This window comes from Muscardinus avellanarius, assembly GCF_963383645.1.
Source record: "Muscardinus avellanarius genome assembly, chromosome: 1".
Lineage (NCBI taxonomy): Eukaryota > Metazoa > Chordata > Mammalia > Rodentia > Gliridae > Muscardinus > Muscardinus avellanarius.
In genome coordinates this window covers 165,733,620-165,805,708 of record NC_137786.1, presented here as the reverse complement: position 1 = coordinate 165,805,708, position 72,089 = coordinate 165,733,620, and the positions used below count along the sequence as shown (strand labels likewise).

Sequence of the window (72,089 nt, the reverse complement as noted above, 5' to 3'; positions counted from 1 at the left end):
CGCAGGTTCTAGACTAGCCTCAGCAAGTAGTGAGATTCTCATCAACCTAGCAAGACCCCCATTTCTAAATAAAAATAAGATAGGTCTAGGGATATAGTTCTGAGGTAGAAGGCCCCTTGGGTTCAATCCTTAGTCACACACACACACACACACACACACACACACATACACACAAGAAATGTGACTAGTCTCGATTAAGATGTACTGAAAATATAAAATGCACACATACACAATATTTCATCTATAATTATTGTATTGATTACAAGCTGATAATATTCAGGACATATTTAACTGCAATATATTCTCAAAATTAACTTTATCTGCTTCTTTTTGCTTCTTGTTAGTGTGACTACTACAACATTTTAAGTTAAATATGTGGCTCACATTATATTTCTATTAGACAAGGCTGTTCAAGGCTGGCTGGTCGCTTTCTCCACCTCGGTCTTCCCGCTGGCAAGAGGGAGCACTCATTTCCATCCCCCATTGTCTCCATAGCTGGTTCCTCCCTCTCCTCTTCCCACCATTGCGCCAGGTCCAGAGAGGGCCTTTTGAGTTACTATGTACAAGACAGGAGAGACCTGTTCAAAGAGCTAATCTCTGCTTGTTGCTTGAGAATTCAAAGCCCAACCATTAAAAACTGTTGTCGTTGCTGCTGACTGGGGCTTGTAGCCCCTGATCCTTCTTGGGGACAGGGGAGTCTTGACTAACCATAGGCTTCAAGCATGTGGTGCCTCATGCAGATAAACATAATTTTATTCCATCCCTTGTTGATTTAATTACTCATTCACTCACACATCCATTTCATAGTAAATATTTATTGAGTGACCATTATGTACATAGTATATTGCAATGAAGAATTAAAAAATAAACCAGATTACTGGATGTTATTGTCTGCTGATGATTTTCTTTAAAAAAAATACATATTACTTTATTTCCCTGATTTTTATATCAACCAACAGCGGCAACATGATATAATGAAAAAAGCCCTGGACCAAGGGTCATAAAACCAGTCTAGTCTTGGTTTTATATAAAATGAACAGTCTTAAACTGGGCATAGTAGCATACACCTATAATCCCAGGACTTGGGAGACTGAGACAGAAGGATTGCAGGTTCAAGGACAACCTCAGCAAGTAGTGAGACTCAAATCAACCTAGCGAGACCCTGTTTCCAAATAACAAATAAAATCGAGCTGAAGGTGTAACTCGAACGTAGAATGGCTCTGGGTTCAATCCCCAGTACCAAAAACAAAAACAAAGATATCTTCTTCAAATCTCAGATTTTAAAATATTTATTTATTTGATGCTGGGGATTGAACCCAGGAGCATTCGATACCCCCAGTCCTCTATTTTACTTTTTATTTTGAAATAGAGTCTAAGTTGCAAAGCACCTCATGAAGTTGCTGAGGCTGGCCATGAACCTGTGATCCTCCTATCTCAACCTCCCAAGTACTGGGATTACAAATGGGTGCCTCCACAGCCAGATCAAATCTCAGATTTTTCATCTGTAATATTGGAAAGGGTAAAAATATACACTTGGCCTGCTGTGAAAATAAGATAATGGAACTAATAGTCTAAAAATGACTATTTCTTATTTATTGAAAGGCACTGAACCCAGGCATGATGGCACACACCTGTAATCCCAGTACTTGGGAGGATGGAGGAGAACTGCAGGTTCTGCAGCCAGGTTCAGCAACTTAGCAAGACCTTATTTCAAAATAAAAATATATATATAAGAAATTTCTTGAGCAAGGGAAGAGACAGAAGAACATCCCTGGATTCAACCCCCAGTAACACACACACACACACACACACACACACACACACACACACACACACAGAACTGAGTTAGGTGTCAGAAGATTTGTCTTCTCTTCCAGACTCTGCTAACAACACACTTCTCAGGCCTCAGTGTCCATATCTTTAAAATTAAGAGATTAGGCTGCACACATTCCAAGATCTCTTCCAGCTCAAAAATCTCAGGTTTTAAGAATTTGTAATTTTTAAGGTAATCCTTCTATGAAGATCAGCATTCAAGTTCACCAGAATCATGCTTACCATATCAATTCTCTACTCATAAATCTTCTAGGATTTAAATGTTTGAAATACTAAACACTTCCCTGAATATTTTGCTTACCTGTTTGGGGGAAAGTATCCACTTCAGATTATTTTAGTTTTTTGCCCTCTGCATCTTTAAGTGCCAACTGAAAGAAGAAAAAATATTTTAAAAGTTTAAAGTAACAGTTTTCATTATTTCTGAGTGTGTAGGAAACCACTCCAAAACATAGTGGTTAATACCATTAGTTATAATTTCTCACAATCCTGTGAGTTGAAGGGTTTGAGCTGTTGCTTTTGCTACTTGGGGTTTCTTCCACCACTGCATTTAGCTGAGAGCATGAATTCACCTCAGCATTAGCAGGGAACAGAGTTGGCACGCCCATCTGGAGAGGTGGCCCCGCATCCTCAAAGGCTTCTCTCCAAATGTCCTTCTCCATTTAGTAAGCAAGCCTAAGCTGTTTGCAGAGCATCTGGAGTTCAAGTATTACAAGGGTCAAATCCCAGTGTGCAAATGTTTGTGTCGTGCTTGCTAATATTTGTTTGGCCAAAGCCAAAATTTGTGGCCAAGTTCAGGGAACTTGGGAAGACCTGGCTATGTGGAAGTATGTTTCATTGGGGATTACCTACAAAATGTTCTACCACCACAACTACCATTCAATCACCTTCTAGTTAACTTGTATCTTACTGCATCTCTCAGCCGGCAGGATAAATCATTCCATTCCTAAATTCTCTGGCTCTGTGCATATTTCTATTTCTATAGACGTCGCATACTTGGTTTATATCATTGGTTGATATTCCAATCTTTACTCATCAAGATCTTTACTCATCAAGATGTCGCATACTTGGTTTATATCATTGGTTTATATTCCAATCTTTACTCATCAAGATGGAAATTTCTTGAGTAAGGGAAGAGACAGTTGATCCTCTTAGAATGTCTAGCATCTCACCCAGGGTCTTTACATAGAAAATACTTGGTTAATAACATTGAGTCGCATTGAATTGAATTCTTTGAAACGTCACCAAATGCAAAGGATGAATTCTTTCATTTTAGATTGCAGCAGGACAAGCATTCCTAACCTGGGTTCTTTATTTTCACTAACCTCTATCTGAAATTTTGCATTTCTTTCCATCATAAACGTAGGCGGCAAACCTCAACAGTATTACCAGTATATGTGTCATTGTTGATAGGTAGCTAGCTAGCTATGAGCAGAACAGGGCAGAAAAATAGGACAGAATGCCTGGCTCAGCTGTGGCCAGAGACCTCTAGCCTACACATCACTTCTGCTTAGAGATCTGCAGATCAATAAGAATTCTAAGAGTCATAAAAAAATTTTGAGAGAAAAATGAGGCTTAAACCAGGGTGAGAGAAAAATTATAAAAAGAAGAACAAAGGGGCCACTGGAGGCGCCAGCACCACTCAGGGAAAGAGTGAGCGAGACATAAGTCTTAGTGGGACAGAGATGGGTGTGTTAGGAAGCAAAGGAAGCTGAGTGGCCGACTACGCTGACATAAGATTATAATAGACCAACTAAGTCCAGCAACAGTGCTGGCAAGAACAAGTGCCAGCTCCTCTCGCCGGCCACCCTCCACTATTTAATTTATTCATTCACTCGTTCATTCATTTTCTTGCCTTATTAACAAACATTTTTCCCTCTACAAGAATAGCGGAACACTGCCTTTTTCTTCATTTATAAAGCTCAAAAGCCAGAGAAATTTCTGGCACATCATAGGCACAGTCTATTTATATTAGTAGAATAAAACATTGAGGAGCATTCGGGAAGTGTGTTGGGTCCCAAAGGATCCTCTGAGCTAGCACAAGAACTTTGAGTATCAAGCGTATGTTGCCTGCTGATATGAACCAGCAATGAAATTAGAGATTTGAGTAGCCTAGCTGCTGTCAGCTTGTACAGTCTTCAAATACATCTCATGTCAAGATCACTTAAAATTTTCCAAGACAAAAAATGGTGTGAACTTGAGCCGGGCATGGCGGCACACACTTGTAATCCCAGCATTTGGGAGGCTGAGACTGGAGGATCGTGGTTCGCAGACAGCCTCAGCTACTTAGGCCCTCTGCAACTCAGTGAGACCCGGTTTCAAATTAAAGAATAAAAAATAGGGCAGGGGGTGTGGCTCAGAGGTAGAATTCCCCTGGGTTCCATCCCCAGACCCGCAAAAAAAAAAAAAAAAAGTGTGAACTTAAAAAAATATAAAGTACACTTTGGAACTGGGTGTGGTTGCACATGCTTGAAATCCCCAGCATTCGAGAGGCTGAGACCAGAGGATCGTGGTTTGTGCACAACCTCAGCTACTACTTAGTGAGGCCCTTTGCAACTCATTGAGACCCTGGATTCCTTCCCCATACCTGCAAGAAAGAAAGAAAGAAAGAAAGAAAGAAAGAAAGAAAGAAAGAAAGAAAGAAAGAAAGGAAAGAAAGAGAAAGAGAGAGAAAGAAAGAAAGAAAGCACACTTTAGTTAATTTATTGTTTTCTTTTTTTTTTTAGTTTCCTTATTTTTAGTGTTCAGTTAACTTTTTTGTGGTTGTTTTCCTTTTTCTTTTTTAACTTGTGGCCAATATTATCAGTGCTATTAAACTTTTGCCACTGGGTTCAAAATAATTCCCAACAAAAGCTGCCTGGAAAACGGCCAAAATTACAGAGGCAATCTTCAAGGTTAAAAATTATAGAGCTTAACATTAAATTTAGACTTGAGTGGAATCCCTAAAAGAAAATATTGTTCAAAAGCTTTGAGATTTTACTCTGGGTTACTTCTTAGGACACTAACTCTAATAACATTCAAGTCTTTAAGATGTGTGTACGCTCTATGTAAGCCCCAAATCATTTACACTGACTGCAGGAAGCTATGTGGTTAGTCAGGTCAGAGCCCCATCAGCCACCTTCATGTTCAAAGTAAACAAATAATTCTGGGACTTGCAAAGAAACCATGGGAAACCCTGAGGGTCCTCTAATTTTGAATTATAGGAAACCACATCCCACCCCACTGCTAACCATGAACATGTTTATATTTTGTCTGAGAGGGGGTGAGTACAAATGGAGTCTCAATGACTTACAGAGCTGTTGCTCAAGCCGTGGGTGAAACAACTTAATAGTATCATTCCTCCAGTGGCCTCGGAGAGGCTTGCTGAGACCTCAGCAGTGCAGGGGGAGGGAGGACAGAGGATTGGCGGGAATGGAACCAGAGTGTCAGCTGACACTCAGCTAGAGCGTCTGGGGTACATGGCAAGTTCAGGCTTGTGTTGAACAGACATTACCATCTGTTGGGTAAGTCAAAAGAGAGAAAGGACACTTACCAAGTAGCAGGTGCCATTCAAAGTGACGTGGAGTCTGCAGAGATTGCCTAGAATCTGGTCTGTGACCATCTTCCTTAATAGATCAAACTATGAAAGAAAGAGTCAGTCTGAATTTGGGGAAGAGCCTACAGAATTTGAGTATCTCCCACCTAAAGTCATACTGTCTTAGAATAGAATGGTTTGTTATTTTTGTTTTTGTTTTTTGTTTGTTTGTTTGTTGGTTGGTTGGTTGGTTGGTTGGTACTGGGGTTCCTGGAAGCCCTTCTACCTCCGGGCTACACTCCCAGACCTATTTTTATATTTTTGAAACAGGGTCTCTTAAGCCAGCGCGGCTGGCTTTGAACCAGCGCGATCCTCCTGTCTCCGCCTCCCAAGCGCAGGGATTACAAGCGTGCGCCACCATGCCCGGCTAGAATGGTTTGTTTTGAGTAACAGAGAAAATGTTGTAATGGCTTGTGAGAACTGTCTATGACATGTGTGTGTGTGCGTGTGTGTGTGTGTGTGTGTGTGTGTGTGTGTGTGTCTGTGTGTGTTTTACTAGGGATTGAACCCAGAGACAGCCTACTTCAGCTATACCCCCAGACCAGTTTTGTTCCTTATCTGGAAACAGGGTCTCATTAGGTCGCTAAGAGCCTCACTAAATTGCTAAAGCTGACTTGGAATCTCCCATCCTCCTGTGTCAGACTCCCAAGTACTGGGGTTACAAGCATATGCTACCAGGCCCAGCTCAATGATGCATTTCAGTTATAACTATTTCTAAGTCCTGCCATTTAACTAAGATAAAGCAATTAAGGCAATAGCAAATATTTGTCCTTCTTTTCCCGTTCCCCTAGGTAGTTCAATAAGAGTAAATAAACCAATATAAAGTAAACTCTTTGTTGGCTTCAGAAGTACACCCTGCTTTCAGGAGTCGCGGGAGAAAGATGAGGCCCCGACCATACAGCACAGCTATGGTCTGTATACATTTTTCCATGCAGACAACGCCTCAGGAATCTTTCCCACCCTTTCTACTCACACCACAGTCCCGGCAGAGACTGGCACAGCTGAAATACTTTGGAGACAAGTCACATCAGATGTTCTACCAGTGCCGTATCCATCCCCAGGCAGAGAATGCCTGGACCATCGGCATTACCACCCTGGGTTCAGAGGCTGGAGAATGAATTCAGTGTAAGTCAGTGACACTCCCTTCTCTTTCTTCACCATATATCATGCATACCTTGTTAACTTTTTGAAGAAACTGATGCTGACTATGTAACTCAAAAGAACCTTAAGAATGAGTTAAATAAGCAAGAAAACATTCTCTGGTCAGTTTCTAGAAACCATTTTGAAACATGGGACAATGTATATTTCTAGGCAACAGGACCCCGACTTGGGGATGGGTAAGTGAGGAGGGACTGGAAAGAGCTGAGTCTCTGATCTCTAGCAAGGTTGGCTGGGTTTGAAATAGGGCTCAGCTTAATCCAGAAATCAAAGTGTTAAGCAAGGAAACTGAGGCAGAAACCCAGCCGTACAGGTTTTGGCATCACAGAAAGATCCAGGAAAATGTACTTAAGACATTCTAGAAAGCATACGGGCTCAGAGCCAGAGAGCTATGAACTGGAATCTAGGCTGTCATTTTCTATTAGCATAGCCCTTGACAAGTGTCTTAACTCTGTAGAACTGTTTCCTCATGTGTAGAATGGGGATCGTCACCATCATCATCTCATAGGGATAGTGTGAGACTTGAACTATAGAAAGTGTATCAACTTAAACACTTTTTTTTTTTTTTTTTTTTGGTGGTACTGGGGATGGAACTCTTCTCCAGGCTACACTCCCAGACCTATTTTTATATTTTGGAAACAGGCTCTCTTAAGCCATCAAGGCTGGCTTTGAACCTGCATGATCCTCCTGTCTCTGCCTCCCAAGCGTGGGGATTACAAGCGTGTGCCACCACGCCCAGCAACTTTTATTCCATCAAATTGTAAACTCTTAAAAGGAAATAGTGAATCTTAGCTGCAATTGCCACAGAGAGGGTGTGTTTAATGAATCTTTATTAATAAGTGAAAAAATAACTTATTCCAGACTCTATCCCCAGTGAGGTTGAGGATGTTATTCTATATTCTATATATTTTTTATACTGGGGTGTTGAACCAGGGGCATTCTATCTGCAAGCTATATCCCAGCCCTATTTTTTTAAAAAGAGTCTTGCTAAGTCACTGAGGCTGGTCTCAAACCTGAGATCCTTCTATCTCATCGTCCTGAGAACTGGGATTACAGGCATGAGCCACCATACTCAACTATACACATTTTCCCCCTTATTCCTCAGAGTGAAGTTTATGAACCCTGGACATTCCTCGGGGATTTCTTAGAAATGCAGGATCTCAGTCCCCACAGCAGACCTGTTCATTTTAGCCAGATCTCCAAGTGATCTGATCTGTTGCACATTAAGCTTTGAGCACTGCTTTTATTATTGGGAACAACCAGAGCAATTAGAGACTTGCTGAGAAGGACTGAGGAAGGCAGAAACTGTCAGGCAGTGTTCGAATGGATTCCTTAGCTAATGACCACGGTCTATGGGGACTGATGCAGATAGCCAGGCTGCTGTGTACCAGGGGAGACGGGACCTCAGTCTGGCTGGAAGGGCCAGCATGCAAATACCATGCACCTGTGAGCAAGGATGAGTTTCAGAGAGCAGGGACGTCCGGAGGTCGAGGAGGCACGAAGTGAAAGTGGAGGGACGTGGGTGAGAGGGAAGCCAAGAGGGGTTATGCTAGTCTAGAGCGCCAGAGTCTAGAGAACACGAGGCTGCAGGGAAACAGAAGGCATCTCCTGCCTCTTTGAGGCAAGACAGATGTTAGTCCTCACCTCGGGAGTGCTGGCTCCTCACGCTCACTCCCTTAGGTGTGTAAGCGGCTGTGCTTTCTAGCTGTGTTTGCAGTATAGACAGTGTTGTGCGTGCTTGCTCCTTAGAAAGGCAAGGATGAGGACATGCTGACACAGAGACAGCCGTGAAGGTGGAAAAATGCAGAAACAGTAGAAAATCCCAGGACCTTGGCTCACATACTGGCAGATATCTACTTCTTAGAATGCCGGTTTTCAGAGACCATCCTGACCTTTTGCTATCCTGAGGGTTTGGAAATAAAGTGGTCTTAAATCTGACTACCTTCTAACTCCTGTTACCACATTTGACATTCTCAGTAGAGGTCTTACAAAAGTTCTATAAGGCATAATTCATGACTTCCCTGGTGACAAGATATAAAAGAGCCATTAAATATGCTGGTTGGTACTTCTCAGGCAGCTCTGTGGTAGATGAATAAATTTTTCCCAGAAGCTCCAAATGACAGAAATATAAAATAACCAAATAAATATGAATTGAGGTTATACTACAATGTTTCTGAATATCTAACCAGCTAAGAATGCTAACTCAACATATTCCAAAATTGGCTTTTGCTATTAGTATGTGGGCAGTAAATTGATGAAAAAAATAATTACCTCTTTAGATGATATTACCCAAACATTTTTTCACAAGTGTTAGAGAATGATTCATCCAGTTAACTCAAGTCTCTGCCTAAACATCATTTTATTTAGTGACTCACCTTGGTAAGCAGGCTTTTAATTAAAAAGGAAAATTATATTTGCATCCCTCTAAGATAAGGAAGAAACTACAGACAATTTAGCTATCTACATTCTCTGTCTCCACCTATCTTTGGCACCAACCACAAAGGAAAGCTATCTAGAAGGATAATTTCTTCCACAATAAACCCTTTCAATTAAATGGAGCTTAGCAATTTATAAAGTACGTTCACATATGTAATTTCATTTGGTCCTCTCAAGAGTACTTTAAGATGGGTAAGACACAAATCAGAGCCAATGTCACTTTATAGATGAGGATGCTAAGGCCATGGGGACTACACAATATGCTCATAGTCACCCTACTAGTAGGTATAGCCAAGGTTTGTGAGCTAGGTCTGCCTTAGTATCATCATCAAGTAAATCACGTGAAGTTTGGCTTATTTTTATTTTTAAAAAATTTTCCCATGGGGAAATTTTTATTTCAAAGCAGTTCCTATATTTAAACTTTTCTCTTTATTTACTGGTGCATTGTAGTCATATATCTTAAAAGGGTACAGGATGGTAGAGGCATACATGCACACATCACTTGTTTAGCTCTTTCCCATTTCCACTCCACTTCCTCCTCCCTTCCTCCTTCTTATGTTTGGTTTAGTGGTTGGCTTTGATATGTTTGTGAATGTACATCACTTACTTTAGGGAATTTCCCTTTCCATCTCCCTCAGTTGGGTCACCTTATTTGCTCATTTATGGTTTCTCCTTCTCCATCTAGAGTTCCTCCTATGACCCATTTTCTCTCTAGTTTCCGCATATTAGAGCATATAATTTTTACTTTCTGCGACTGACTAATCTCTCTTAGCTAATGTTCTCCAGTTCCATCCATTTCTCTGCAAATGACATAATTTTATTTTCCTTTATGGCTGAGTAAAATCCCATTCTGTACATACCCCGTAGTTTCATAATCCATTTATCTGTTGATGGACATCTTGGTTGGTTCCATAGTTTGGCATTTGTGAATTGTATAGCTGTAAATATAGATATGCATACATTTGCCTTATTTTTAAATGACATTACACATTTGATCTTTGAATACACTAGTTCTTAAACTGTACTTTTAACCCTGAAAATCTAGTGGTGCATAAAAAGCCACCGAAGGAAAAGTAAAAAGACAGGACAGTGGGCTACTCTCCCCCTCTAAGAGCTCTGTTTCTCTACGAGTTTTATACGTCTGCTGGTGTTTCAAGTAGAATTTCTTTGAAAGAAAGTAGTCCATTGTTTTAAAATGTGTTTGAAACCCCAGCATATTAGTCCAAACTTCTCATTGTACAGACTGGAAATGACTTACAAGTGTCAAGTAATTTGTCCATGTTCACACTCAACTAGAGCTAGACTCTAGACCATTCCCTGCATACCCAGCCTACTTCCCTGTGATGGATTAAAAGTTAAGTCTCTCCATACAGCATTTTGTCTACATCCAGTTCTCAAACTTCAGTGTGTATCAGGATCATCAGGAGGGCTTGTCACAGACTTCTGAGTCCTGCCCCAGAATTCCTGATTCAATACAGCTAGGACAGGACCCAAGAATTTTCTTTCCAAATTCATTTCACCTGACACCAGTGCTGCTAGGGACCGTGCTTTGTAAACCTGTTGTGTACAAGCCACTGAACAACTGAAATGAATTGACCAGCTAGTTATGCATTTCATCAGTTTTAGTTCATTCTGGGATAAAATGATGTACAACAATCCTTCCTTCAGAATTTATAAACTCTGTTGTTTTTACCATGTCCCTACATGTTCATCAATATCCAGCACTACTGGACATTCTATCACATCATGGACCCTAAACTCTCCATATAGCATATGACGTTGATGCCCCAGACACGTTCCCTCATCCGATCTCTTTAACCTGTGGCTGCAGTGAGCAATCCCCATGCATAAAGTTCTTCCCCAAACTCGGGAAGCCGCGCTTGCTCTCGCTCAGCTTTCAGTTTGTGCCCTAGGGTTTTATTCACAGGTCTTAGACTGGCTAACCCAACTTAGGTGCATTCGATGAGTGTTCATAAATAAATCATACCGACTGCGGCTCCCTTAACAGTGGAAATATAGACTGTGGAGTTGTGTGTGGATACATGATTCATCAGTTGCACACTTAAGCAGTTGCTCTTCAGAAAGAGGCCCAAGTTCATCCATAACAAATATATGAAGGATGGCAGATAAGACAACAATAACAACAACACCCTACCATTATGCGTATTTTTAAAGGCACCACTATAAAAAGCATCTGTCAACTTTGAAATGTAGATACATTTCCTGTTGTACTGTCAAAGCATGATTAACCTTCAGCAAATATTTACATTTGAGGAGTGGAGTTCCAGCAGCAAAGGCATCATTTGTCAAACTGCAGTACAAATCTCCAAGAAAAAAGAACTGAGAAACAAACCATCCCCAATCTGGAGCCAAATAATGGAAATAGGTAGTTTGGGTTAAATAAAAATAAAAATAAAAATTATTATTATTATTGCTGTTATTATTATTATTATTATTATTATTATTATTATTATTATATTAAAGCTGGATGTGGTGGTGCACACTTGTAATCCCAGCATTTGGGAGGCTGAGATAAGAGGATTGTGGTTTAAGGACAGTCTCAGCTACTTAGTGAGGCCCTTTGCAACTCAGTGAGACCCTGTTTCAAAATACAGAATAAAAAATAGACTGGGGTGTAGCTCAGAAGTAGAATACCCCTGGGTTCCATCCCCAGTACCACACACATACACACACACACACACACACACACACACACAAATAATAATAATAATTTAATGACTCAAATATTATCTTAAATGCTAGAAATAATTAGTGTATTCCATCATTGTTTATGGCATTTTTTTTTCTTTAGAGGACAGCTTTTTTTTTTTTTTCTGGTGGTACTGGGGGTGGAACCCAGGGGCTTTCTACCTCCAGGCTATACTCCCAGACCTATTTTATACTTTATTTGGAAACAGGGTCTCACTAAGTTGCTGAGAGCCTCACTAAGTAGCTGAGGCTGGCTTTGAACCTGTGCGATCCTCCTGTCTCAGCCTCCCAAGCACAGGGATTACAAGCGTGCGACACCACACCCGGCTAAAGGACAGCTTTTATGTCCATATATGAAGGCATTACTACCAATCTCATATACAGAGCGAAAGGAGGAAGGAGCAGGATGAGATGCAGAAAAAAAATATACCATCTGCTGTATGTATATTTGTTTGTACCACTTTGACATCACTATAATTATAACACACAAATGAAAGCATAAAAACTTTTAAAAGCTTTTTCAAAATGAGAAAATTTTTGAAGATAAAAGGATGTTCAGCACCTTGGTTATAGCAATTGTATCATGGGTATATGCATATTTCCAAAGCCATACCGATATATACATTTAATTAGTGCAATTTGTATATTAAGTACACCCCAATAAAACAAGGTGCTTAACTGAAATATAATTGATAAGCTGGGCATGGTAGTGCACACTTGTAATCCCAGCATTCGGGAAGCTGAGACAGGAGGATGGCTGTTCACAGACAGCCTCAGCTACTTAGTGAGGCCCTTTGCAACTCAGTGAGACCTTGTTTCAAAATAAAGAATAAAACATAGGGCTGAGGATGTAGTTCGAAGGTAGAATGCCCCTGGATTCCATCCCTAATACCGTAAAAAAAAAAAGAAATATAATTGATATATAAAAAACTGTGTATGTTTAAAGTATGGTTTCAGCTGGGTGTGGTGGTGCATCCTTATAATCCTAGTACTTGGGAGGGTGAAATAGGAGGATCACGCGTTCAAAACCAGCCTCAGCAACTTAAAGAGGCCCCCTGCAACTTAGTGAGCCCTCGTCTCAAAATAAAATTAAAAATCAGGTTGGGACTATGACATGGAGGTAGAATGCCACTGGGTTCCTTCCTCAATACCAAAAAAAAAAAAATGTGGTTTTATTACTACCTTAAGACCTGTACCCCTATATGCCTTATATATTCTCACTTAGTAACTGTCTACTCAAAATCATGTCTCACCTCTAATTTTCCATGCTCCAAACATTTTTTTCTGAAATTTTCCATTTGTTAATGTCTCCTTTCTGATTCTTTGTTTTTGTAGATTTACCCATGATTAGCAAGGCTTTGGTAGAGAAAGGAGGTAAGCTCTATCGTGTTGAACCGCAAGTTTCTTCATCAGTGGGTATGGCAGGGTCAGTCACTCACCTCATGGCAGTCAGGAAGCAGAGACAGAGGAAGGGGCAGGGGACAGCATGGACCCTTCTGAGGCACATTCCCGATGCCCTGCCTTCTCCAATGAGGCACCACCCACTACGGTTTCTAATGCCTCCCAATAATGCCACCAAATCATTAATCCATCAATGGATTAATCTACTGATGAGGATCAAACCATTTCCTAAAAGCCCCACCTCTGAGCACTGCTGCACTGTGGGCCAAGCCTTCAATAACTGAATGAGTCTTTGGGGGACACTCCAGATCCAAACTATAATGTTGATGCCGAGAAGGGAGCTGGAACAGGGTCAGAGGTATCTCCTTGGATCCCCTCAAACATCGATGCTAACTGGGTTGTACAAGCCCTCTCCAGCCCCAGGAAAATGTGACTCTGAAGAGATCCACATTCTCCTCCTCTCTGGTGTATATCATAGAAGAGATATAAAAGAGAGCCGACATTTTCTGAAAAATGACTATATGCTTGGAATTGCACCTGGTGCTTATTTAATCATCAGAACAGATGTGCAATATTATTACCATTTTACAGATGAAAAGATTAAGGTGCAGAAAGGGCAAGTAAGTTGTTCAAGATCATACAACTAAGAAGCAGCTTCCGAAAAACCCATAATGATGGCAAATTTCATGTTCTTAATGGAAATAACAAGATGTGATTCTGTAAACTCAATCTCCCTGTCTTGCCAGATCCCACAATGGCAATTTCCAGTTAGGCGCATTCATTAGAAGGATCTTCCAGATCCAGGGTCCAAACACTATTGTCTCTGCAGGGTCCTGCTCACAGCTTCACTTGGACAGTTCTCTCTCCAAGTGGTCCCCCTGCTGGTGACCCTGTGGTCATCACTTCACTGCTAGCTGAAGTCAGTTTCCATCTCTGTAGGCTTGCCTCTTCTAAATGTTACATTTCAATGGAATAACATAGCTGGGCGTGGTAGTGCACACTTGTAATCCCAGGACCTGGGAAGCTGAGACAGGAAGATCTCAGGTTTGAGGACAGCCTCAACTAGTAGCGAGACTCTCGGCAACCTAGCAAGTCTCTGTTTCAAAAAATAAATATAAAAAGGGCTGAAAGTGTAGCTCAGACATAGAATATTCCTGGGTTCAATCCAGTAAAATTAATTAATTAAATTGAATAACATAACACGGTTTGGATCAGTAGTTTTCTTAGCTAGTATGCTGTGTAAATGGTAAAATATGTCCTCAAAACCATGTGAAGTGTGTAGTGAGTAATACACAACTTCATTATTACTCTTACTTAAAAATGCAGTTGTTAGAAACAGAATTTAAGGGACTATTAAAAGATTCGTGAGCTCAAAACTAACTTGGAAAAGCACTTTACTTCTGCACAGAAGGGTTGCATGCACACCATAAAATCGGGACAAGCATACTGCGCCAGCAGTTCTCGTTTTCTTTTAAATTCTCCAACACATAGCCCTCCGTGTCATCCCCCATTGGCCAGTTGAGACCTCACAATTTAACTCAGTTGGCTAGTTTCCCCCTGGGCAAATTTTTTTCTTTAGAACAAGAGATAAAGAAAATCTATACCTCTGAGAGTTAAACAGATAGACATATGTACTAAAAAGTTATAAAAGCTGTTACAAAATGGATAAGGTCAGTTTTTTATATGACCTATAACTTTGATAGAAACGATGTTTTTTTTTTTTTTTTTCTTACACAGTGCACTTCCAGGTGTGGCGGGACACACGTGTAATTCTGGTAGCTGGGAGGCTGATACAGGAGAATTACAGGTTTGAGGTCAGCCTCAGCAACTTAGTGAGACTCTGTTTCAAAAATAGAAAATAAATCCCGGCATGATAGCAAATACCTGCAATCCCAATACTTGGGAGGCTGAGGCAGAAAGATTGTATACTAGTATTGGGAAGAGGTTTTAACATGTATTAATGTACCAGTATTGGGAAAGATTTCCAATTCTGAAAATATATCGTTTGTACTAAAGAAAGCCAGGACTATCAGGAAGAAGGGACTTGTAATTTACATTTCTAAAGAGAAGGAAAGAAAGCCGGAGCCAGGGAAGAGGTCTCTTTACATTTCTAAGGAGAGACAGATGGCCTAAGGGATGGGAGGAAATCCCAGATCTCGGAGAAGCAATTTAACATATCTTGGGGATGTAACAAGAGGTGTAGAGGTCTGTGTTCAGAGATGGAGACAGCAGAAAACTGGGCTAGAGATAGGGCAACATATCTACAGATCAAAGGACCTGCCGCAAACTTCTTTAGGATAAAAACACTCAGTAAACTGGGGTTCTTGGGTATATTCAGTCGAATTGCCCCCTTGTGCCACTCTCAGGCACAAGGCTGTGACTATCTCTTATATTTCTATCTTTTTAAGAAACTTCTTTAAATCTTCAGCAACTGTCCAAGCTATGCATACTTATTCTTAGCTTAGGACAAGAACCCGTGTTTTTTTTTTTTCTGTTTTTGGTTGTTTTGGGTTTGTTGTGGTTTGAGGGAAAGTGTGTCCAGGACCCTAGCAGGGGTTCCCGGGAACAGTTTCCCCACAACCTTACTCTCCTAATCCGTGACAGATTGCAGGTTTGATACCAGCCTTAGCAATTTAGCAAGACTCTCAGCAACCTAGTGAGACCCTGTTTCAAAGCAAAAAGATTAAAAAAGACTGAGTGTGTAACTCAGATCTAGAATGTCCCAGAATTAAATCCCCAGTACCACATAATAAATAAATAAATAAATAAATAAATAAATAAATAAATAAATAAAATCACTAAATAGGGCTGTGAGTATAGCTTGGAAGTAGAATGCCCCCTGAGTTCAATCCCCAGTAACACACACACACACACACACACACACACACACACACACACACACACTCTTCAGTCCATAGCCAGGTGTGGGGTGCACATCTGTCTGGTGAGGATAGCTCAGTGGTAGAGCACTTGCCTACCATGTACAAGACCCTGGGTATAACCCCCAGTACTGCAAATAATAATCATAAGGATAATAACTGGTTATTATTATTATTACTGGTTATTAATTGGTTATTATTATTATAACCACCTTTGTTTTGTTAAGATATTCCTGGAAGTGTCTTTGTGTGTTTTCTTCTATAAACAAGAGCAGTTCTTAAGAGATGGGAGTTAGAATTTGTACTGCCTCATTCTCCAGATGTGAGGCAGTGTTATTCCACATCTTCCCATTCCCCTCACTTGTTTGCTGACGCTCTGGGGATGTGAGAGTTCCACAGATTACTCTTCAGCATGGGGGTGAGCAGCCCACCTGAGTCACAGACACCTCCAGCCGTTGGGCAAGATAACAGCTGGAGCCAGGGCGATGAAGTCATTCTTTTTACTAGTCACTTTTATCTCACAAAGGAAAGAACCTGAGTCCTCGGACCAGAAACCGGAACCAAGCGAGAGGCCCTGAGACAAAAGAAAGAGTGGAGCTGTGGTCAGTGGAGTTCATCCTGGAGCCTGACCCATCCCGACCCCTCCCACTCCCTCCACAACAGCCAGAGTAAGCTTGTGGTCACCACAGAGCCGCCGCCCTCACCCGCCCGACCTGTCCCTGCTGCCACTTCTCCTGTCTCCCTTATCTGTAGGACCTGTTAGGTAACCATGGTGATGCTCCTTAGTGCCATTAGAAATTTAACCATTTTCATTTTTACTTCTAGGCCTGTGTGTGTGCTGTGCCCTCTGTCCCAGCCCCTCTCACCAACACCTCAACGTGACTAATTCCTGCTCACCCTCAAATCCCAATTTCCACCTCTAGGAGGTGTTCCTCGGTCCGTGAGACTGACTGGGTTTTCCTTACCACCTTCATCCACTCGTGCTATAGTGGCCTATTAACTTGACTGCTCCCCTTTCCTCCTAGACTAAAAACTTCTGGTAGACACAGAATCTGTCCAACATCTGAAGTCAGTAGCTATACCAAGTGAAAAGTGCCAGATCAAGTTGTTCCCAAATTCCTTGTTCGTACAGTGAGATAATAACTGATTATGGTTGCCTGAAATTACTGAATGTTAGTGTAACTTGTTAGCAGTAATAAATAATACACTACCAAAACTAAGTGGTTTAAAACGACCACCACTGTATTCTACCTCACAGATCCCATAGGCTAGTAATCGGTGATGCCTTGCTCCTTGTATCATCAATAAATCGATTCAGAAAAACTTAGCCAATGGATGGGCTGCCAGGGAGGGTCCAATACTTCACTCATGTCTGGCATTCTGTGGGCCAGAAGGTAGGCTCACCTAGAACAGCTGACCACAGTGCTTGGCCTCTTTAGCATGGCTGTCCCACAGTAAGTAACATTTTATATGGCGGCTGACTTCATCCAGAGCAAGTATCCCAAAAGAACCAGGAGTACTGCATGACTTTTATGACCTAGCCTCAGAAATATCACAGAAGTCCCCTGTGCTATACTCTACTGGTTGGAGCAACCATAAAAACAGCCAGATTCAAGGAGAGGAAACAGTAATTCCATCTCTTGATGGAAGCAATGCCAAACGAAGACATCTGGTAAAAATGGACCATATGGAGGTATAATTTGCATACAATAAAATGCACCCATTTTAAGAATATAGCTCAATGAGTTTAACAAAAGAAAACACCTTGGTAACCACCACCACAGTCAAAATTTAGAGCATTACATTTATCCCAAAGAGTTCTCTCCTGCCCTCCTGCAGCCGATCCCCTCACCCACCCCCCACTATGAGGCAACAACTGATCTGCTTTCAGCCTTTTCTAGAATTTTGTGCGATGCAGTCATTTTACACACTTGGCTTCCTCACTTCACTAAATTCTTCTGAAATCCATCCATGTTACGGCATGTATCTGTCATTCATTCCACTTTTTGTTCATGTAGTAACCTGTTGATGGATATTTGAGTTTTTTCCAGATTTAGATCATTTTGAATAAAGCTGCTACAAATATTCATTGTCATTTCTCCCAAATAAATACCTAAAAGTGGGGTTGCTGGGCCATGCTGTGTACGTTTAATTTCATAAGAGACTATCAAATTGTTTTCCAAAATCATTTTTCTTTTCCACCAGCAATACGTGACAGTTCCAGTTACCCCACGTCCTTTGCCAGTCGTGGTTTTGTTGGTCCTTTTAAGTTTAGCCATCCTGATGGGTGTGTAGCGATATCTCACTGTGGTTTTAATTTGTATTTCCCTGATGACTAATGATGTTGAGCATCTTTTCATGTGCTAATTGGCCATGGCTATGTCTTCTTTTGTGAAGTGCCTGTCCCAATCTGTTGGTATTTGTTCTTAGTTGTTTTGTTGTTGTTTTCTAGGTTTTTATGCCAATTTTTTGTTGTCAGATGTATGTGTTGTAAATACTTTCCTCCAGACTGTGGCTTGCCTTTTCTTAATCTTAAAACTAACTAAAGAAGAAAAGTTTTTATTTAGATGAAGTCCAAATTACTACATTTTGTTTTTTGAATCATGTTTTTTTGTGTCCTATAAAAGGAATCTTCGTTGATCCATCATCAAAAAGATTTTTTCCACTGGGTGTGATGACGTAAACCTGTAATCCCAGTACTTTGGAGGCTAAGACAGAAGGGTTGGAGGTTGGAGGCCAGCCTCAATAACTTAGCAAGGCCCTCAGCAACTTAGTGAGACTGTTTCAAAATTAAAAGAATAAAGTAGACTTAGGGGTGTAACTCAGAGGTAGAATTCCTCTGAGTTCAATCCCAAGTACCACCAAAAAAAAAAAAAAAAAAAAAAAAAGGAAGGAAGGAAGGAAGAAAGAAAGGAAGAGAAAAAAGAAAAAGAAAGATTTTTTTTTCCTATTTTACTCTAGAAGTTTTACAGTTTTAGTTTTTATGTTCAGGTTTTTTTAGTTTTTATGTTCACTTTGAGTGAATTTTTTTTTATGTAACTTTTGGTCAGGGTCAAGATTCACTTTTTTTCCCAAACAGACATCCAATAGTTACCATAGCATTTGTTGAAAATATTATCCTTTCCTCATTTAGCTGTGATGGCACTTTCAGTTAAGCCACTCGACACTATACATTTTTTTCCTGGATATTTTATGTCCTACTTATCTGTATTTTCTATTGTGGTTTTTTCTATCCGCTGCAAGCATGAGCAATCCATTGCTGTTGAAGGCTCGCAGGACATTATGCATTAAAGCCCTAGGCCACGGTTATATCACCCGGCCCATATTTCTGGGACATGAAACTCTGGCTCCAGCTTACTGTCCTGGGCTCCTCTTTCCACTCAGAAAATAGAGGTCATGAAGGTAATTTTTAAAAAAAATATTTTTTTTATCTGGCTTTACTGTTTGAAAATTTAAAGTAATTTTAAAAATTACAATTGAATTTGCTCCGAGGAGATAAAGGTGTAAAAATAGAGATGTGTTATCTTTTTGCCAGAATTCTGATTATTCAACTTGGACTAAAGAGATGAGGAAGAGAAGAGAAACTGAAGAGATATGGCTCAGACTTAAAAGGAAAAACTGTGAAAGTAGGAAACCATCCCATTTTATAATATTGCAACATAGCAATGGATATTGTGTTAAAACATTGTCCCTCAGCTGGGCGTGGTGGCGCAAGCTTGTAATCCCCGTGCTTGGGAGGCTGAGACAGGAGGATTGCGCAGGTTCAAAGCCAGCCTCAGCTGGCTTAAGAGACCCTGTTTCCAAATAAAATATAAAATAGGTCTGGGAGTGTAACCCAGAGATAGAAGGGCCCTGGGTTCCATCCATCCCCAGTACCACCAAAAAAAAAACAAAAAAAAAAACAAAAAAACAAAAAACAACAACAAAACATTGTCCCTCTGAGTTCCCCACCATGTTGTGGGGGAGGGGGTACTGGGGGTCCTACCTCTGTGCTATACCTTCAGCCCAGTTTTATTTCTCTCTCTCTCTCTCTCTCTCTCTCTCTCTCTCTCTCTCTCTCTCTCTCTCTTTCTCTCTCATGTTGAAACAGGGTCTTGATAAATCACCATGCCTTCCAGGTACTTGTATTACAGATGTGCATCCCTGAGCCTAGTTTTGGGGGTTTGTTTGTTTTTATGGTCCTAAGGTTTGAACTCAGATCCTCGGCCTCATGCAGGCTAGGGAAGCACTCTGCTACTGAGCTGTATCCCTGGCCCTCACTATGTCTTCTTTTGTGTGCATGTGTGATGCTGGGCACTGAACCCAGGGGTGCTCTACCTCCAACTCCCAGCTGTATTTAATGTTTCATTTTGGAACAGGGTCTCTAGGTTGCTGAGGCTGGCCTTGAATCTGTAATCCTCCTATCTCAGCTTTCCTGAGATAGGCACCACCATGCCTGGCTCACCATGACTTCCTAAAGGTAGCATAAACATTTTTTTCTCTTAATAAAATATTTTACTTCATAACTTTTCTCTCCAAAGCACTGATTTTTTTTAATAAGTTTATCAAGAACAAAGTTTTTGGATAAGAAGTTGCAGTAGAGCTTTTCTACTTCTCAAAAGTAACTTTATTGTCAGTGAATTGGTATACTAGAGCCCGGCATGGTAGCACATGCTTGTAATCCCAGCAATCCAGAGCCTGAGATGGGAGGATCACAGTTCACAGATAGCCTTAGCTACTTAGTGAGGAAACTTAGTGACACCCTATTTCAAAATAAAGAATTAAAAATAGGACTGAGGGTGTAGCTTGGAAGTAGAATGATCCTGGGTTCACTCCCTAGTACCGCACACACACACACACACACACACACACACACACACACACACAAAAGGTATACTAGAAGTTGAAACCAGCTTGAAAAATCAAAAGGTTAATCTATAGTTCACATTTCCAAAAATTATTGTAATGTTTAATAGTAACATCTAATTGATTGCTTTATGGTCTGTTTGCAGAGAGAGTAATCTTTAGTGAAATAGGTAAAAATTAATGCAACAATAAGATTATTTATAGTTTTTTAAATTATACTGTCAACGCCAGGCGTGGTGGCACATGCTTGTAATCCCTGCGCTTGGGAGGCGGAGATAGGAGGATCACGCAGGTTCGAAGCCAGCTTTGCTGGCTTTAAGAGACCCTGTTTCCAAATATATAAATATAATTATATTTATATTTAAATATATAAAAATAGGTCTGGGAGTGTAGCCCAGAGGTAGAAGGGTTTCCAGGGTTTCCAGGAGCCACAGTACCACCTAATAATAATAATAATAATAATAATAATAATAATAATAATTATTATTATTATTATTATTATACTGTCAAAAAAAAGACCTTCAATTTTATTTTGTGGTGCTGGGGGGTTGAACCTAGGGCTTCATGCCTGCTAGGCAAATACTCTACCCCTGAACTGTATTCCCAGCCCTGTTTATATTTTTTTATTTTGAGACAGGGTCTCACTAATTGTCCAGGCTAGCCTCGAACTTGCTGGTAGCTGGGATTGCAGGTATGCCCAGCAGACCCTGCAATTTTTTAAAAAGTATCAGATGGTTAGCGACTGTTCATACCAAACAGGTTTTTTGTGGTTTGCCAAAAACAGAGAGCGTATTTGGCTGTTTCCACCATAGATACGTTGCTACCTTTACACATCATTCAACAGGGCATGGCTAACAGAAAATCAAGGTCAAACGAGGAAACTCTGGCAAATGGTTTGCATCCAGCTTCACTGTTTGACCACCAACTGGCAAACACCATAAGAAAAACTGAGCAGGAGATAAATGATAGGGTAAGAGTACATTTTTGAACATGGGCCCACTGTCTTGTAAAAGAAGCAGGCCTAAGATTTATAGGAGATGATGTGGGAAGGAATTCAAAGTGCTAAAGAATCACAAACTTTTTCCACTTGACTTTTATAAAAAAGAAATCTCCATGTTTTAAAATTTGGGGTTGGTAGCTCTTGTTCTCTTGTCTTGCATTTTCTTCTTCTCCTTCTTCTTCTTCTTCTTCTTCTTCTTCTTCTTCTTCTTCTTCTTCTTCTTCTTCTTCTTCCTCCTCCTCCTCCTCCTCCTCCTCCTCCTCTTCCTCCTCCTCCTCCTCCTCCTCTTCTTCTTCTTCTTCTTCTTCTTCTTCTTCTTCTTCTTCTTCTTCTTCTTCTTCTTCTTCTTCTTCTTCTTTTTGGTGGTGCTGGGGATTGAACCTGGGGGCATTCTACCTCTGAGCTACACCCGCAGCACGATTTTTATTCTGTGTGTGTGTGTGTGTGTGTGTGTGTGTGTGTGTGTGTGTGTTGCTGGAGATGGAACCCAGGGGCATTCTACCTCCAAGCTACACCTCCTGCCCTACTTTTTATTCTTTATTTTGAAATAGGGTTTCACTAAGTTGTGGAGGGCCTCACTAAGTAGCTGAGGCTGGCCATGAACCCTATCCTCCTGTCTCACCCTCCCAAGTACTGAGATTACAAGCATGTGCCACCACACCCAGCTCACATTTGAACACGCTTATTAAATCAGACATGGTGGTGCATGCCTGTAATCCTAGTACTTGGAAGGCTGAGACTGGAAGTGGTCAACCTCAGCAACTTAGTGAGGCCCTCTGCAACTTAGTGAGACTCTGTTTCAAAATAAAAAATTTAAAGTAGGGCTGAGGGTGTAGCTCAGTGACAAAATACCCTTGGGCTCAACCCCCAGTACCACCAAATAAATAAGTAAATAAATAAATAAATAATAAATAATAAAGTTTATTAGTGGGACATGGTGTTGAACACCTGTAATCCCAGTACTTCAGAGACTGAAGCAGGAAGATAACAGGTTCAAGAACATCCTCCACAAATAGCAAGACTCTCACCGACTTATACCATCTTTAAAATAAATAAATAAACAAAAAATTAAAAAGGCTGGAGTTGCAGCTCAGAGGTAGAATGCCCCTGAGTTCAATCCCCAGAACCACCACAAAAAAAAAAAAATTGTTTTTATTCCACAAACCCACCTATTGTCATTTTAGGAAAGACCAGATAGTGTAAAAAAAATTATCTGATGCATAGATAATAAAAATATAACTCTTAATAAGCATAAAACCCTGCTAGAGCAAAGAAAAATTTAGATCAAATGTAAAACATAAATGATTCCAAACTGGTTAATTTTTGGATGACTTTCTACTGATGAGAAAAACTCAACCAAAAACAATTAATATTTTATTAACTTCTTCAGTTCCCTTTAGTTCTTTTTTTTTTTTTTTTTTTTTTTTTTTTTTTTTTTACATAGTGAAAAGCCATATATTTTGAATTTGCCGGCTGGACTCTGTTTAGATGATTCCAATTTTGTTGGCAACATCCAAAGCATCATAATCAGGAGCCAGGCGAACATACACCTTCTTCTCTCCATCAGGCCTGATCAGGGTGTTGACCTTGGCGACGTCAATGTCATAGAGCTTCTTCACAGCCTGTTTGATCTGGTGCTTGTTGGCCTTAACATCCACAATAAACACAAGTGTGTTGTTGTCTTCTATCTTCTTCATGGCTGACTCAGTGGTCAGGGGGAACTTGATGATGGCATAGTGGTCAAGCTTGTTTCTCCTGGGGGCGCTCTTCCGGGGGTATTTGGGCTGCCTCCGGAGCCGCAGTGTCTTGGGCCTCCGAAAGGTTGGTGATGTGCGGATCTTCTTTTTGTGGCTGTGAACACCTTTCAACACTGCCTTCGTGGCCTTCAAAGCCTTTGCCTTGGCTTCAACTTTCGCAGGGGCAGGAGCTTCCTTCTTCGCCTCCGGCGCCATCTTGTTAAAAAGGGTCCTAGTTCTTAATGTGTTATTAATGTCACAGTATGATAAAAAGACTAAAAAAAAAAAAAAAAAAAAAATAGGGCCGAGGGTGTAGCTCCGAGGTAGAATGCCCCTGGGTTCCATCCCCAGCACCGGAAAAAAAACAAAACCACACACACAAAAAAACACACAACAAAAACCCCACCTCACTTGACTCACTTGACAATCTATTTCTAAAAATTGGAAGAAAGAGTAGAGGCCAAAAGCAGCCTCCTTTCTGTCTTCCCGGGACAAATGGATAAGTAATTGTCATGTAACTGGGGCAAGTGAACGCTCCCAGGAGGCAGGAAAGCAGAGGGGATGCTAAAATTCACTTGTAGGTGTGATTCATCACCCCGCCGCCCCAGAATAAGGAGAGAACTACCAAAAGAAAAAATGAAACGAGGGGAAAATGGGATCTTTAATGTTTTTCTTGCAGCCTAGGAGCAGAAAAGAAAAAAATGGGCAGAAACCAAAGCTTGCGGAGCCAGAAGTTCCCCTCTAAGCACTTAGTGCTAGTGCTTGCCATTCTATCTGGAGCTAAAACCAGAAGAACCCAGGTACAAAACAAAAGGAGACAGAAGAGCAGCTGTCGTGGTGGACGACGGAGAGACGGACGTGCGGGAGTCCAGGCATCCCATTTACAGCAGAAAACTCAGACACTGGAACCACCCGCGGTCTCCCTCGGCTCAAGGCCGGACTCCTCTCCGCACGACCGCCAGGTGGCGCGCGCGAGCCGCTGCTCGGCGGGCCCGCAGGAGGGTGCGCGTGCTGCAAGGGATGGCAGGCTCCCGGCTCGCCGTCTGCACCTGGACGTGCCTTGGGGGTGTGCGGAGGCTGGCCGTGCTCCTTCCAATCTGGCGAGAAGACTTCATGAGCATCCCCGTCCCAGCCCCCGTTCTGGGGCTCGATCCGCTCCTAGACGGGTCTGGGGTCGCGCTCTGGGCGCGGGGCGCCGTTCCTGGGCGGTTGGGAGCTGTTGGGAGTTCTCAGAGACCCGCTCCTCTTCTCGGGGCCTTTCGTGATCTGATCAGCACTCTGTCCTCTTTCCACCTTGCGCTAGAACCCCTGGATGCCTCGATTATCTGAACTTAAAGGTTTGTACCCCCGAGGGTGCAGTCAGAGGGTCTCTAGCCCACAGTAGGCGCGCAGTCCACTAACACAGCAGGCCCCCTGATCCGGGTAAGTGCGGCTTCGACTGCTGACCCACACAATATTTACATGGGAAATTCCAGAAATAATTTGTAAGTTTTAAATAACTTTTATTTCAGTGTAGATTTGTTCTACTTCAATATTGTTGCTGTTAATATACTGTGTCCAATTTATGAATTAAATTCTTATATATGCACAGGAAAAATAATATATCTCCAGTTTCAGCCATCCACTGGGTGTCTTGGAATAACATATCCCCCCACCAGTAAGGGGAGGCTACTGCGATGCCTTCCATATGCATGGGTCCTTATAACTTGATTTCCAAAGCATTCGACCCCTGTTAATCGTGACAGGAGACGGGATGGAGATGGAGGAAGAAACTGAGGGTCAGAGAGGTTGAGAAACGTTCGAGGTTATAAAACTCAGCAGAGAAACTCAACTCAGGCTTGCTTCTCTTCATGTGCAAGGAGGCATTAGGAGGCTTCTGGATATTCAGGACTCCAGAGAGTCATTTAAAAAGAGAGAGAAAGAGAGAGAGAGAGAGAGCCATTAGGAGCTTGCTAGCCAGGCCCCTGAGATGCTGCAGGAAGGGCTGCACTTTGTGTCTATAAGTAAAGGTACACAGTCAAAGCATTATGGGATGGCAGTACATTTGGAGGTGGTGATGTGTGTCCACTTTTACTAAATAGACTTTTCACTTTTCACCGAGAAGCATTTTGGGAACAATTTGTTTGAAATATTTTTTGACACAAAATAACTGTGGCGTAGACTTGGGAAAGCTGAAGACCTGAGTCTTTCCCACCCCAGCTGATCACCTGCGCCCTCTCCATGGTTTTAAGTGAGAGTGCCCAGAGTTGAGGGAAAACCAGGAACCGCCACAAAGAGAAGAGGAGAGGATTCTGGCGAAGTTCTCCGTGGCACTCACTACCTGTGTGATTCAGCTGAAGTCTTTTTTTTTCTTTTTTTTTCTTTTTTTTTTTTTTTTTTTTTTTTTGGTGGTACTGGGCGTGGAACCCAGAGGCTTTCTACCTCTGGGCTATACTCCCAGACCTTTTTTATATTTTATTTGGAAACAGGCTCTCACTAAGTTGCTGAAAGCCTCACTAAGTAGCTGAGGCTGGCTTCGAACCTGCGCGATCCTCCTGTCTCAGCCTCCCAAGAGCAGGGATTACAAGCATGCGCCACCACGCCCGGCTCAGCAGAAGTCTTTTTAAGTTGCTGGTGATTTTGTTTGTGATGCTGCTGCTGCTGCTGCTGCTGCTGCTGCTGCTGCTGCTGCTGCTGCTGCTGCTGCGTGTGTGCTGCTTTCGTCTAGCTTTTTCTCTATAAAGCCAAGGGTCAGGTAAAGTGCCCCGCACACAGCAGATACCGAATAGATGTTTGCAGTTACTGATGAACAGATTAGATGTCCATTTGTAAGAAATCACTCAAAGTATAACCTTCTTGGATAATAATGTTTACTTTGTGAGTATTTTTCTAGGATTCTCACCCTTTGCTAGGCTAGAAATCCTCTGGGTGGTCAGGAACCAGAAATGTTCATCAAAGTTCCCATTGTTTGTAGGACATTATCAAACACAAAGGTACATTCTGAGGTACTGTCTTTAGCTCGTTGCAAAGCTGCAACTGTCAAACAGGCAACCCAGTTGGCTTACTAATCTTCTTGAAAGTGCACAGAACAATGAATCTTAATACAGCTTAGGGACAAATCATTTGTGCTTTAATGGATCCACATTTCACTCATATTTTATTAAAATCTTTTGCCGCGAGCTGCAGTTAGGTAACTCTGCATTAGAGAATTCAAAGCATTAGAGCTAGGTAACTGAAGTAATTAAAAAAGATGAAGTCATTTTTTCCCTCCAGGAGCACCAGATGGCTACCGCAGGTGAAGACCACATTTGATCTCTTCCATATGATTCAGAAAAAAAAACTAGGGTTGACATTTGTTTTAACTTTTAAATAAAATATCTTGCAGCAAAAATTATTATCCAAGCCGGGCATGGTGGCGCACACTTGTAATCCCCGCGCTTGGGAGGCGGAGACAGGAGGATCGCGCAGGTTCGAAGCCAGCCGCGCTGGCTTAGGAGACCCTGTTTCAAAATCAAAAAGTATAAAATGGGTCTGTGAGTGTAGCCCAGAAGTAGAAGGGCTCCCAGGAACCCCAGTACCACCAAAAAAAAAAAAAATTATTATCCAATAGTAAGCTGTTATAAAATGAAACTCTTGTCAGCATGCTTTTTGTGCAACAGTCAAGATAAAATTTCTAATTCTAAAATGGAAAATGGAATAAAAATTCAACTCTGCATCTGAAACAAGAGAGAACATTTTTTTTCTTAGCTGATAATTTTCTGTGAACCATGTTGGTACAATGATGATACATTTTAGTATGGAGCTTATCGAGTTACTCTCAATGAATTTGAGAAGACACTGTCTTAATGTATTAAGTCTTTTTATGAGCCAGGCGTGGTGGCACATGCTTGTAATCCCAGTATTTAGGAGGCTGAGACAGGAGGACTGCAGGTTCCCAGCCAGCCTCAGTTATTTAGTGAGCCCCTCTGCAACTCAGTGAGAACTTGTTTCAAAATAAAGAATAAAAAATAGGGCTGGGGGTGTGGCTCGGAGATAGAATGTTCCTGTGTTATATTCCCAGGAGGGCAAAATATATATATATTTTTATGCGTCACTTCTATACTTTTCAGCTGGAAAGTATTGTAGTATATTTACATTCGTGTATACTCAATTTTTTTGACATACTTGGCTAGAAAAGCCTCAGACTCCAAGACAGCCTCACTAGAGGCCTGGGCGTGTGATCAGAGTGTCTACAGAGAAAAGCATGCTTTCATCTCAGCACATTTCCACCGTGGATTTCAACAGTCTTTGCAGATTATCAATTTGGTGATCCAAATCAATCGTGAAAGTTGATCCTAGCAAGCCTCATAATTAGTCCTTCGTGTAATGTCATTGTGCTTGGCAATAGGCAGACATCCTCTGCGGTACAGCTTCCTGGAACTGGGGGAAGGGTGATCTGTAGCTAAAACGGAAGGGAAAGACAAAGGGGCATAATACTTATTAAGCCCTTTTTAAATGCGAAACACTATGCCCGGAGCTTTAAATGCTAGCTTATTTAGCCAGGTGTAGTGGTGCATGCCTCTGATCCCAGCACTTGAAAGGCTGAGAGAGGAGGATCACAGGCTCAGGGTCAGCCTTAGCGACTTAGCAAAGCTCTCAGCAACTTACTGAGACCCTGTTTCAAGATAAAATAGGGCTGAGGTGTGTAGCTCGAAGACAGAATGCTCTGAGGTTCAATCCCTGGCACCACAAATAATAAGTTTAATCCCTACAGTAACTCTTAGAATAAGACTGTTGTTAGTCTTACTTTATAGCTGATAAAGCTGAAGTTAAAAATGATTACATAGTCCTCTCAAAGTCACATAGATATATGTGATACATCTAGGAATTAAAATACATGTTTGCCTGACTCATTCATCCATCCACTCATGTATTTATTTGACAAAGATTTATTCTGTGTCTATTGTGGTAGGTGGGGAATTACAATAATACACAAGAATCACATAATCCTAACTCAAGAGCTTCCAACAATTTAAACAAATAATTACAAAGTTTTTGGTGTGCTAACACCAAACTATTGATCACAAGTTAGGCCTTTAATCTTATGAAAGTAGTGGAAATTAAAAGATAAAAAATCAGCTGGGTATGGTGGCTCATGCCTGTAATTCCAGTACTTGGGAGGCTGAAACAGCTTCAAAACCAACCTCAGGAACTTAGCAGGACTCTCAGCAACTTAATGAGACCCTGTTTCAAAACAAAAACAAAAAATTAAAAAGGTAGTAGAATGTCCCTGGGTTCAATTCCTAGTACCAAAAAATTTTTTTGTTAAAGAAAACTATACATTGAAAATATGTAAACCAAACCAAAGTCATGAAGTATCCTGCTTAATATAAACACTGGTAAACAGTGGGCCTTGACCCCTTTTTAAAAAATATTATTCTTAGTAATTTTTATTATTTAGTGTAAAAGCAATTAATAGCTTGTGAAAAGTCATTGTGAATAATACATTGTTATTATGACATGCATTTGTAAATCTCTTAACCATTTAAAACACACTTTAATGTATGCTTTTACTTGCTCTTTCTAACAACCCTGGCCAAATCTAATTTGGGAGGAGCCTAGATCTGTTGGACCCTAGACTCGATGCTCATAGGAAATTATGTGTTAAAAAAATGATTAGACACTCATTGAGCTGCTGCTGTGCTCAGTGCACTCTGCCAAACACTGAAGAAAAATAAAATGCTTTTAAAAACTCAGTCCTGAATGGACTACAAAACTATGGGATATGTACACAATGGAATTTTACTCGGCCATAAAGAAGAACAAAATTATGCCATTTGCAGAGAAATGATGGAACAGGAGAACATTATGCTAAGTGAGATTAGTCAGTCACAAAAAGTAAAAAAAAAATCAGATGTTCTCCCTAATATGTGGAAGCTAGGGAGAAAATGGGTCATAGGAGGAACTCTAGATGAATAAGGAGAAACCAGAGATGAGCAAATATGGTGACCTAACTGGTAGGGGGAAGAGGGATAGTCTCTAATGTACATGACGTACATTCATAAATATATCAGTCAATCACTGAGCCAAACATGAGAAGGAGGGAGGGTGAAGGGTAGGTGGGGATTAGGGAAGGGCTAAATGAGTGATGCCTGTGTGCCTCCACCATCTTGTACCCCATTAAGATGAATGACTACAACGCATCAATAAAAAAAAAAAAAGATTTTTAAAATAATAAAAAAACACTAAATTCTTTACTCTTAAAGGAGCTTGATAGAGTCAGTGGATATAGAGGGGTAACATAAGAGAACGAGTCTCTTAGGAAGCTTTGGATGGTAGGAGTGGGGGAGGAGGCTACACTGTACCTGGGATTTTCCATATTCTGGAATCTAAATGATTCATGATGTTCCAGCCACCTTGGGGTTGATGTTAGATCTGAAACATCAGGAAACAGTTGGGATAGAAAAGCCAGTTTTAATGAAGACCCAGCGGCACAAAGAGGGGCAAAGGTAGAACTTATTCATTTTCCTATGTCTCTTTCCAAACAGATACATTTTTAACAACTCATCAGAACAATGGACAACACGGGGAAAACAAACAAAAAGGATGTACAAGATGGGCCGCCAAAAGAAGTCAAAATGCCTACCAGTGAAGCACTTCTGGACTACCAGTAAGTCTGCACAATGAAATCTAAAAGTTAGCCGGGCGTGGTGGCGCATGCTTATAATCCCAGCATTCGGGAGGCTGAGACCGGAGGATCGCAGTTTGGGGACAGCCTCAGCTACTTCGTGAGGCCCTCTGCAACTCAGTGAGACCCGGTTTCAAAATAAAGAATAAAAAATAGGGATGGGGGTGAAGATTGGAGGTCAAATGCCCTGGGTTCCATCACCAGACCCGCAAAAAAAAAAAAAAAAAAAAAAAAAAAGAAAGAAATCTAAAAGTTGCCTCATGCACATGTAATCAGTGTGAAGACTTGTATTGCTTCACATGGAAATGGTGTGCCGATGACTGCCAAGAGAAAAGAGATGGATTGGAGATATAATTGCACTGTTGTACTATGCACATATTTTTAAAGGCTTTTGAAACTTAGAATCTATTAATATAATCCAAGTCGTATCTATGAAATAGCATTCACCCAAGTGGTTTTACCTCTCTCTACTGTGTTAGTGGTCACAGCTCCTATATACACAACAGCTTGCTGGCTTATCTCTTAAAATATAACCATGGAGAGGTAGCATACATTTATGGTAGAGTAGAAGAAGACACTGTCCTTTATATTATTTCCATTTCCTATGTATTCCAACTTGCATTATTCCCAAACAGCTGTAGATCAAATTCATGTGATTTCAAGAGAATTGTATTTTTTAATAATGAGAATATTTCATAATGTCTTACTTCCAGAATCTGGAGATAAAACTTGAGTATCTGCTTATTCTTTCTTTCTTTTTTTTTTTTTTTTTGGTACTGGGGTTCCTGGAAGCCCTTCTACCTCCGGGCTACACTCCCAGACCTATTTTTATATTTTTATTTGAAAACAGGGTCTCCTAAACCAGTGCGCGCGGCTGGCTTTGAACCTGCGCGATCCTCCTGTCTCTGCCTCCCAAGCACGGGGATTACAAGCATGCGCCACCACGCCCGGCGAGCAGATGCTTATTCTACATTGATGATTTACTCCAAGAAATAGATAGGAAGCCCCTTGAAAGCTCATGAGCCTCAACTCTTGTCACAAGGGAGATGTTTTCATGTGTAATCTGTAGGGAATTAATAGATAACTCTTCCCAAATATGACTGATACTACTTCATTCATTTTCTCATTCAACAAGTACTTGAGTGTTTATCAAGTATAAGGGGCAAATCTGGGGTTCTGGAGTATAGAGGTAAATAGGCCACGTGGTCCCTGCCCTGATGAAGCATGGGAGACAGCACGCACGCGCGCGCACACACACACACACACACACACACACACACACACTGTACATAATCTGTAATGAAGGTCCTATAAAAGAAAAAGTATATAGTGCTATTTAATGGTATAACTATAAAGACTTGACCTTGTCAGGGGGATTCAGAAGCCATGTTTGAGCTGCTCGCTGGGAAGGAAACAGATAGTATGGAGAGAGGGTGGTGGAGAGAATGGCTTATGTAAAAGACACCAGGGCCAGCTGGTGTGGTGCACGCCGGTGTGGTGGTAATCTCAGCATTTGGGAGGCTGAGACAGGAGGATCGCAGTTCAAGAACAGCCTCATCTACTTAGTGAGGCCCTTTGCAACTCATTGAGACCCTGTTTCCAAGTAAAGAATAAAAAATAGGGCTGGGAATGTAGCTTGGAGGTAGAATGGCCCTGGGTTCCATCCCCAGTACTGAAAAAAAAAAAAGACACTAGGGTGTAAACCATAGTTTAGAGACTGAAAGAGAGTGAAGGAGAGAGGACACAAACACCGGTGCTTTAAGCAAGACAGATCAGAACACTTGGGGAAATGGGAAACCATTAACTGGAGGGGTGTGAGGTTGAAAGTGGGAGCCTGCGACGAGGTTTTCATTTTTAACAGCATTCAAGGAGTATGCTTTTCCTTCTTATGGGAAACTCCTCAGTATTCACATGTCTTTTTTTAGAAGGCAGTGAGTAAAAAGAAGTCTGAATCCTAAGAAGCATCCACTGGCAAAGGCTTTTAACAGTGTCCTTTTATTCTCTACTTGAGATGATATTAATAACTGGACACTATTTGCACTCTTTTCTCAAAATAACTGAAAACTTGCTTTGTTTCATCTCAGGAGACGTGAACAAAAAAAAAGTCAATCTTTGTGAAAATAACCTGGTCTCTGGTTTCTCCCATGGTTTATAGTGAGGACATACAGTTACAGCTGTTTCTCTTTAGGGTCAACCAGAGGCCGGTCTTTCTCCTCTTTAGCAGAGGTTTACAAAGAGACAAACACAGAAAAATTCTCATGATCTAGGGCAAGATATAAACTGAACACCCCATGCCTTTGTCTTCTCTCATTTGTTAAAACTAAATAAATAATCTCATGTGCTAGGACAGCCAAAGACTTCCCGTACCATGCCCTTCTGGTGACAGATTATTCACTCAACGTTGTTTCCATGTAAAAGAACGCTAGTCACCTGACCTGTGGCCAATCACCTCCTCTAATCTAACTATCTAAGGAAGAACTGTCCGGGGGTCTCCCTGCAGCAACTTGTATTTCTCATTCTATCTCATCTTCCAATAAAGCAGTAAGCACATAGTAGTCAGTCAATGGTTTTTCAGCAATTAAGCTTTTTAAAAAAATTTCCTAAAAAAAAGGTCATGAATTTCTGTACTTGTGAAGAAATGGTCTTCCCCATGTTAAATCTATAAAATTATACTCTGGATAGTTACATTTTTTATTTTCTCCTTTATACTTATTTTCCAGTTTTTCTACACTAAGTATGGCTATAAATATAGAAGCAGATATGGATATAATTGTAAAATAGACAAAAATGTAGATTCTTTTAAATTGAAGTTTATTTTGCCAGGTGTTTTGGGGAGTTATGGTTTTATATGGACCAAGCAGTTAGAATATCTGAGGTAAGGGAAAATATGAATGGTAATTTCTGCTTGGCTTACCCTAAACACTCTGAACTCTTAATAATTCTTTACACGGCACAGCATGATGTATAGTGAACACTTAGTTTCCTTCTTGAGTAAATATTTTTGGATCTTTTCTGGGAGATAAATCACAGTCATAACAACAAAAAGCAGATATTTTTCCTATCAATGTAGGAAATAAAATTTTAAAGTATTAATACTCAGTGATAAAATGCCTACCACCAGTCACTTTCTCACTCACTAGTGAGTGTAAACTGTGAAAATATTCTAAAAATGTTAATAATAGCAATAACTATAAAGCAATCCTGCCCTTTGATCAGGTAATTCCATATACCTAAGAACTGTATCCCAAGAACATATGGTCATGAACTTATATGGTTTATTTGTAAAGAGCCAGGCTGCTGGTGCTAAATCTACAGAGTGATCGTTTCTAAATAATGTTGGGTTTTGTTTTTGCTTTTATCTCATTTTCCCCTCAGATTGCTTGCTTGCTTTTTTCTTTCTTTCTTTCTTTCTTTTGGGGGTACTGGGCATTAAGCTCAGGAACATTCTATCTCCAAGCTACAGTCCAGCTCTGTTTTATTTTTTATTCTTTATTTTGACACAGGGTCTCACTAAGTTGTGGAGGGCCTCACTAAGTAGCTGAGGCTGGCTGCGAACCTGTGATCCTCCAGTCTCAGCCTCCTGAATGCTGGAATAACAAGCATGTACCACCATACCCCAGCTTCCCCTCAGTTTACTATAAGGAAAGTTGACAGATAGGGATAAAGGAACAGGTTTATATATGGATATTTTTTAAAGATAGGTAAATTGTAGACTTTTTTGAAATGCAAATCTATTTATTTTCCTTTGTCAGATTTTCAACAAAACTGCATGAAGGAGGAAATTACATATTTCTAATGTTTTAATAACACAGCAAGGGGAGGCGTAAGGAGACACATTATTATTAGCAATTTAATATCACTGTGCTTTAAAAAAAAACGTGCTATTTCCTCTTCAAACTAATATGTATTGCCTTACCATGCCACTTGCTCCAGCATTTAGTGTGATGTATACAATACTAAGTCACTGATGAGGAGATATGAAAAATATCTAGAGAACAGTGAAGAGCAAATTCCATCCACACAGGATTGAGGCCAGCCTCAGCAACAAAGCAAGACCCTCGGCAACTTAACAAGACCTGCTTCGAGTGTGGGGTTCTAGAGCTAAGCTTCAAGGCTTCCTGGTAAATCTACCTCTTCGTGAAGTTAAGAGAGACTGCTAAGTTAGACCTGGAATGAGCCCGAGTACCGCAAAGGCCAGTGAAGCCTCCAAGACAAAGCATCTCTGGAGGCCCGCTGATCTGCAGACACTACTCAATAACCCTGAACCGCTCGCAGCAAAATGAACGGGAGAAAGCCCAGCCATTGGCTCCTCAGTGCTCCAGAGTGGGTTTAAGGGTGGAGGTGCTAAATGTCGGTTAAGTAACAAATACAAATACAAGATGCCAGTTAAATTTTAATTCCAGATAAACAAGGACGTTTTTTTTTTTTTTTTTTACTGTAAATATATCCCACACGGGATCTCGGGCTGGTCAGCAAGTGGCCTCCAGCTCCCTGGCTGCACACAGCCTAGTAAAGCTGTCAGCTTCAGCCAGGGAGGCATCTGTTAACCAAAGACTTGGCCTCATTGGATCGGCCATAGCTCAGGGGGTTACTTCCGCCTGCCGGACTTTCCACCCAAAGACTCAGTCTCCACCAGTGAAGACCAACTCCTTGAGATACATTTGCCTACTCCATCCATACAGAGAAATAGTATATTTATAATTGCAGGAATCATGCAAGTTAAGTTACACATGTTTGCATAGGCTCATTTCAGACAATTTTTATTTATTATACTTTTACTTTCCCGCTTTAAAAATGGAAGATAGAGAAGGCACTTCTTTAAAACTTTGCACATCTGAGTTTTAAATGAGTAAAAGATGGTTTTTACTTAGCTAGAGACATATTTCTTAAAAATTGTGTAGAGCCCTCCACTTAACTATCCTTCTCAAGTCCTGACATTTTCCCCATAGTATTTATCCAAGTGTGGAAACAATATGCTTAGGTGTTTACCTCTCTGTCAGGTCGTAAACTGTGCTTTCTGAGGACAGGATCATGAAGGCCTGTTCTGAACTATCTCTGAAATGTCCCAAGCGATGCTGGTCACTAGCGGAGCTCACTGAGTCAGTAGTGCCCCACGTATGGCTGCATGCAATGAAACACAGTTCTGTAGAAACTGCAGCATCCTGAAACTCAAGGAACCACGGAGCTCATCACCTGTCATCTTCCTATTTGTAGAAAACCAAGCCAAAGCCTAAAAAAGTTAAGTATCCTCAGGTAGTTAGGGGAAACCAGGACTAAAATCCAAGTTTTGTAATATTCACAAAGAACTTCTATGCCCCCATGGATTTGCTTGTTTTTTGTTATGTTGTATTATCCTTTGGAAGGAAAGAGCTTTATTTTTTCCTTTTCTAAGTATACAATGTCACAAATATAAATGATATTTTGGAGAGAGAGTTGAAAATATTTAGATTCAACAGGAAGTTATGAGCACTTTACCCTAAAAACATTCACATATGGTTTCTTATTTTACTCCTTACCATAATAGTAGGACTGGGTATTGCTATCATCATCCAATAGCCTGGAAATTTAGACCCAGAGAACTGACCTGCCTGTGACCAGTATGTAGGAAGTACTAAAGATTTATGACCGGAGCCTCTCATTCTCTAACCATTCCTCTCTTTACTGCACCAGATGTGTTTTATTGATTCATTTTGTTTTGAATTTAACTGAAGCAAAAAATTTAGGTGAAGCTATTTCTGTTGGATTATTTTGGGGTTATATTTAAAGTTATAAGAATTACTAGATAATCGTTATATAGAGATATAATACTGACACTTCGGATAAGTAGTAAGTAGCCCGTACCAAAGTCTTTCTGCTCTTTTCTCTCCCTTTTTCACACCTAACAGATACTCAACAAATACCTGTTGAGATGTTAAAGAAATGTCTTTGTGCCAGGAAATAAGCTTTTATTATTTGTTGCAGAGATAGGGTACTAATGAGCCTGCGCCAAAAGGCATACCAAGATTACATTAATATTTCAAGAGGCTGTGATTGTTGTGTATATGGACACACTTATAAAGTCGGTTCTGTCATTAATGTCTTAAAATTCTGGAATTATACAAAGCATTTTTTCTGTGTCCCTTTCCTACATTTCTTCTAAGCTGAATTATTTATAATTAAAAAGTATAAAATTACACCTATGGAATATGAAGAGTTTATTTTTTAAAAACCCTTGAAATTAGCCAGGCATAGTGGTACATGCTTATAATTCCAGTACTTGGGAGGCTTAGACAGGGGGGTCACAGGTTTGAGGCCAGCCTCAGAAACAAAGCAAGACCCTCAGCAACTTAAAAAGACCTGCTTCAAAATAAAAAAAATAATAATAAAAATGATAAGAGGGCTGGGATGAAGCTCAGAGGTAGAATGTCCCTGGGTTCAGTCCCCAGTACAAAAAAAAAAATTGAAGTTATCACTCCAACATATATTTTAATGAATTACATGCAGATCCCCAAGTCATTTAGGAATGGTTCTTATCTCTAAATGGCTTTTGTAATATATTTAACAATTTACTTGAATTATAATAATTTAAAAATTTTTAACTTTGTCCCAATTTTTCCTAAGACAAACAATTGTAACACATCCTACCTTTGTTTTCAGCCGTCAAATAAAGGAAAATGCCGTAGAGAGATTCATGTTTCAAATAAAGAAGCTTAGAGAAAAGAACCAAAAGTATCATGAAAGAGTAAGTATTAACAGTAGAGCTAATTTAATATTGTCATTAAACATTTACACACAGGCTCTGAAAAATTGTAAATTATGATGAAATACATGCTAGGAAGTTATCTTCTTCAAAGCTTGGTATCGATTGATTTATAATTCAGTTACGTTCTTTGTACATGTGAGGGAAGAGGGGACTAATGTTTCCATTATATTGATTATGTCAGTGGGAATCAGCTTAATTGTGTTATTTAGTTCATGGGGACAAGAGATTAAAATATTAAAGCTTTGAAAGCCCATTTACCATTTGACTTATTTAATCACACTATGAAACAGTGGTTCGCTATTTTTAATCTCTGAATCTTTCTTTTAGAATTTCAGAGCCCATGCATATGTACTTTTTCAAATATACTTTTTTTGGTGCCATATAATTATGTGTCGTAGTGAGGTTCGAAGTCCCACAAACACCGTGGGCGCCGTGCTGGTGAGGCTCCTCTGGACCTTGCCACCCCTCCCCCACGCCCTGGTCCCAATACCTTCATATATGGACATAGCATTGTTTGGCCTGTTCCCTTCATCACCCCCCTTGGTCCCTTCCCCACTTCCCTTAGTCCTATTCTTTGCTACTTGTCTCCTCATTTAACTCAAGTTCCTTTTGTTTCATATTTTCATTCTAGCTTCCACAAATGGGGGGAAAGATATGACCCTTGACTTCCCGAGACTGGCTGGCTTCCCTCAGCATAATATTCTCAAATTTCATCCATTTTTCTACAAATGACATAATTTTGTTTTCCTTTATGACTAAGTAAAATTCCATTGTGTAAGCCGGGCGTGGTGGCGCACGCTTGTGATCCCAGCATTTGGGAGGCTGAGACTGGAGGATCGCAGTTGTGGCCAGCCTCAGCTACGAAGTGAGGCCCTCTGCAACTCAGTGAGACCCTGTTTCAAAATAAAGAATAAAAAAACAGGGCAGGGGTGTAGCTCAGAGGTCGAATGCCCCTGGGTTCCATCTCCAGACCCCGCCAAAAAATTCCATTTTGTATATATACCATATTTTTTTTTATCCATTTATCTGTTAATGAGTCCCTAGGTTGGCTTCATCATTTGGTTACTGTGGTGAATATCTTTTGAAAAGTACAATCTCAGTTATTAAAATGACTAACTGGTTGTGTTAATAACATAATAACTTAATATATTACTTGCTTAAAACAAATATCAAAATGGTGCACCATATGTCTATCGGGGCTAAAGATCAGTAGAAATAAAGTTTGGAAGTATTAAAACATAACTGGCACAACTTACCCCTCAAGGCTTTTCCTGAATGGGGAAATACTAAGGGTCCCCCTACTTACGTAGTTATTTTTATAGACCTGGAATTTCCTCAGTTAACTGTTTTATTTGGCTTTTATTTTAAAAGGCTATATCTTCACATTTTAAAAATTCTTTTTTTTGGTGCATTGTAGTCATCTTAATGGAGTAGATGTTAGAGGCATACACACACACAGCACTCATTTAGCCCTTCCCAATTTCCATTCTATTTCCTCCCAACTCCCGTCTTCTCATGTTTGGCTTAGTGGTTGGCTCTGATATGTTTGTGAATGTGCATCATATACACTGGGGAATAAATCTTCACATTTTAATGGAAACTGGACTCCGAAACCTGAGTTTGCATCATGACTACATGACTTACTGGTGATATCTTTTTAGCCAAGGTTGGTATGAGCCTTCATTTTCCTCCTATAGAATGGAGATTCCAATTTGTTCATTCATTCAGCAAGTACTGATTGGACAAGTCCTGGTGGTGATATCACGATGTCTCTGATACTGTTGAGGTCCTAAAGATTGAGCCCAGGCCCTCTTCCCATGCTAAGCATGTGCTGTACCACTGAGCTGTTCCCCCTGAACCCTATGTAGTGGTTTCTTCATTGTCTCTGTGAAGTTTTAGTTCATATATCATGGTATATATTTTTTCAGCTGGAATTGAATTTAGAGGTGACTTACATTACTAAAATTAAGTATAGTAAGTCTGGCATGGTGGCACACCCCTGTAATCCCAGTTCCTGGGAGACTGAGACAGAAGGATCACAGGTTGGAGGACAGCCTCAGCAAGTAGTGAGACTCAACCTAGTTAGACCAGTTTCAAAAATAAAAATAGAATCCAGGCGTGGTGGTGCTTTCTTGTAATCCTAGTACTTAGGGAGAGGAGACAGGAGGATCTCAAGTTCCTGCAGACAGTCTCAGATACTTAGTGAGGCCCTCCACAATTTAGTGAGACCCTTTTTCAAAATAAAGAATAAAAATAGGGCTGAGGGTGTAGCTTGGAGGTAGAATGCACCTGGGTTTAATTTTCAGTACCACAAAATAAATTAATAAAAGTAGAGCTGGGGGTATAGCTAAAAGGTAGAATGCCTCTGGGTTCAATCCCCAGTACCACAAAAAATTAACTAAAATAACTAAAATCAGATATGTTTATTTAGTATCCAAAACATACATGATAAAGGAATTTTCCACTTCTACAAAAATAAGTGGAAAACACCATATTTGGAAAAGTATTAGCAGTGTAGTAGTTTGGCAAGTGGTATTTCCATTACTGTCATTTAAGTTACTACAAATATTTTATTTTAAAATAACATGTCAAGCCATAGTAATTCAATTTATTTTTAAGCAAAGAAAACATGAATCTCATTCAAGGAAATGAAGTATCTGAGAATTGGTTAAAAAGTAATTAATACATTGTATTTTTTCAGTTGCTGATATTGATGCACCTGCAATTTTTAATTATTTTTTAAAATTTTGTGATAATTATAGAACTCAATTAGCATGCAGCTGCAAGAAATAATACACAGAACAATTCTCATACCCATTACCTAGTTTTCCATAACACATTAAAAAACTATAGCACAACATCATAACTAGAATATTGCAATATTCTTAATTCTTGGTGTGATGATTTATTGACACCTGGACATCTTTGTAGCGTAGCACGAGGCCCTGAGTCTTATTTTCAACCTTGTATTTTACCTGGCCTTTATTGATATAACTTTGGCAGGGAAAGTGAAGATGCCGACTGATTACTGCCTGGTGGAAGTAGTTTAGGCTCCCCCTCAGCCTTCCGTGAGACCTGAAAGGGTGGATGGAGGGGTGCTTGTTATTACTATTGAGAAGGAATGGGAGTTTGGCTTCACGTTTTTTGGGTTCCATTGTTGGGGTATACATTCATTTCCTTAGACTGTCATAACAGATTACTACACTGTGTACCTTACTTAACTCAATGGAAACTTATTCTCACACAGTTCAGGAAGCCAAAACTTCAAAATCAGGATCAGGATGTTGGTACACTGTAGACAAGATTGTTTTTTTCTTAAAGCTTTTGGGCAAAAAGCATCCCATCTCTTAGTTTCTTATGTTTTCAGTGATCCTTGGCATTACTTGGCTTGTAAACACATCATGTCAGTCTCTGTTCTCATTTCATATTGCCTTGTTCTCTATGGCTGTTTTCATATTGTCATTTAATAAGGGATACATACCGGCCACTGGATTCAGGGCCTACGCTAATCTAGTATGACTTCATCTTAACTAATCACACTTAAAAAGACTATTCCCAATAGGGTCACACATTCTGAAGTTCTGGGATGGCATGAATTTAGGGGGAAATTAATACCTAATGCAGAATATAGATGTAACATAATTATTAAATTATCCTGATGGTCTTGCTGTTTTATTATTATATAAAGTCCTTTTGGTCTTCAGTAATAATTTTTTTCAGAAAGTCTATTTTGTCTTCTGTTAGCACAGTCACTCCAGCTCTCTTTGGGTTACTTGTTTATATTGAATAATATTTTTTCTTTAAAATTTTAGCCTATTTATTTCTTTGAATCCAAAATGTGTCTCATAGAAAACAGAGATTTTTAAAAAATCTATTCTACCAAGTTTTGCCTTTTAATTGTCATGTTTAACACATTTTCAATGAATTCAATGAATGATAATTACATTTGATATTTTGCTACTTGTTTTCTATATCCTTTTTTGTCCCTCAATTCTTTCATTATTGCCTTCTCTTGTATTAAATATTTGCTAGTGTACCATTTTAACAGTTACTTATTTTTTACTTATTTTCTTTTTTTTTAATTTTATTTTATTGGTGCACTGTATTCATATATCATAGTGGGATACATACTTTTGTAGACATACATGCACACATCGCCCAGTCAGCCCCCACCCGATCCCCACCCCATTCTTTCCCCATCCCTCCTTCCCATGCTTGGCTTAGTGGTTGACATCTAGTATTATAGCAATTTATCCAAAATTAAAAATGATAATATCACATAACAGTTTCATTTGTCTGATACCAAGCGTTTGATGATTTAAAGATAGCATTTCAATATTTCTTTTTGCTTTCTTTCTTACTAGAGCATATTTTTTTCTGTTTTTTTAGGTGAAACTATCATATATTTATATATTTATTTTTCAGAAAAAAATCTTTCCTAATATGGAATATGAATTCTAGATACCCAAAACGATCTTGAAAAAGAACAAAGCTAGCAGATATATATTTTCTGATTTCAAACCATATAAAGCTACAATAATTGAAACAGTGTAGTACTGTTCTAAAGGCAGATATATAGACCATTGGAGTTAAATACAAGCCTAGAGCTAAATTCTTCCCTATATTGTCAAGTTATTTTTGACAAGGTTTCCACGAATATTTGGTGGTGGAAATAATAATCTTTTAACTAAATATTGTTGAAAAATAATAATTACATGGAAAAGAATAAAATTGGACCTTTATCTAATCCCATATACAAGTATTAACTCAAAATAGATAAAAGACCTAAATATAAATCTTAAGATTATAAACTTTTAGGAGAAAATCTGGGTCATAAAACCTCACAACATTGAAATTGGCAGTGATTTCTTGGATATGATTTCAATGGCACAGGCAACAGAAGAATATACAAACTCCCTAAAAAATAAAAGAAAATATTGTATATCCAAAGACAATGTAAACAGAGTTAAAAGTTACTAATAGAATTGGATAAAATATTTCCAAATGCTATATCTGAAGGTATATTAATATTCCAACTAGAAATCCTAAAAATTAACAACAATAAAGGCAAACAATACAACTTAGAGATAGGTAAAAGACTAACATAAATAATGAATCTCCACAGATAACCAATCTTAGTTGTCTGTTAGATGGAAACTCTTGTTTCTCTGGTTCTGGTGAGTGTTACCTATTTCTTCTTTGTAGTTAATCTCTTTGAGTATTTTCTCTAGCGCTGGTTTTGAAGACATAAATTCCTTCAGTTTCTGTTTGTCATGGAAGCTTCTTATTTCTCCATCTAATTTGATAGAAAGTTTTGCTGGATAGGAAATTTTTGGCTGGAAGTTGTTTTCTTTCAGAGTTTGGAATATGTTACTCCAAGCCCTTCTGGCTCTCATGACTTGGTTTGGGAAGTCTGGAGTGATTCTAATTGGTTTGCCTCTGAATGTCAGTTGGCCCTTTGTTTTTGTTGCCTTTAAGATTCTCTGCTTGGCTTCCACATTGGTCATTTTGACAATTATATGGCGTGGGGATCCTCTTCTCCGATCCTGTCTAAAGGGAGTTCTATAAGTTTCCTGGACCTGTGTATCAACCTCTTGCTCTATGTCTGGAAAATTTTCTGCTATTACTTCCTTGAAGAGATTGTTGATCCCTTTGGTATCACTTTCTTTTCCCTCCTCTATTCCAATTATTCTTAGGTTAGCTCTCTTAAGATGGGCCCATATTTCTTCAATGTCAGATTCCTGCTGTTGGATATTTTTTTCTAGATTAGAAACTATGCATTCATTTTTGGATTGCTCATCTTCTAAGAGCGAGATTCTGTTCCCCATGTGGTCTAATCGGTTGTTTGTGCTTTGAATTGAGGCCTTTACTTCATTAATTGCATCCTTTATCTCTTTTTGGCTCTCTCTGAGTTCTTTTCGAAGCACCTCTATTATTTCTACAGTTATTTTCCTGATTTGATCTTCTAGAAATCTCTGATTTTCTGTTTTATCAGGTTCTGATGTTGTGGGGTTGTGCACATTCATTACTCCAGTGTTATTCCTCTTTCCCATGATTTCGGAGGTTTGTGCCTTCTCTGGGTTCTTCCCTTGGGTCACTATGGCTTCACTTAAGGTGCTCTGGATCTCGAGTCTGTATTATCTCAGACCTCACTACTCCTTTACTGGGTTGTATCACAGAGTCTCCGACCCAGGGAGTCGATAGAGGCTGCTTTAAACTATGGGGGGTGGCAGGTTGCACGTTCTCCTATGGTGTGATATCTCTGCCACCACCACTCCCTCACTGGGTCAAGTCCCAGGAGGCCCAATACTGCGATTTCTCCTCTGTGGCCCGCAATTTGACTCACTGTTCTTGAGTACACAGATGTAGCTGTACTGGACTCGGTGAATTCACTGCTGCTGCCGCCGCCGGTGGCAATATGGCGCCTCTGCCACGCCCTCAGCCATGAGGCTGGCGTATTTTTTCTTCTCTGGTTTTGATTTCCACTCTGAATCCCTGCAGCGTATGCTGAGCTCAGCCACTGGGAGCTTTAAATGCTGTCTGCGCCGAAAGATCCCGCCTGGCTGTTCCGCAGCGGCTCACCTGGCTTGCTGTAGCCGTCCGTTGAGTTCGCCGCTGCCGCCGGCAGTATGGCGCTGCTGCCGCGTCCTCGGGCGCGTGTGTCTCCTCTGTGGCCCTGAGCTCTGTTCTCAGTCCGCTTTCTCTCTGGAGCCTGGTGGGTTTTTTTTTTGTTTTTCTGGTGATGGTGCTTTCTGGCTATGAAAGGCGCTCTTTTTGTGGTAATGGAGATTGGTTGTTAGCGGGACTCTTAAGCCCCGCTTTTCTCGGTCGCCATCTTCCCGGAAGTCTATTTTTTACTTATTTTCTTAGTGGTTTCCTTGAGGATTTTATTTAACATCTTAATTTAAAACAATCTACTTTGTATTAATGCCAGCTTAATTTCAATAATGTACAAAAAACTTGCTCCATTCCCTCCATCCTCATTTGTATTATTATTGTCATGAAAATACATTTTATGCATTGCATGCCCAAAATAGTTTGATAATTATTGCCTGTGTATTTGTCTTTTAAATAAGATGGTGGGAAAAAATTACAAAAAAACATTTATTCTGTCTTTTATATTTACCTATATGGTTACATTACTGGTGTTTTTATTTTTTCTTCTGGATTCAAGTTACCGTCTAGAGTCCTCCACTTCAGTGTGAAGGACTTTGTGTGTGTGTGGGGGGGGGCTGGGGATGGAACCCAGAGGCATTTGACCTATGAGCTACATCCCCTGCCCTATTGTTTATTCTTTATTTTGAAACAGAGTCTCACTAAGTTGCAGAGGGTCTCACTAAGTAGCTGAGGCTGTCCGCGAACCGCGAACCTCCCGCCTCAGCCCCCCGAATGCTGGGATTACAAGCGTGCACCAGCACAGCTGGCTGAAAGACTTATTTTAATGATTATCATAGGGAAGGTTTGACTGTGATTAATTCTCTGTTTTTATTTACCTGCATACAATAGCAAGGGCAAGAATAAACTTTAAATAAGCAGCTTTGAAATATAAACAGACTATCCAAAGAAGTACCTGGTCCATGTTTTCAGTATGAAGTAGATTTTGAATGGTGAGCAACCTTCATTCTAAAAAATTAAAAATGAAAGAAAAACAGAGTCATTTGTGATATAAGCAAAAAATAATGTTTTCCCAAAGCAGTATTTTTTTCTGTTTTGTTCACTGATAAAGTCCTTGTGCCCAGCATCCTACCTAACATGTGGTGGATGACTTAAGGAATACGGAATGCTAGGGGAGAGCAGTCTTGGTGGGAGATTGAAATAACTGACCTCTGAGGTTTAGCTTTAGTGTTTATTGATCCTGCGATAGGGTGATAGATTGGTAACTAGTAGCACAATGTTCAAAATGTAATACTCTATCCACTGGTTACTGCATTGACAGATTTTTGAGTCTTACATGACCCATAACTTCAGGGGCTGGGTGCTTGTTTTTTGTGATGCTAGGGATTAAGCCCAGAGGCATGCTACCTCTGAGCTGTACCCCACATGTAGCATTTTATTTTTTATTTCAAAACAGGGTCTCATTGCATTGCTGAGAGTCTTGCTTAGTTGTTGAGACTGGCTTCAAACCTGGGATCGTCCTGTCTCAGCCTCCCAAGTACTGGGATTAGAGGTGCGCACCAACACATCCAGTGACCCATGAATTTTTAGAGATGTTATTGCATAATTAATTGTTTCTCATTTTGCAAGCCTCAATGTGTTGTTTCTCTTTGTGGAAAGCAATGCAAATAGTTCAGAAGATATTATTACAACTGTTGATTCTCATGATAGAATAGTCGCTTAAAGGAGGAACAGATTTGGCACATAAAGAACCTCCTGAAGGAACTGAGTGAGGAGAAGTTGGACGGGTTTCCAGTGGTAACCAGAGAGGAAGTCGAAGAAGCAATGAAGGAGAAATGGAAGTTTGAGAGAGACAAGGAAAAAAACTTAAGAGGTGATTTGGAAACTTAGACAATTATCACAGAAGCTGAATCGGTTATTTCTTGAATGTATTAACATGTTTGTCTCCCAATGTGTTCAAAATGCTGCGGCTGTATTTCAGAGGACATCATTGCCACCACAACCACAAACACATGTAGGCAGATGGAGAGGAGAGGAAAAGAGTAAAGTAGGCAGAGGGACTGAAGCCAAGTGAGGAGGGGAATGAGGGCAGGGGTCTAAAGCGAAGACAGTGAAATCCTTCTGACTTGCAGTGCCTGTGGGGTGTGTTCTTTCTTCTGTGAAACTCTATAGTTTGATGGCTTCATTGGCTTTAGAAATTGGTTTGAATTTAGGAATGATAATGTGAATATAATCATGGAACATCTCCCCTCCCAATATCTGTAAGGGACACACACACACACACACACACACACACATACATACACATACACACACACACACACACACACACTTAAATGGAACAAACTTGGGAAAGGAAAAGTTTAGAGGACATGGATAGAAATGATGGTAGGGGTGGGAATGAAAGACCCAAGACATACTCTTGCTGTGGGCTCAGAAAAACCATGGTCCCGGAAGTCAGATACACACACAATTTTGATACATGCATTTTTAAAAATTCCTATTTCTTCATTCTAAACTTGTTGCTAAGATTTCTAAAACCATTTTAGCCAGAAAATCTATAAATATGTCTTCTGGAAAGTTGTAAAACATGGAAAGAGCCGGGCATGGTGGTGAACGCTTATAATCCCAGCATTTGGGAGGCTGAGACAGGAGGATCACGGTTCGTGCACAACCTCAGCTACTTAGTGAGGCCCTTTGCAACTCAGTGAGACCTTGTTTCAAAATAAAGAATAAAAATAGGGCTGGGAGTGTAGCTCGGAGGTAGAATGCCCCCTGGGTCCCATCCCTAGTACCGCAAAAAAAAAAAAAAAAAAAAAAAAACATGGAAAGAGGAGAGTGAGACCCCCCAAAACCCACTCAGGGGTGCCAGCTGAACTGCTTTCATGGAGGAACAGGCCCAGATGAGGAGCCTCGTTACAGTTTGGGCTGAGCACGGGACTGTGTGCATCACACAAGACTGGGGCCAAGTTGGCTAACCGAGGCACAGTAGAGGAGAGCTGGGCACATGCTGTTGTCCAAGGAAGAAAAAAAGCCCACAGAGGTCAGAAAGAGAAAGTGAGAGCAGGTGCACCTGCAAAGAGCCTCTGAGGCCGTGGCGTGATGGGAGCTGCCACATGGACCCATGCAGAAGCAGCAGCTCACCTGGGACCCAGTCCGCATCCTGACAAGACCTTGAGATTCCTGTGTACAGTAGAGATAGGAGATAGAGAAATGCTGCGGTTGCCCTTTTCTTCCAACTTTTAGTTAAGACTCTTTCAGGTCCAGGGATAAAAATGCAGCTCAAACTTGTCTGGATATAGAAGGTGCTATTTTGTTTGTTTTGTTTTTCATATAACCAAACCACAGAAAGGGCATGTACAGCTGACCCACATCTCAGATCTCAGGGTGTGTGTGTGTGTGTGTGTGTGTGTGTGTGTGTGTGTGTGTGTGTGACTATAAGGGAAAGCAAATGATTTCTAAGTAAGTAGAACAACAGCCACTATATCCACTTCTCTTTCCAATACCCCAGTGATGTTACCCGCTCTCCCCTGGAGGACCACAGGTGGCACAGGGCTCAGACAACAGCAGTCTGCTCAAATGAGAGGACACCGGCCTTCTGGTTTAGAGTAGTATTAATAATTGTTTAATGACAATAACACACACCATGCCAGGCGTGGTGGCGCACGCTTGTAATCCCTGCGCTTGGGAGGCAGAGTCAGGAGGATCGTGCTGGTTCAAAACCAGCCTCGCTAGCTTAAGAGACCCTGTTTCAAAATAAAAATATAAAATAGGTCTGGGAGTGTAACCCAGAGGTAGAAGGGTTTCCAGGAACCCCAGTACCACCAAATAATAATAATAATAATACTAATAACAACAACAACAACAACAAAAACAACAACATGCACCATTTGTTAAAATTTTTTTTTTTTGGTGGTACTGGGGGTGGAACCCAGAGGCTTTCTACCTCTGGGCTATACTCCCAGACCTATTCTTTTTTTTTATTTGGAAACAGGGTCTCGCTTAGTTGCTGAGAGCCTCACTAAGTAGCTGAGGCTGGCTTCGAACCTGTGTGATCCTCCTGTCTCAGCTTTCCAAGCACTGGGATTACAAGCATGCGCCACCACGCCAAGCTTGTTAAAAAAATTTAATATATATAAATTTTTTTTTTGCGGTATTGTGGATGGAACCCAGGGGCATTGTACCTCTGAGCTACATCCCTAGCCCTAGTTTTTAGTCTTTTTATTTTTGAAAAAGGGTCTCATTGACTTGCGAAGGGCCTCGCTAAGTAGCTGAGGCTGTCCGTGAACTGTGATCCTCTCGCTGGTCTCTGCCTCTTGAATGCTGGGATTACAAGCATGTGCCACCATGCTTGGCTAAAATATATAATCTTATGTATATCTCTGGGAAAAAAGAATCATGTCTGAGGCCTTTTAGAGTTCTAGGATGAAGAACACCCCACTGGCCTAAATGCTTCACTCATTTCATTTAACAAATATTTATTGAGCACCAACTAAGTACCAGACTCTGTTCTCAGATCTGGATGTATAGGTATGAAGAAGATGTGGCTTCAGCCTCCAGAAACTCACAGACAAGGTGGTGAGTGGTGGGGACCAACTGCCATTTGGTCCACTGTACTGAGCCTTGGGTGATGCTTCCCATTAAAGAATATTTAGCAATACTATACTCAGGCCTAAAGATTGAATAAAATATACTGTGTAGCAAGCACAGTAGGACACACCAAAAGGTTATATATTTGAAATAGTTCAATATTTGAAAATTATTTCCAATATTGGGAAACTTCTCTTCTACTCTGAAGTCTTACTAAGTGGGGAAGTGGGAAAAGATGTGTTATCATGACTATCTTATACTTTCTTTCTACACAAGGGAAACTCAAACCAACAAACTTTAGAGGATTGAATCAAACAATTCACCAACAGAAATAATTACCAAGAACCAGGTGCATATGCACGCAGTTGTAATCCTAGGAGGCTGAGACAGGAGGATCACAGGTTTGAGGCTACCCTCAAGAAATTGGGCCCTGTTGCGAAATAAAAATAAAATCGGCTGAAGGTGTGCCTCAGAGGTAAAATATCTCTGGGCTCAATCCCCAGTACCACAAAACAAACAAAAAATAGCAAGGACCTGAAAAGAACACAAGTTGAAATCACTTTTCCCAGAGACACAACGGCCAGAAAAAAAATGGCATCTTAACTTTCTAAAACCAAACTGTAACCTATTATGACTGCAAGGATAATAGGAATGACAGGGTATTTTGATTTTCTTTCCAACAGATATGCGCATGCAAATAAGTAACGCTGAGAAACTGTTTCTTGAGAAACTCAGTGAGAAGGAATACTGGGAAGAGTACAAGAACGTAGGGAGTGAACAGCATGCTAAACTCATTGACTCCTTACAAAACGACATCAACACAGTGAAAGAGAATGCAGAGAAAATGTCAGGTTAGTTGCAGCGAAGCCGGGTAAAGTTCAACCAAAGATCTTTAGAGGGAAGACGTTTGGTGGGAGAAACAAAATAGTACTCCCTGGATCATTCAGTACTATCCACTGTCAGCATAACTCAACTCTGTGTGTGCGTGTGTGTGTGCGCACACGCAGTACTGAGGTCCTGAGACCAAAGGAGAAGTTGTTACCGTCTTCCAAGGACAGAATGTCAATGGAATGCAGGTGAAATATCACTTGAAATGGGGAAGGTCTCCTTTAAGAACCTGTAACTCGACTCTTGTATCTGAAGAGGACCCAGACAGTGGGCATGAGATGGAGATAGTATTAATCAGGTGAGAGCTCTCTGGCCCTTTTCCATGCTCCCTGGGAAAGGGGGGTCATGGAGGTTTACGGCTGAGGACACAGCTTTTCCTCTTTCCTATCAGTACTCTAGCTAGTCAGCATGGTGGCACATGCCTGTAATCTCAGTACTTGGGAGGCTGAGATAGGAGGATCACAGTTTCAGGGCCAATGTTAGCAATTTAGCCAAACCCTCTGCAACTTAGAGAGAACCTGTTTAAAAATGCAAAAATTATTAAAAAAAAAAAAAAAGCTGGGAATGTAGCTTAGAGGTAGAATGCCTCTGAGTTCAATCTCCAGTACAGGAGGAAGAGAAGGCAGAGGAAGAGGAGGACGAGGACAAGGACGAGGAGGAATAGTAGATAGTAGTAGTAGTAGTAGTAGTAGTTGTTGTTGTTGTTGTTTTGGTTATCACAAAAGACAGGAGATATTAATCACTTGTTGGGGAACATTTTAGTATCACAGAGGAACCAAAAAGGAGACTCTCTGGGTCAGTCCCCATTCTCTTTCCCATGATGAATGCTGGCAATATTCTCCAGCAGTGATTCTGAAGAGAGCTGGTATCATCACTTACTAGTCACTTCCTTCGGGTCACTGGTCAGCCTCGGAGCAAGCTGCGCTTTGGTCAGCTGTCCAGCCCTGCTTTATCTGGCAGCTGTCCCTGAGCCCTGGGGTGGGAGAAGGCACCTAGAGCTGTTTCTGTGGACCTCAGCTAAAAGGAGGTGTATTTTGGGTAGAGGAAACTGCCAGTGAAACATCTAAACCAAAACTATATCTCTTTAAAAAAGAAACTTGAAGTAAGCCCTAACAGGAGGGCATGGTGACTCATACTTGCAATCCCAGTACTTGGGAGGCTGAGACAGGAGGATCGTGGGTTAGAGGCCATCCTCAGCTACTTAGTGAGGCCTCTGCAACTCAGTGAGACCCTGTTTCAAAATAAAGAATAAAAAATAGGGCTAGGGGTGTAGTTCAAAGGTAGAATGCCCCTAGGTTCAACTTCTAGTTCTGCAAAAAAAGAAGAAAAAAAACTATGCCCTTATACATTCCTCAGAGTTAGATATAATCAGGAACAATTTAAAGGTGAGAATATAGCAGCCCAGAGAAGTTAATTGCATTCATCAAATTCACATGCGCAGCACATACCGAAACAGGAATTTGAACCCAGGGGCATCAGACCCCAAACCTACATTCTTCAAATACAGCTCTGGGGACCAGAGAGGTGGGCATGGCTTCCAACACTGACTGTACCTGCAGAAAGGCCTGTCTGGCCAGAACTTCCACCTGCCCGTCCTCAAGTCCTCAATTTGCTCCAGAGTGGATGGAAAGGAGGCCCCGCGGCGGGAGAGGGTCAGCGCTGACGAATCGGTGCGATGCCTGGGAGCGTGGAGGAGCCAGCACGGACCAGAGCGAGCTTCAGCCAGTGTGCCCTGGGGTACCCCCTGAGACCAGGACCGTGACAGCCCAAAGCCGCCGGCCGCCGGCCGCCGGCTGCCCCCGCGTAGCGTCTCAAGTTTTAATGGAAGGAGGCTTCCTCGCATGCCCTTCTGCCGGTGGCTTCCTTTACAGAAGAGCGGCGGGTGGTCAGTAGCTACGGGGAGCATCCTCTGAACAGATAACCGAGAAGTTTTCACATTCACCCTACGCCGGTGGTTCTCAGAAGAAAAACAGTCCATACCATGTCATATAGCGTTTGGAACAGAGTCAAATGTTAATATTGGCTTTTCTTTATTTTGAAACAGGCTCTCACTAAGTTGCAGAGGGCCTCACTAAGTAGCTGAGGCTGTCTGCGAACCGCGAGCCTCCAGTCTCAGCCTCCCAAATGCTGGGATTACAAGCGTGCGCCACCACGCCCGGCTTAATACTAACATGGCAATAGAGCTGCAACTTTAGAGCATAATTGGCTTTTTTTTTTTTTTTTACAGATTTAAAGGAAAAAAAGTTATCAAGCTTCAGGGTTTATATTTTTCAGAGGTCAAGAATGTAAAATCCAGCCGGGCGTGGTGGCACACGCTTGTAATCCCAGCGTTTGGAAGGCTGAGACTGGAGGCTCGCGGTTTGCAGACAGCCTCAGCTCCTTAGTGAGGCCCTCCGCAACTCAGTGAGACCCTGTTTCAAAAGAAAGAATAAAAAATAGGGCAGGGGGCATAGCTCGGAGGTCAAGTGTCTCTGGGTTCCATCCCAAGACATCCACCCCCCAACAAAAAGTAAAATCCATTATATCTACCCTCTTGATTCATTGCAACTTTTGGATTGTTGTGCTTTATTGGGCATAAGTTTCAAATAAATATCATTAACTTAATGGGCTAGGGCCTCAATCAGAAACAACAACAAAGCCATCCAAAGTAAGACTGGAAGAATTAAGTACTTAAGTGATTACTTCAAATGAGAGTAAGAAAATTCAGTCTATAGAGATGAGCATATGCAGGTTGGAATAATAACGGCTTGCATTTCTGATTCCCAGATGACAAGTTAGTCTATGAAGGCTCTTGTTTTTGAACCACTGCTGCAGTCAGACACTGACTCTGTTAGAAGCCCTCTCCAGCCAGGCCTTCCCACCGCCCCTCTCCTTTTGCTTCCCCTCCCCCTCCCACCACACTTGCCCCTAAACAGCCATCATCCACGGCTGACACCCTGGTGCTGAAGCCTGAGGTCACTGCCCACCAAAGTCTTATAGTTTGCCAAATTTAATTTCCTTCAGAATTTTCATTTAATATTTGTTGTATCCAGGGGCACAGTAATAGATACAGTACATTTTTACTCTCTGCTGTTAGAGTTATCATCTAATAAGGGAAACGAGTGTGTTATGCTAGTGTGTAGACCAGAGCATGGAACTCTTGCCCAGCTCCCCAGACCCCTAGTTCCCCAGTAACCACCTTAATTCAGTGCCTGGTCTACTGAAAGACCAGACCTGTGCATTTCCTTTCCCGTTGCAGAAGATTCTGAGAGTTCTTGGCAGCCTGATCTGTGAAGAAAATGTTAGCATTGAAACAACATCCTAAATGGCAGTTGGGTTCTATGGCACTCAGTAAAATATTTATGTTTAGTTACAGAATAAGTTAAATAGGCCTCCATGGATCTGTCAGAAATTTAGCAACCAAGCAGGGCATGGTGGCCCATGCCTGTAATATCCCAGTACTAGGAGGCTGAGACAGGAAGGATCACCAGTTCAAGACAAAATATTTGCAACTTAGTGAGATCTTCAGCAACTCAGTGAGACTTGTTTCTAAATAAAAAGGGCCGGGGGTGCATCTCAGAGGCACAATAGCCTGGGTTCAATCCCCAGGAGAAGGAAGGAAGGAAGAAAAGAAGGCTGGCTGGCTGGCTAGCCCCTCTGCTCCTGCTCTAGGAAATGCATGTCAGGAATACTGGAGATCAAGTTAGATGGAGTCAGATGTACAGGATGCTACTCAAGGAGATAACACAATCTTTGCTATATATCTGTCATGAAATCATAAGTTAGGAGATCCAAAGGGTGAATTGCCACACAAGTATTAAAATTCTTCCTTTAGACAATTCTTTGAACATACAAACATTCTTGGAGATCTTAGACTAATTCACATTAAAGTCTTAGTAAATTATTGGAGCATTTCTTCTAAGTAGAGGAACTAAATGCTTTGGTAAAAATGTACTCTCTGAACTGGGCATGGTGGCACATGTCTGTAACACCAGGACTTGAGATGCTGAGACAGGAAGATTGCAAGTTTAAGGCCAGCCTCAGAAACTTAGTGAGACCCTGTTTCAAAATAAAAAAAAAATAGGGCTGGGGGTATAGTTCAGAAGTAGAATGCCCCTTGGTTTACTCCCCAGTGCAAAGCACTTGTAATAAATCCCAGCTATTGAGGGGAGGTGTGAAATGTGAGGCTCTCAAGTTCAAAGCTAGCCTGAGCAACATAGTGAGGCCCCCATCTCAAAAAAAAAAGACATGTATTTTGAGAATTTAGAAAAAAATCATAGAAGGTGAAATTTATTAACATTGTGGTCTTGTCTAGCATCAGTCTTGTTAAGGCATATAATTTTCTTTTTAAAGAACAGTATAAAATCACTCTGGAAGATGCTAGGAAGAGAATAATCAGAGAAACTTTGTTGCAACTTGACCAAAAGAAGGAATGGGCTACACAGGTATATTTCAATTTTCTTCAAAACCCTCTCTCTATTTTTTATTTATTTATATATATTTGCGTATTGGGGATGGAACCCAGGGGCATTCTACCGCTGAGCTACACCCCCAGCCCTATTTTTATTCTTTATTTTGAAACAGAGTCTCACTGAGTTGCAAAGGGCCTCACTAAGTAGTAACTGAGGCTGTTCGTGAACCATGATCCTCCCATCTCAGCCTCCCAAATGCTGGGATTACAAGTGTGCTCCACCATTGCCGGCTTTTTTTTTTTTTTTTCCTTATAGTATGTTTCAGTGGTTAAAAACTTGGATTCTCAAGTAGTGCAGTCTGAGGATAAAGAAGAGGTCTAGCACTTACTGGCTTTAAAACTGAGTTTGTTAGCTTTTCTGGACATTTGTTTACTAATAATGTAGGGGCGATCATAATATCTTAAAGAGATAGTTGTGAGGATTGAATGAGATAATTTAAGTAGCATAATGTCTCACAAGAGCAAATTACTATATAGTTATTTAAAAAGTATTATAAAATAATAGCAATAATGATATTAAAATTTGAATTATAGAATGAAATATAATTTGTGTGAAGAGCATGTTCATATCCAAACCTAAGATAGTGTGCTCTATGTTGCTGGCACTTAAAAGTTTAGGATATAAAACATTTTTGAGGTACAATTTTTAATTGACTATGTTCTCTAATTTATTTGCTTTATACAAAATTTCTGATTCCCCCCACCCCAAGCCTTCTCCAAAGCCTAAATCAGTAAGGGAATGTGTCTCTGTGTGGGACATCCTTTCTTCAAAATCATAAAAATCTGGTTGTTAAAAGTTCTTTCTGAGCTGGACATGGTGGCACACATCTGTAATCCCAGTACTTGTGATGCTAAGACAGAGGATTGCAGGTTCAAGACTAGTGTAGGCAACTTAGTGAAAGTCTCAACAACCTAGCAAGACCCTGTTTCAAAAAGTTAAAAAAGGACTGGAGGTCTATCTCGAGCACACATACACATATGCGCGCACACACACACACACACACACACACACACACACACACACACACACACAAAGAAAAAGTTCTTTCTGAATTTCACATGCTGCTGTCGGTTCAGTTCTTCAGTGTTACTCTCCACTGTCTGGTTTTTACTAATGCACACAAATGTGGAGCATTATGGAGAACTGATCAATGGTTTACTCATGCAAACCTGACTGAATCTGACTAAATGGTGAAATCACTGTTGTGATCTGAGTGTAGTTAAGATGCCTATGTAGATCAAATAAGCATATAACTTTGAGCATATATCATAAGGACTACTCAAATACTCTTCCAAGCATTATACATTTAAATCTTCTTGCAATAATCCTAAAAGGTATAGAGCTGGCTAATGAGGAGACTGAAGTACAGAAAAATAGTGCGACTTGCCCTGAGCAGACGGGAGAATCCAGATTCAGTGCAGGAAATCTCTCGCACACCATTGCTCATTATCATGACAGTATTCGTTTTCTTTTTTCTATGTCATGCTGAACACTCACATGCCTGAATGCAGTTTTCCTCCTTTTAGTGGACTGTTCTAGCCTACACTTTAACTTCCTGTCATAGTGCTATGTAACCTTAACTTAGGAATTGCTGTATCAGCTGAGACATTTTTTTTTTAACTCATGTGGTGCCTGGGTCCCAGGAGAGATGCTAATGTGATTGCCGAGGACGCTGCCTGGTTTTATGGATTGCTCAAAGCTTCCAGGATTCTAATGTGTAGCCAAATTTGAAACAACTCTTCCACTGTTATTAATTAAGCTATTAGCAACTAACCTCAGGAACTACTTCCTGCTTTTGTCCAAATGAAATTTCATGTTGGAGTAAACTAGAATTATTATTTGTAGCTTAAGTATAAAATTTCCTGGTTCCTAGGAAATATAGGTATAGTCTTGGTTCAATAAGCATAATTTAAAGACAGGAGGATTCCAGTTCACAAACAGCTTCAGCTACTTAATGAGGCCCTTTGTAACTCAGTGAGACCCTGTTTCAAAATAAAGAATAAAGGCCGGGCGTGGTGGCGCACACTTGTAATCCCTGCGCTTGGGAGGAAGAGACAGGAGGATCGCGCAGGCTCGAAGCCAGTCTCTCTGGCTTCAGAGACCCTGTTTCCAAATAAAAAGTATAAAATAGGTCTGGAAGTGTAGCCCTGAGGTAGAAGGGTTTCCAGGAACCCCAGTACCACCAATAAAATGAAACAAAATAAAATAAAATAAAATAATAAAGAATAAAAAATAGGGCTGGGGGTGTAGCTCAAAGGTAGAATGCCTCTGGGTTCCATCCCTAGTACTGCAAATAAATAAATAAATAAATAAATAAATAAATAAATAAATAAATAAATAAATAACAAATAAATAAGACTTTTTCATTGAAAACCCTCCAACTCTAAAGACAACAGATAAATTTACACTCAACATACCTTTAAATTATTTCATCCATGTTTATGATTCATGTTTCATCCGTTAAAAACAAGAATTGTTCTTGTTTTTAGAAAAATTTTCTTAATTTCTTTTCATTATGCCCTTCATTTATTGAATATTAAATTAATAACATGATATCCATATATTAGTATCTCACAGAGATTTCTAACACTGTCATCTACTGTAAAATTCTTGTGGTGATACTTGTTAAAATCCAAGTAATTGAAAACAACTTTACATTTTGTGAATTTACTGACAAAGTAAGGCTTCTCCTGTTTCTTTGTTTGAAAATGCCTTTCTCCAGAAAACTACCTTAGCTTCTAGCCTGCTGCCCTGAAATGACTTGCTATTTGTTTTGTAAATATGCATACTGTTGTTAGTGATACGATCTACTTGTGCTTTTCCCACATTTTGGGTTAGCTCTGGCTATAAACTTGAAGAATGTTTGTTGACTGCAGTTTAGTGATCTCACATAGGAGAAGAGCATTTCACAGCTGATTCCACCATGGCAGGCGGAATCAGTCCCAGTAGAGGCCAAGTGGATGGACAGTCACACATCGTCCAGCTCCCCACATCTCCTGTAGTAGATAGTGCACATCATCAAAAACAACACAAGAACCAGGAACTGAACCAAAAGTTCTTATATACAGTCCTAAAGGAACTGCAAAATACAACATAAATGGTTAGATAAGAAATTGCATGTCATCACTCTTGAAATTGTGAGCCACCAGGTGACAATTCTTCCTTAGTACAGAAACTTTTTTGTAGAATGCCGTGAGGTTCATTGATAAAGGCAGTTATCGAGAGATCTGGGAGAACAACTGGCTAAAGAAAGAGGTAAGTGGACTTTATCAAAACAGTGTTTTCTTTCTCTTTTTTTTTTTTTTAACTGAAGTGACTTTGAATTATAAACTGGGGAAAGCATGAGACTTTGACCAAAGTAAGGTCAAACTTGAAGTCCTAATCTTATTACAAGTTGTTACTCAACAGATACCATAAGTAATTTTAATTAATAATGAGAAATAAGTTTGGCGTTTATGATACCCACAGTATATACAAACATGCAAAGTTTCTTTATGTCCTAAAACTGATTTTCCTCATGAAGCTACTTCCTCTTGGGTGATGGTACAAGGTTAAAGAATCATTCTAACTGCTGAGTTAAATTGTCTCTTTTGGATGATGTGGTCTCCCTCGGGTAAATGCTCATTTATTTATTTAATATTTATTTATTTTTGTGGTGCTGGGGATGGAACCCAGGAGCATTGTACCTCTGAGATACATCCCCAGCCCTAGTTTTTATTTTTTTATTTTATTTATTTATTTGTTTGTTTGTTTATTTATTTATTTATTTATTTTTGCAGTACCAGGGATGGAACCCAGGGGCATTGTACCTCTGAGCTAAACCCCCAGCCCTATTTTTCTTTTACTTTTTTTTTGGTGTGTGTATATGTGGTACTGGGGTTCCTGGAAGCCCTTCTACCTCCAGGCTACACTCCCAGACCTATTTTATATTTTTATTTGGAAACAGGGTCTCTTTCTTAAGCCAGAAAAGCTGGCTTTGAACCAGCACGATCCTCCTGTCTCCGCCTCCCAAACACGGTGATTCCAAGCATGAGCCACCACGCCCGACAGCAATTTTATTTTTTTGAAATAGGGTTTCACTGAGTTGTGAAGGTCCTCGGTAAGTAGCTGAGGCTGTCCATGAACCACGATCCTCCTGTCTCAGCCTCTGGAATGCTCGGATTACAATCATGCGGCACCATGTCCAGCTTACTGCTCAGTCTCTTAGATTTCATTTCTTGCCCCTAATCTTCTCCAAGATGGACCTTTGAGGGCTAGAGAAGAGGGCCTTCCATGACTCTCATGAGTATGCTGCTAAGGAAGGCTCAGACCCATGGCCGTTCTGCTGCAAAGGAAGTACTCGGCTCCTCTCCCTGCACCGGAGGCTTCTGAAGTGGACTGTGCTGGCCCTTTGGACATTGTGCTGCAGCCAACATCAAACCCACAGTACAGACATTTGCCCATGTTCAAGAGGTCCCCACCCACAGCAGCCTCTCCATTCACATTCACAAGCCAGAGCTTCAGGCTCTCTTCCCACCTCTGTCTCAAGAACATGAAAGAATGGCTGAGCCCAGGTATGGTCTTGGATTCAGCTGTCTGCCTTCTCCGCATCCTGGTGCAGCAGAGCTGCTCTTGCAGGATGTTGTCATGTGAGTTTCTAAAGCAGGGTCTCTCAACCTCCACACTCTGGACAGGTTGAGATGGGTAATTCTTTGTTATAAGATACTGTCCTGTTTTCCTTCCATTATGCATGCTGATCCTTCTGCCCATACCTCCTTACTCTTACCTGCCTGGAAAATCCCAATTCTTCCTTCAGGCAGACTTTGATGACCAATTTCCTTATTTCCTTGCAAATCATTTTTAACTCCCTTGGAAAATTTCTTTTTTCTTTTCCTTTTTCTTTCTTTCTTTTTTTTTTTTTTTTTTTTTTTTGCAGTACTGGGGATGGAACCCAGGGGCCTTCTACCTCCAAGCTATATGCCCAGCCCTATTTTTTATTTTTTTATTTTGAAACAGGGTCTCACTAGGCTGCAGAGAGCCTCACTAAGTAGCTGAGGCTGGCCACGAACCTGGGATCCTTCTGTCTCAGCCTCTCAAGTGCTGGATTACAAGTGCATGCCACCACACTCGGCTTCCTTGGGAAGCCTTGAGTGCTCCTTCCCCAGTGTTCTCTTGCTTTGCTGATTTCTCATTAAAATATGTTGAAATTGTGTGTTAATGAATCTCTTTCCTTAATAAACAGAGTAGGTCATGTCTTTTTAACTATATATCTATGGTACCTGATAAATAATTTATGCTTATTAAATAGTTACCAAACTAGGCATGGTGGCCCATAATCCTATTACTTGGGAAACTGAGACAGGAGGACTATAGTTCCAAGACCAGCCTTAGAAAATCAGTGAGACCCTATTTCAAAATAAAATTAACTCATTAGTTAAAAGAACTGGGGATATAGCTCAGAGGGGTCTGATCCCAATTACAAAGAAATAAAGTTATTGAATGAATTAATGTCAATAACTAAGGATATACTAATTGGAGGGCTGAATCAAATATTTGCTCAGATCCTAGGTAAAGGAAGAAGCTGTGTGAAAATCTTTGTGAATTATGTTGTGGTTCAGGATGACAGACTGTATCCAATCTCTCCTGAGGGCCCAGTGAAATAAAATTACAGAATTACAAAAAAGGAACTCGTCCACAAAGGGAATGGGAGGAGTTAATTAGGAGGTGAGGTTTCAGCAATTTTCTGGAAGACAAAAAGCAGATTTGAAAGCATGCTGTTGAATGAAACCAGCAGATAATATTTGGTCCAGATGTTGCAAGAGTGGTATAGAGAACTACACAACTCAGTCTGCTTTTGGGAACCTGGGGAATTCTCTGCTCAGGGTCTGTGTGTACTATAAATGGCATGAATGGGAACTGAAGTAGAAAACAAGAGTGTTACATGATGATGATCCGTATCAGTGAGCACCCACAGGACCTGCTACCATTCCCCTCACACAGAACAAAAGTGCTGACTCTTGAAACTGGAGGCTGTCCCCTGAGAATACTAAGTGAATTATCTAATAAGAGCTAAAAAGTTTCTAGACATTAGATGTTACTGTGAAAAAGAATTCTTTCTACCATCACATTTAGGAGGCTACAACCCAATATTCTATTTTGCCTCTCATCCTAAGATAGCATTCATCAAATCGCCTGCCCTGACATCTCATAAACTGGGTCCTCAGTCCCTGTTCCCATTCAAAGAAACATGAAAAAAGACCTACTCAGTGGTAGAGAAAATCCACATCATTCTCCAGGCATTTTTTTTATTGGAGATTGAACCCAGAGGCATTTGAACCCAGAGGCATTCTACTTTTAAGCTACACCCTAGCGCAATTTTATTTCATTTTTTACTTTGAAACAGGGTCTCACTATGCTTCTGAGAGCCTTGTTAAGTTGCTGAGGCTTATCTCAAACCTGCAATCCTCCTTGTCTCAACCTACCAAGTACTGGGATTACAATCCTGTGCTATCACACTTGGCCCTAGACCTCTCTTAAATATGAATATACAACCAAGGACCACGAATCATAGGAATACAGCTAGCACAACAGATGAGAAAAAGCAAATGAACTAATAACAAAGAAAAAAGCAAACAGTAATAACAGAACATGTCCCTGTGTGTGTGTGTGTGTGTGGTACTGGGGATGGAACTCAGGGGTGTTCTACCTCTGAGCTATACCCCCAGCCCTATTTTTTATTCTTTATTTTGAAAAAGGGTCTGAGTTGCAAAGGGCCCCACTAAGTAGTAGCTGAGGCTGTCTGTGAATCGTGATCTTCCTGTCTCAGCCTCCCAAATGATGGGATTACAAGCGTGCGCCACCATGCCCAGCTATCCCCGTTCTTTAAAGAAGTAGAAAACAAGCTGGGTGTGGTGGCACAAGCTTGTAATCCCAGCGCTTGGGAGGCTGAGACAGGAGGATCACGCAGGTTTGAAGCCAGCCTCAGCTACTTAGTGATGGTCTCAGCAACTTAGTGAGACCCTGTTTCCAGATAAAATATAAAATAGGTCAGGGGTGTAGCCCAGAGGTAGAAAGCCCCTGGGTTCCATCCTCAGTTCCCCTTGGTTCAATCTTCAGTACCAAAAGAAAAAAGGAAAAAAAAAATCCTCAAGGTAGGCATAATTGTTAAAGAGTATTAGAAATTTAGTTCTTATACTTCTACTGAACACAGCAGTATGATCCTATAATAACATTTTGACTTAATTTTTTAAGATGTCATAGATCTTAGTAATTTAGGAAAACTATAAAAATTTGTTTGATAAGGAAATATTGGTGCCTTGACTCTTTCTGCTAAAGCCACAAATTGTGTTTTGCTTTGTTTTACTTTTTACTTCTCATAATTCAATGGAAATAAGAGACAGAAAAATGCCAAGTTTAATTGAATCACACACAAAAAGAGGTTGGTAATAAAGGATAAATCATTTTACAGACATTCAATAGATTCAATTTCTATTTCAGTAAGTATTCATTTTGGTATTAAATTTACTCACAGAATTAATGAAATCTATTTCTGGTTATAAGCATTAGCCCAAGAATTAAAAATTGTCTGGAAACAGAACAATGTATGTCAATTTATTCGGGGGAAGGTTTAGAATGAGTAACAGAGGCTATTGAATAATGCAATGCCTGAAAATATTTCTTCATTTAACTATTTCTCAACAATGACCCAAAACTTAGATGTCTGGGAAGGATACCAAGGTGCTCTGTTGCATGATTTCTTTTTTAACCTGGGTTTATTTAGTATGCTCATTCAGGAAAACAAAAATTGAAATTTCAAGTGATTAAAACTAACTTAACAAATGGAAAGTCGCAAAGGGACCAAGAAGTCAGCAATCAGGGTCTCAAATATGAGAAGACATAAGGCTACTGTGAGTCTTTCTAAAGAAAATTTCAATATATGTTTTATTCAGGACCATAGATCCTTGCCGTATAAGTACATCATCTTTCCTGGTTTCTATGCACATTTCTTAGAGGGGAAGGCAACCTTCTGCTTTCCCCTTTTTGCTTTCTTATCCCAGAAATCTAAAGGTATTTGTATAATTATGAAAAGTATCTAGTTTTCATTTTCCTAACATTTCAAAGGGCTGGACAATTGAGAACATAACTTAGAACTCTGAAGGGGGAAGCACTGTCAGAGGATATCTTTAGCTTGAAAGGTTGGATGTTACTCCCCAAAAGGGGCCTCATTCCCAACTCTGGAAAGAGACCAAGAACTATGTGTGCTGCCTCCCAAGCATGCCAAGCCCTAAGGTCAAACATTTCCAAATGTTCTATTATTTGTCTCTGTTTACAACCTCTCATTATAATTTCTTTCTCACTCTTTGACATTCGAAAATCATAAATCTTTCTCTAATGCATTTCACGCTTGGAACCAAGTTAATTATCTCTTAACATATGTGATTCTAAAATATTACCGCTAGCTTTGTAATTTAGCATTACGGACCTAAGTGGTTTTGCCAATTTTTTTGAGGCAGGTAAATAATAACATATACTTTTCTTTCTAACTCCAAGCCACCAACAATGTTTGAGCCTTTTCTGCGACACAGCTACTGCTTTATATTAAATCATTTGTGGCTTTAATGTGAGTATACGCCATCACAAGGGCAGGAGTCATGCCTTACTCGTTTTTGTATCCTTCTACACCTAGCTCACAATACTGCCTATATAAAAATTCATAAAATTAGTAAATGACTTATGGGGCAAGAGATGAGCATCTGGTACTATGCTCAATGCTTCAACATTTCAAAATACAATTGTCTCAGTGACAACAGAGAAAATGTTAGTCATCTCCTTCTAAGTGCTTGTCTCAGGTAGACTCTTGGCAACTCTTGACAAGAGATAGTGAATCTAAGAGCCCCCATGCCTTTTTTGTTTCATCTCATTCCCTCAAAGTTCTTATTATTTGTCCATTACTCCCACCAGCCTACCACTCTATCTTATGCTTAGCTCTAATTCTCTTCCTGTCTGCTCTGCATGAACACCTCCAGCTACCTCATGCTGCTTGGGTGGCGGAGTGGTGAGCTGGGAGTTCTACCCAACAACGTTCTTCTACGCTTCCCGCTCGTTGTCAAGCTTTCTTTAGACAAGAGCTATCAAAATGCACATCTTAAAAACCGATGAGAGGCTCTCAGCAGCGGAGTGACACCTTATTTCCAAACAAAAAATAAAATAGGGCTGGGGATAAACCCTGGAGGTAGAATGCCCCTGGGTTCCATCCCCAGTACGTTCCACTCTCACACACGTAAGACTGATGAGAATTCTAACAACAGAACTGGCAAATTCTGTTCATATTTGATTTGGTCATATTTCCTCAGAAAACATTAACTAAGCCTGACATGTCTAGCAATGGCCTGCCATCAACATGAGAATAAAAACTAGCCTTTTTAGAGTTATTTTACCATTATTATTATTATTATTATTATTATTATTATTATTATGGTACTGGGGATTGAACCCGGGGGCATTCTACCTCTGAAATACATTCTCATTTGTTTAAAATTTTTTTTTTGGGAGGTGGTGGTACTAGAGGTGGAACCCAGAGGCTTTCTACCTTTGGGCTATACTCCCAGACTTATTTTTATGTTTTATGTGGAAACAGGGTCTCATTAAGTCGGTGAGAGCCTAAGTAGCTGAGGCTGGCTTCGTACCTGTGCAATCCTTTCTTAACCATCCCAAGCGCGGGGATTACAAGCATGCGCCACCGTGTCCAGCTAAATTTTTTATTTTGAAATAGGGTCTTACTAAGTTGCTCAGGGTCTTGCCAAGTTGCTAATGCTGGCCTCAAACCTGTGATCCTCCTTTCTCAGCCTCCCACGTACTGGGATTCCAGGCGTGCACCACAGCACCCGGCTCTTTGGCATTATATGACTCTTCCCTAATTGTCCTGTTCCTCTCCTGCTTTTCCACACTTCAACTTTGTTTGTATCCAAGTGTGCCTTTGCACATGTGGATCCTCCTACATAGAGAGCATCTTCTTGTGTCTACCCAAGGAATCCCTACTCAGCTTTCAAGATGCAGATTCGATGTTATCTCTTCTATTAAATTCTCTCTTATTCCAAAACCTAACAAAAGCCAGGCGTGGTGGCGCACACTTGTAATCCACGTGCTTGGGAGGCTGAGACAGGAGGATCGCACAGGTTAGAAGCTAGCCTCAGCTACTTAGTGAGTTTCTCAGCAACTTAGTGAGACCCTGTTTCCAAATAAAGTATAAAAATAGGTCTGGGAGTATAGCCCGGAGTTAGAAAAGCCCCTGGGTTCCACCCTCAGGACCACCAAAAAAAAAAAAAAAAAAAAAAAAAAAAGGATGTCTCTCCTTCCACAGCAGCTGGGCAGCTTCCATTATGGTTTTTCTCACATTGTTTTCTATTTTCATCACATTTTTCCACTAGACTAAGAATCAGAGATCCTAGAATATTTTATTCTGTTGTTCATTTGTTCCCCAGGGTAATATAATTTCTGATACTTTTTACTTTTTTTTTTTTTTTCAGTACTGAGAGTGGAACCCAGGGCCATTCTACCTCTGAACTACACCAACAAACCTATTTTTTATTCTTTATTTCGAAACAGGAACTCACTGAGTTGCAAAGGGCATAAGTAGCTGATGCTGTCCTCAAACTGCGATACTTCTAGCTCAGCCTCCTAAATGCTGAGATTACAAGCATGGGCCACCACACGTGCCCTATTTTTTTCTTATAAAATAGCTACATGAGAGCCAGGTGTGGTGGCACAAACTTGTACACCCAGTACCTGGGAGGCTGGGACAGGAGAATCGCAATTTTCGTGGCCAGCCTCAGCTATTTAGCGATGCCCTTCACAACTGAGACCCTGTTTCAAAATACCCTGTTTCAAAATAAAGAATAAAAAATAGGGCTGGGGGTGTAGCTTGGAGGTAGAATGCCCCTGGGTTCAATCCCCAGTAACACACACACACACACACACACACACACACACACACACACACACACGTTATTTGATTGTATTTTTTAAATATAATTAGTACTTTATTTGTTGTTTGTTTTTTGTTTTAATTTTTTATTGGTGCACTGTATTCATACATCATAATGGGATTAAAAAAAAAAAAAACTTGTGTAGACATACATGCACACATCGCCCAGTTAGCCCCTACCCAATCCCCACCCCATTCTCTCCCCATCCCTCCTTCCCATGCTTGGCTTAGTGGTTGACATCTAATATTACAGCAATTTGTCCAAAATTAACAATGATAATCTCACATAACAGATTCATTTGTTTGATATCAAGCTTTTGACCACTTAGAGATAATATTTCAATATTTCTTTTTGCTTTCTTTTTTATATTTTATGTTATACATTTAATCTGTATTTGGTGAGGCTGAACTTGATTGATGAGGGGCTACTTCCAAATAGGTGTAAAGGTAGGAATATAGCAAGGTTAGCCTTATATATATATATATAAGGATATATATATATATATATATATATATATATATATATGATTGTATTTTAAAAAGACCTTATAACAATCTTGATGGAAAACTAGGGCCTTGAATGAAAAAAAAAAAAGCATTTCACATACCTGACATTTCTCAGAACTACCTCAGTGCTCAGAAAGAATTATAGCAGCTGATAGAAAGCTATTAGACCTAGACATGCATGGTGGCACATGCCTGTAATGCCAGTATTTGGGATCAAAGGTTCAAGGACAGCTTCAGCAACTTACAGCAAGGTCCTCCACAACTTAGTGCCACTCTTTCAAAATAAAATAGGGCTGGGGTGTAGCTCAAAATCGAAACACCCCTGGGTTCAATCTCCAGTAAAACACACACACACACACACACACACACACACACACACGAAGAAAGAAGAAAGCAAATAAGTTATTAGGTCTGTGCTTTTCTTTTAAAAATTATCATGATATAGAATTTTTTCTATATTATCAGTTTTCACTATACTGTTTATAATTATCTTTAGATAGGTCCTCATTTAGCTACCAATAATATGCCATGTTGTAGAATTAACTGTCCTTGTATTCTTATTTATCTCTGCCTCTAGTTCTTATGTAAGTTCAGCAGTGGTTTTTTTTTTTTTTTTTTGGTGGTACTGGGGTTCCTGGAAGCCCTTCTACCTCCGGGCTACACTCCCAGACCTATTTTTACATTTTTATTTGGAAACAGGGTCTCCTAAGCCAGCACGCGTGGCTGGCTTCGAACCTGCGTGATCCTCCTGTCTCTGCCTCCCAAGCGCGGGGATTACAAGCGTGCGCCACCACGCCCGGCTCAGCCGAAAAGGACAGAAAAGGACAAATCTTGCTCTCTTGTAATTGCCTCACTAAGAAACAAGTTCTGCTAATGACCTAGAAAAGAGCCCCACCTATTCCTTTTTACAAAGGAAAAACAAAGCAAGCTCAGTAATAAAACACAATAGAGCTTCCCCTCAAGGAAACGCACTTTCAGAATTAACTCTATATTAGTGTTTATTAAACCAAATCAATGATTACTAACGTGCATTCTCTTCTTGAGAACAGATTGAAATTCACAGGAAGGAAGTTGAAGCATTGGAAGATACTATTCATAAACTGCAAGAAGAAAACCTGGTGCTTATTGATCAACTATTCAGCTGTAGACTTGTGGATCTCAAAATACCCAGGTGAAAGTCATTAACATGGAAAGTTGGTTTTAAACATTTGTATCTTTAAAAAGTTGAGTGGTAGCTGGACAGGGTGGCGCACATTTGTAATCCCATCATTTGAGGGGCTGAGACAGGAGGATCTCGGTTCGCAGACAGCCTCAGCTACTTAGTGAGGCCCTTTGCAATTTAGTGAGACCCCGTTTCAAAATAAGAAATGAAACAATAGGCCTGGGGGTGTAGCTCAAAGGTAGAATGCCCCTGGGTTCTATCCCCAGTACCAGAAAAAAAAAAAAATTCTGTGGTTTTTGTTCTTGCAGTACCAAGGGTTGAACCCAGTGGCATTCTACCTCCAAACTATACCTCCAGTCATATTTTTACTTCTTTTATTTTGAAACAGGGCCTAAGTAGCTGAGGCTGTCCTGGGATTATAAACATATGCTACCACGTCTGGCTCTGTGTTTTGTTTTTAAAGATGACTTAATTCTTCAGTACTCTAATCAGCTTGCAATAGTCAATGAAAACTCAGACCAAGGCCATGATGAAGGTATAAGATTATCACTATTAACCAGTGTGTACATTTTGACATTTTTTGCCAATGCATTATAGTCACAATATAAAATACTTAGCTATGAATACCACTGCTGCCAACCTTCAGGAGCCTCTAGGCCCAGGGGAAAAACGGTCATGAATTAAATGCACAACAGCAGCAGAAAATGTGTGAGACTTGGAGCTAACACAGGAAGGGTATGCTCGATTTTCTATAAAAAGTTATGGTTCCCCTCTCCCCTTGGAGGTTTTCTGGTCTTCTGGTTACCTTGTGGACTATAAATTATTTCCTCTCATGAAACAGTTAAACTACTTTATAGATATAGAAAATAGCTTGGCATTCCAAGATATTTGTTTTTGTACAGGAACAGACATATGTACGGTTTCTTATATTTTAAGTTAGCTATTTTTTCTTTTTACTAACAAAAAGGGCCTTATATCTTGATACAAAACTAGGGTCCTGGAATATGGAATTAAAATTTAAAGTGATTTTCATAATTTGGACAAATAGAAACAAGAAATAATCTAAATTGTAATGTGCTTAGGATGAGAAGGGAAATCACATAAATGTGTTTATTTGCAAGTAGAGGAGAGGAATCTCTAGATCCCAAAATTGAAGTTGAAATATGGTGGGGGGGGCAGAAAAATTTACATGCAAGGGTTTCATGATGCTTTCATGACATGGAAAAATACTATGTGAGATATAATAAAGTATTTGTTATTTACATATTTCCTAATGTAATCCCAGAAAGGTGGGTGCAGATAAATTGTGGATTACTTGTTTGCCAGGCTAGGTGATGTGTGTCAGGATACAAGATTAGAGAAATTGGAGAAATTAGTTTCACATGTAACTCTTATTAAGCAGAATATCTCCTTTCTTACCCAAATAAGAAAATAGAATTTTTATGTTTCCTCTGAAGACATTTCATGTTTATTTTTCAACACTCTACTACATTTTACAAGACTGAATTATCAACAGAGATGGAAAGAACAGTTACTGTAAAATATACAATATGTTATATTTCTTTGACTTGGAAATGGGCACAGTAAAAGTTCCTGAATGCTCTCAGATATTCTTCTGAATAGAAAGTGTAATAGAAAATTGAGAGCTTATATATTTCCCTATTTCTTTATGCTGATCTTTTTTTTTTTATAGCCATGACATTTAGCAAGATTTTTTTTATGGTACTGGAGATGAAATCCAGGGGCTTTCTACCTCCATGGTACACCCCCAGCCCTATTTTATTTTATTCATTTTGAAACAGGGTCTCACTGAGTTAGCTGCAAAGGGCCTCATTAAGTAGTTGAGGCTGGTCATGAACCATGATCCTCCTGTCTCAGCCTTCTGAATGCTGGGATTACAAGTGTGCACCACCACACCCGGCTTTAGCAAGATCTTATTCAAAATTCCCTATCCTCAGACAAGTCCACAGATGAGTTATATGCTGCTGTTTCCGGCCCCCTACATTTCTCACACTATGCTAATTACCCACCAAGTACAAGCCACCACTCCAAATACTGTAGGACTGTCGGCTGCCCTATTGGTCTTGTGAAGACACTGTCTTGACTGTCTTGTTTTGTGGCTTTCCTTTTTTTTTTTTTGGTGGCACTGGGGATTGAATCCAGGGGCATTCTACCTCCGAACTATACAACGCGGCCCTATTTTCTTTTTCATCTTGAAACAGGGTCTTACTAAGTTACAGAGGGTCTCACTAATTTGCTGAGGATGGTCATGAACCTGTGAACTTCCTGTCTCAGCCTCCCAAGTATACTGGTATTACAAGTGTGTACCACCATGCCTGGCTTAAACTCTTTTTTCCTTAATGTGTTTCTAACACCCAGGGGAGAAAGACACTAGTGAGTATGTAACACAATACTGACAGACTTTATTTTTTCAGGCGTCTGTATCTTACTCAAGCTGCGGGGCAGCAAGTGCCACCTGAGGAAATGCCTCAGAAATCGCCAGAAACACATACAGGTGTTGTATTTATTTGTAATATTTTTCTCAGTTTAATAAACAGCTACTGAGCACCTATTATGGGCAGGCCCCCTACAACCAGTAGCTGCTGGGGGGAGTAGATACATACTAGGTCCTTCCTGCAATGCTTGTCCTCATCTATCTCCTCGTTCAAATCCATAATTAACCTCATCGTGTTTCACAATGAATTAAATACTAACAGAGAGGGTTGAGGTGTTGCCTACACTGATCGATTTTGGGTTTCAATCTAGCCATCCAAAATGCCAACACAAAAGTTCCCAAATGATTACTATAACTTATTAGTGAACATAAGGAAATGCAACTCAGTGTCTCCTAGAAATGAGGCTCCCTCTTTTTCCTCCATTTCTAGTGCTCAAAGTTCTTACAGATTAAAAATGTGACATAGGATGCACTGTACTCTAGTTCTGTTAGTTCAATGTGCATTCATCTGTATACATGATTTCTTTGCATTTGTCTTAGAAGAGAAGACAAAACTGCAACCCACAGAAGAAAGTGAGGACATGTGGAGCTCAGCATTTGAAAGCAGCGCCTTTCACCTCAGTCAGGAAGACAGCACCAGAGACGTCCAGGAGCTGACACCACACGACGAGGACAGCGAGTGCATGGAGATGAAGCGTTCTCATATGAAGCATTTACTGTATGAAGATGAGCAGGATTTCAAGGTAAGATTCATGGGAATGCAATTTTAGCTACTAGAAGAATGCTATTCTGTTAACTGAGAAAATTAACCTATAATATACACATTGAGGAATCCTGTTTGCAATTATTAGTAAAACTGGCCCACCATTCAGTTCTCTCATTGGATACTATTTTCACTCCTACTCTTGGCCAACTTGCTATATTCACTTCCAGACCTCCATTACTAGTATATGGATAGTCTAAGTTATCTAATGCTACATAACAAATTATCCCCCAACCTTGTAGCTTAGATATTTTTTTTGGGGGGGGGGGTACTGGGGATTGAACCCAGGGCATTCTACCTGAGCCAAACCCCCAGCACTATTTTATTCTTTATTTTGAAACAGGGTCTCATTAAGTTGTGGAGGGCCTCACAAGTTGCTGAGGCTGGCCACAAACCTGAAACCCTCCTGTCTTAGCCTCCCATGTACTGGGATTAGAAGTGTTCACCACCATGCCCAGATTAGATTTATTCTCTTTTGCGGCTTCTGTTGGTTAGGAATCTAAGAAAGGGCTCCACTGGACAGTCATCACATGGGCTCTGGGGCAGCTGCAATCCCACGTTGGCTAGCGTGTGCTCATCTGAATGGCCGACAGGGGCAGGTGGATGGCTGACAAGCTTACGCTAGCTAAACTAGATGCCTCAGTTTCTCTTTAGTTGGGCCTCTCCATTGGGTGCCTTCTCCCCCTATTATGGCGTCTTGTTTCTTCCAGAGCAAGCAATCCCAGAGACAAAAATAAAAACTGCTTTTTTTTTATGATTTAGTTTTGGAAGTCATACATGATAATATCCATCACATTCACTTTCCTTTTGTAGTTACAATGTTCCCGCTGAGGGGAAGGAACACAGCACCTACATACTGATGGAAGGTCATCATTACACTGTTAAAAAAAAAATATGTAGGATCGGATATATATTGGGCCATCTTTGAAAAGTACAAACTTTCACATACACCATTAGATAAAACCTGGAGTATCAAGCTTTTTAATTTTAAAATATCTTTTTGGTATATTCCCAAGAATAACCCCTCGCCATTTCCTTTCTTGGTACTGCCAAAAATTTAAAAGCTTTCCTAGAACTTAAAATCTGGTAGGAAAAAAGATGCAAAAAAAGAAAGAAAGAAAGAGAGAAAGAGAGAGAGAGAGAGAGAGAGAGAGAGAGAGAGAGAGAGAGAGAGAGAATAAATGGAATAAACCACCATTTCAACTAATTACAATTCTGTCCCACTACCATCATGTGACCATTTGAAGATCGAAGTTCAGGGGCTGGGGATGTGGCTCAGTGGTAGTGGCTCTAGGTTTGATTCCTAGAAACACACAAACACACACATTAGTCTAACATCCAAACTCCTTCATGTGTATTTTGGAATCATCTCTGGCCAGTGGACAATTGTTTACAAAATCCCCAAATTACATGCCACTGGGCTGAATTTAAAGGCCTCTTCCTAGCCACGTGTTTGAAAGCTCAAAAATGCTTGTGGACTAGCCCAACCCTCAAATTGCTTACAGGCTCATAGAAGACAAATAAGAACATCAACAACGACCACCTAAGAGGAAAGGTACCACCTGCATCTTTCTCTAGCCAGTTTGTGTGGTCTCATTGCACCCTAGCACTGAATATAGGGTCTAGCATACAGCAGACACTCAGGAGAGGTTTGCTGAAGTGCTAAAGGAATTCAAAAGCAGGAGTTATGAGTTGCAAGGCTTCCCAGAAGAAAGGATGTTAGGTAGGGCCTGCACTGTTTGAACCCAGTTTCGGGTTAGCTATGGGATTTCATATAAACGAGATTTCTAATTCTGCTTGTGAACATCTTATACTAGTTTGGCAGGACGTGGTTTTATTTATGTAATAGCAAGTGATCCCATGAAAAGGTGCTTAATATTATAATATTTAGAATGGCATCTGCAAAGTCTTCCCCTTTTGTTATTAGATAATACAGGAATGTCTATTGTGGTTATACTCTGGACAGATGAGGGCTATGTACAGATGGTCAACATGCTTTCAACAGATAAGGAGCTTGGAGAGGATATATTTCCCCTCTCACTCGAGACAAGACTGCCAGCCATGGTACTCTTCGGGAAATCTTGCCCTCTATGGTCAACAGGGCACATAAGCTTACAAAATAATCTATTTCTTAGTTTTAATTTATGATGGCTCTCATATTTCATATGCTTCACTCAGACAATTAAATCTGTCAGAAAAAGGCCAACTATAAATTTTGAAAAATCTCATTTACCAACACTAACTTGCCAGATAATTTCTCTTCTTGTGTCTCTTCACCATAGGATTATGCAAACTTGGGCCCACTGTCTGTGAAACTCATGAGTGTGGAGAGCAAGAAAATGCCTATTCATTTTCAAGAAAAGGAAATTCCAGTCAAGTTCTATGAAGATGTCAGGAGCCCAGAAAGCCACATCACACATAAGATGATGAAGTCTTTTTTCTAAGACTGAAAGTTACAAAGCCAAGACAGTTTTTCCTTATAAGTACTTTGGGAAGTGAAGAATACCAGTTGCTTGTTTTACTTAGTTTGGTTCATTTTAAAACTGTTTTTATTCCCAAAGATCACAATTACATTTAAAGTCAAATTTCAAGTATTCAGCAATTCATTTACTTGCATGACATGAGTAACAAAATAAAAATGCATTTTGTATTTCTACACTGAGATAATGAAAACCATGACAGTCAGCTCAGGTGGTCTATGAGGTTCCCTTCCACTTAAAACTGGTTAATCTTTGATAT

General features: G+C 40.3%; 2 protein-coding genes across 2 annotated transcripts; one reads left to right on the top strand and one right to left on the bottom strand.

Moving 5' to 3' along the window:
- Positions 1-23,310: 23,310 nt before the first annotated feature.
- Positions 23,311-23,950, bottom strand: LOC308276933 (large ribosomal subunit protein uL23-like). Its single transcript, XM_080715890.1, has one exon. It carries the CDS (start codon positions 23,911-23,913, stop codon positions 23,317-23,319), a length of 597 nt encoding a protein of 198 aa, XP_080572016.1. The 5' UTR covers positions 23,914-23,950; the 3' UTR covers positions 23,311-23,316.
- Positions 23,951-30,101: 6,151 nt separating this feature from the next.
- CCDC83 (coiled-coil domain containing 83) lies at positions 30,102-71,794 on the top strand (the record flags this gene model as incomplete). Its single annotated transcript, XM_080689208.1, has 10 exons — positions 30,102-30,196; positions 36,851-36,935; positions 45,282-45,444; positions 48,845-49,012; positions 53,382-53,473; positions 56,687-56,755; positions 66,020-66,141; positions 68,568-68,647; positions 69,128-69,330; positions 71,633-71,794. 10 exons carry the CDS (start codon positions 30,102-30,104, stop codon positions 71,792-71,794), a joined length of 1,239 nt encoding a protein of 412 aa, XP_080545334.1.
- Between the last annotated feature and the right edge of the window lie 295 nt (positions 71,795-72,089).

What these genes read in the sequence shown, in the direction of transcription:
- LOC308276933 (XM_080715890.1), bottom strand. Translation starts at nt 23,913, where the DNA reads ATGGAACCCAGGGGCATTCTACCTCGGAGCTACACCCTCGGCCCTATT.